Source organism: Tetrao urogallus (assembly GCF_951394365.1).
Source record: "Tetrao urogallus genome assembly, chromosome: 4".
Classification (NCBI taxonomy): Eukaryota; Metazoa; Chordata; class Aves; order Galliformes; family Phasianidae; genus Tetrao; species Tetrao urogallus.
The window spans coordinates 22,331,040-22,403,128 of NC_136817.1; positions in this window are offsets into that span (position 1 = coordinate 22,331,040).

Genomic DNA, 72,089 nt, shown 5'->3' on the forward strand with positions numbered 1-72,089 from the left:
GGTTGGACTCGATGGTCTCCAGAGGTTCCTTCCAATCTCTACAATTCTGTGAAATACAATCTGTTTCTTTTCTACTGGAATCAAGTTCATTAAGTAGAAATGGAAAAAAACAGAAAGCTAGGAGCTTAAACTTCAAATTGCCTCTTTCTACTAACAGATCTCACAAGCTACATGGATTTTATATTTGTAAACTAAAAGGCATCAAAAAGATTTCCAATAAAAATAGATGAGTAACGACTCCAAACATTAAAAACTCTTCTCTATTTTCTTTTGCTGGAAAGTAATTTCTGGATTAAGTTATACTCAAAGGACTTGAAATTTTATAAATAGCAGAGGAAGTTATTTTGAAGAGATACAATTTTCATCCATTCAGTACTTGCATATAACAATCTTACTTATAGAACCTTTATAGGATAATGATAATCTACTCCGCAATACATGTACTTGTGACAGTATGCTCCCTCCTGCCCCCAGCTTCCTCCTTCGACCTGGCTATTATGCCTATGGTCTTGTCCAGGACTGGTTCTACTACATTTTATAACTGTGAATCAAAAATTATGACTACGTATCAGTGTTGTGGTTTAACCCAGCAGGTAGTTGAAACTAAGACAGTCAGTCATCATATTATCAAAAACCATAACCAAGAAAACTATTCGAACTAAATGACAGTTTAGAAAGCTGACATTGTTTTATTGTAGAGCTGGGTGCATGAGTGATTTCTTATCCTAACACGCCCACCAAGAGAAAAAAGAACACTAATTACGTACATTAAAACAAAAGTATAGTTACATGATTTCTGAGAAGTGTCCTCCTATTTCCAGGGAATCTAATGCATATACAAACATATACTAATACATATCAGTATATCAATACATATATTAATACAACGCTTCCGTGCAAGGTACTGAATTGTAGTACCTACTGGTATCACTCAGTTTGCCTGCATATAGTGCTGTTGTTTACAAACATTCTGCTTTCTCAGCACACATATTACACTCTTCTCTGGGTCACTTCTCTGGCCCATATGCTTGCTTTTATTGCCATGGGTACCACCCATGCCCATCTCACACACAGAGGGGCCTGCCCTGACCTCATCCAAAGCATAAAGTGATCCATGCTCTGAACAGCAATCAAACTGCTAAGGTCTTCAGTATTAATCTTACTCCTTAAATAATGAGCATCCTTAGAGCCATCTCTAGTTCCAATAACAAGCCTGCATGTGATCTCCCCAGTTCCTTCTAAATACTGTGAAGCTTCAGAGACTATAAACACAGAGTGGGTCATCTGGAATAAATACTGAAAGTGACTTATTGAAAGAGGATAAATCTTCAGGGTAGAATGTGGTGGATGACAGTTCCCTAAGCATCATGACCTGCAACCTTCGCTGTCAACAAACACCAAAGGAGTGTGGTATGTTGACCCTTAGTAAAAAGTAACATGGAATATTGAGCAGGGTGAAGGCTCCATGGCAAAGCTCTGTGATCATCCCAAAGGGGTAGGGATTTGATACTACTGAAACTGATAAACCACCTTGCTTTCCTGAGCCAGCTATTTTATACCTTCTTTTGCAAAAGTAGGAATGTTTAGCTAGAGTCACTCAAACTCTCCACCTGAAAGTAAGAAAACAGTACTAAGTACTGGAAGTACTACTATGCCTACTATTTTATGGTGTTGGCCCATGTTGCTGGAAGAAGATAGTAGTGGTACAACAGTAGAAGTTGAACCTTCCTGCCAACGTGCCGGTATATTGCGTTGCCATGAGAGAGGTAGCAGCAGAAGGGCAATCTGACAGAATGGTCTTTGGTGTAGAAATGCATATGAAGCGAAGGTGTGTCACCAAATTCCTCCATGTTGAAAAAATGGCACCTATTGACATTCATCAACACTTGCTAAATGTTTAAAGAGATCAGACAGCAGATGTGAAGACTGTGAGGCAGTAGACAGTGCTCTTCCTGGATCACATTCTCACTAGTGCAGAAACATGGTTTTGCCAATGCTGGAAATAATCCAAGTAATTTTTGTCAGGACGGTATCTCTGATAAAAGCAGAATTTATTCGCGATTGCAATGGCGGGCGTCCCGCAAGCAGGAGCGCGCCTATGGACACAACATGACAGCCTTTAGACCCTGTTTTCTCCCCCATGCCTCCCCCCTCCCCTGTTTCCCCAATGGCTGGGTACTCCAGGTTCACAATCTTATCAGAAGGTTTACATTTGCTATTTACTTGTTAATTTATTTGTTATCTGGTGCCAGTCAGTAGTCATCCTGTTGTTTCCAAGATGTCTGGGTGCTCTCCTTGTCCTACTGATATGGTGATTTTCTTTAAAGTCATTATAGTTAAACAAAGAGCACTGGGGGATGATGTCAGGCCTTCCCAATGTCAGGCGCTTCCTCGGGCATGCCATGGCTTGTTCTCTGGTTTGCTCTCGTGCAGGATATTCTTGCAGTGTGTATGACAAAATATACATATATACACTTATGACATGGTGTGACTATGTTGAAAAATAGCATTTTTTGGCTGAGAATTTGCTCTATCAACTAGTGTAATTGACTGTATCTGCTGTAGTTTTTATGAAAATAAATTGGAGGCATTACTTTTGAAGCAATCTACACATAAAAATAGCATACGAGAAGTATTTTAGGGGAAGATATCGTCACAGACAAGTCAGAACCTTGGCTTCTGGGACAATCAGCAGCCTGAAACTCTCTTTCCATCCCATAGGAACATCTATTGCGTCAGCTTCACTCAGTTACATTGAGTGCTTTCCCTGGGAAACTTAGAATACTCTACAGATTTATCTCAAGATTTAATATGTTTGTGACTGGCCATATTATTCTCATTCTTTATTAATTTCACATGCTTTGCAGACAGTGCATTTTCCACTGGCAAACAAAAACAAACCCAAAAAATTAACCTGCAAACTGTTACTTTAATGAACTGCACTATTCACTAATCTAGCCTTGAGATTCCCCTTGGGTGCAACCAAATTCCTTAAGAGTGATTTTGAGATCCCATTCAAATGCAACTGAACAAGTTGGTCAGGGCCCTATTTGTAAATCCATAATAATGATCACACATATATTGAATGCAGCTGGACTTACCACACCAAATTGGGCATCACTCAGAATCTCTCCTCAGATACCAGCTGGGTTGGGGACAGCTGAGCTTAAGTTGGAATATAAGGGAGTTTATTTTCTGCCAAGCTTCTCTGCCCTTTCCAAACAACAGTACTTTCATGGCAGACTCTGATAGAAGGCCTGCCACAATTGTATTGCTACAAAGTAGATGGAAGGTACTGCTAACTGCCTAACTGCCTACATTCTTCATTTTAGAAATCATTACCATTAACTTTTTTTTTTTTTTGCTGTTATCCTTTGAACGTAGTCAAAGTAATTCTAGAACCTGTGACACACAGCAGCAATTTTTATAAGATTTTTAAAATAGAGATACATTAAAATATTGCTTGAAACTTCACATTTATTTTAAAAAAACTTTAACAAAAGTGGATTGGGGGATGAAGTATGAAAATTATTCCTCGAGTACACCATTCTTCTCTATTGTTTATATAGACTACTAGGAATGTCAGAAGTCAGACTAACAAAATGAGTAAACCTCATTTTGGAAGCAAGTGAAAACTGACATATGGACCTCTGGCACAAGGTCAAGAGAACAGTCATTTGTTGTCTTCAGACTAAAGGAGATCCCTTCTCTCTGCTGAAGAACAGGTCACGCTTCTGCTCAGTGTTCCTCTGCTGAAATGAACTAATTTTGCAGGTATGGGTGAAATAGCAATAAAATAATGAAAAGTATATACCCATCAAATGACACAGAAGCCCTTAGGCTACAGTCAGTTAAAATATCTGCCTGAAAAAAAAAAAAAAAAAAAAAAAAAAAAAGTGTTTGGAACTGAGATGCCACCTCCAAAGAATTAAAATTTCCTCTCTTCAAACTTTAACAAGCAGTAAGATCATTGCCCACATCAGCTCAGATTTGCTGACAAACACTTTTTAGAATTAAATTTGTTTTCTGTTCCTATAAGACATATATTTTTAAAACACAGTACTGCACATGAGCTATTTGGATACAGACATATTTATGGGTAAGATAGCTAGTTTCAGTGACACAACTCAAGCAGGGAAGAAACTTGGTACTCCTTACTGAAACGATTATTCTGAAAGGAATAATTGGTGCTCATTAAAAGCGTTAGGCTGACAATGCTGGAAAAAGATGTAAACACAGGCAGGAGCACTCTGAGCCTTACAAGTTTGTCTCAAGTGCCTCCGAGCTGACTTGGAAAGTCCTTCAGTCTCCATCCTTGGCCTGTCTCCTGAGACTGCCAGTTGGGGCACCAATTAGTGCCTACTTGGCAGTGCTTTCAAGTAACTTGCACATCTCTCCAGCAGGCTGTGAGCTGTGGTGGAAGAAATGTGTTTAATAAGGATAGGAAGCTAAATGGGAAGAGAATGCGTCCTTTAAACTCGGCTCAGTTTGACCCACATGGGTACAATTATCACTTGTCAGTTATTACTGCCCCTACAGCTAATTACCAAAACAGGTACTTCCTTTTTACTTTTTTTTTTTTTTTTTAATCCTTCCAGATTCTAGGTTACAAACACTAGTGTTCAATTACTCCTACTTTGTCCACTTCTAGTACTGTAAACTTTCCTATGCCAAACAATGAAAAAAATAAAAAAGAGCACGAGTAACACCTTTTTTTTTTTTTTTTTTTTTTTAAATCTTGCACCATTTACTACTCACCTCTAACTTTTTTTCTGAAAGAGGACAAGATTTTTGTTGAAATTCAATTCAGTCACTCCTTCATTGCACAATTTAATTACTATTCACATGATTTAATAGTGACAGGACTCATAAAACTGATTTATTGTATTATTATTCTGTTGTGATTATGGAAGGTGTGGGTTATATTCATGAAGTCTGAAAATTTAAGATAAGTTTAAACATCAACTCCTTTACTGAGTATGACAAATGTAGAGAGTTTTTGTTACAGCAGTGAAATGCCATTTCATTATATTTCCTACCTAAGTGTTTTTACACAGCCTCTGCTATCTTCCTGTAATAATTTTATTTCTGGCCTGTTATTTACAGTATGGTATTCATGGGGTTAAAAAAAAAAAAAAATCACTACAAGACCTGTACATTTCACTCATGAGGAAAACATGATGAACATGAATTTGTAGAGTCTGTTTGCCAACAAGTTGGCAGTCTCAATCAAGTTACAGCTGCACAGGTTTCTACATTAAGTAATATGACCAGTAAGAATTCTATTGCAAACCCTAGCTGAGATGCAGAAGATTTAATGAACATGGGGGAGGTTACCATGAGAGTAGGGTAAAGGACAATTTTTAAGGAACTAGGGGAGAAGTTTCCATTACAGTTGTTATCCTGTAAATAAAGACAGGAGTTTGGAGGGCTGTCAGCTTTGCACACTTCATACTACAGAGTTCTGAAGTCAGTCCCAGAGATTATTTTATAAATGTCAGATAGGCAAAAGAAGCAAAACTGCCTTGTCCTGGTATAAATGAAGTGTTGCAGTGAACAAAATGTGAAAAAGTTTCAAATACGCACAAACTAAAAGTTTTCAAGAAGATATCAAGAAATGACTAATTTCTAGGATAATTTTTGTTAGAAGATGACTAAAAAGAGAAAATAGGTGATATAAATAGGTACACATATAATAATAATAACCAGAACGTAGCAGAATTTTTACGATCTATTGAGTTTTCTAGACAGTATTCTACAGAAATGGAATTATTTAATAGTTAAGAAGGCATGCAGGGTCTGACTATCTACATGCAAGATCAGCGAAAATAGCAACAAACAAACAAAAAAATCTTAGTTGAAAAATACAAGCAAAAATTGTGGAAATTCTACAGTTTCTGTGTGCTGCTTTCTTTTTAGAGAGGTGGTGATGAACTCTATCTTGTAACAGCGTGAGAGAGAGACTCTACATCTCTTTGGACTCCAGAAACACAGATTACTAATCAGTTCCACCACTAATTTGCAATAGGGGTTCATAGTAATCACTTGCGATTACAGAAAGCATGAGAAGAAAGATCAGTATCAAGTCTACCAGTTCTTGCTTGTGCATTGCTGCAGTACAGAGCTGCCCACAGAAGATCTTTAATCCATTCTGAGGTCCATGCTTAATGGTTCCTATTGTGACATCATCCCTTCATGCACGAAGACTCCAGAGAGTGCATCTCAAGCACTTCATGAAACTGATGATTTAGCAAGCATCCTGCAATCACCATAGCAAGTCTGTGCTTTTTTAGTAACTGTTACTAAAGACAGCTGCAATTTACAGTTTCAATATCTTCTGTCATACTTCCACCTCCCTGTTTTCACCAAGCTCATTGCAGCTGTCCAACAAACACAAAAGGATGCAGAATCCTTATGCAGAAGAACAAAAAACAGTTCTGAAGTGAGATACGATTGCTTTCTGAGTTGTTAAAAAGATAACTTAGGGTGAGGTAGGAAAACACTGAGGGAACTATTATGTGACAGTAAATGACTTCACGTCTAAGATGCTATTTTCCTTAATAGTAACAAGTTTGTTTTGTACAAGAAAATAACTTAAGACTGATCACTAGAGATATTAGTTCTTCAATATTCCTATTAGAATTTCAGAAACTTTCATTCTGATTGGGATAGCTACGTTAGGCACACGAAGAGATACGGAAGATATTCACAGAGTTTAACTTCAGCCTAATGAGTTTAATTATATGGATAAATTAGGAATCACAGCCTGGTGGAGTTGCTCTCTGTGTCTCAGGGGATAACAAAAGCATTTAGTAGACCCCACATATACAGTCAATGGGTTTTACATGTCAATTCTCTGTACTGGAGAGCTTCATGCTAAAATCAGTGAGACTGCACACAGGTCCAGAGGCATACGTGTATTGGTCAGCATTCAAGACAAGACTAAAGCTTAGAGGTGAATTCCAGATTTAAACAGGCTTTATTCTGCTTGCAACTAGGAAAACCCAATGGAAAAAGTCTACCAGCAGATACAAGCTGTGCTCAGAAAAATCTGTACATCCTTTACTTGCAAGAGTATATTAGAGAGAAGCAGCTGTCTTTACCAATTTCTCTGGAAAACAATGCTCTAAATTATGAGAAAAATGAGACAATACACAGAAGTAATTAACAATAAAAGGAAAAGAGAAGATTGAAGTGTTATGTGAAGCCACTCTGGCTAGTTATACAGCCAGTTTGACTGTACTGAGATAGATATAGAGAGTAGCACCTTTGTGAGTTAGGACTTTCAGTGGATCCCTAAGGCAGCTGACTAAGCTCAGCACCCTGAGACACTTGTAAATTTCCAGATTAAACAAATGGTATATTTTATTTGAAAGAGGATATTCTCATACTACTTTTTAATATTCAAATCCTAGCACCACTTCGGGACCATGTGGAGTGGAACAGTTGCCACTGGGAGGCTTATCCCTGCCAAGATCACGCAGGGCAGGGCTGCGAATAGAGCCAGGGTGAGAACACAGCAGTCAACAACAGAAGCACAAGGCATCCTGATTGTAACCTGAGAGAAGCGATCTTTGCGGCATTCAGAAGTTAACAGACTAGGGCTATTGATTTACATGCACTTTAACACTCACTTTGGCCCTGGTTTGTACTGCCTGTGCCAATTTCCACAAAGAGTTGCATTTTCAAAGAAAATTCAGTCCTGCTTTACCTCTGCATCTGAGTGCAAAGTGTCATATGTAAGCAGATAGATAAATTAGTTTTTGAACATCTGGATGGTTTTAGGCATGAGTTTCATCACTGGTGTAATAAGACAGTAGTGCTCATCCCATTAAATGTACTCTGGTAGTCTGGGTTTTCACATGACCTATAGCAGACATTGTGTCTTCTGCTGACTTCGCCTAAGGCTTTTTTTTTTTTTTAAACAAACAAACAAACAAACAAACAAAACCTTCCTCTCAGCAAATATCAACGAACTCCTTGGTGTTTTGGTTTGGTCAGAAAACACAGCATATTATCATGGGCATAAGCCTAAAATAATGCAACAAGCTCCCTGGTAAGATGTGATAATTTATGATCAACAACAGGCCAGCAATATCTGTACAATTTCAAGATTACAGCTGGATTCCATCCGACCCATACAGAGCTCACTCACACAAAGTCTGTATCCACCTACTAAATATTAAGCTGGCAAAGCTTGACTCAGGCTGTGATTGAATGATGCAGCCAACTCATCTTTAAGGCAGCTGGTATTAAACCAAAAACACCGCAGCCACATACCACCAATTACTTCTCCCTTCCTATCAACTTTATGTTGGCTGTACAAAACCATTTTGCCATACTGTCCAAAACTTTAGTTACACGCTGGCAGGCTGACAAGACTTGTGCTTTCCCATAGCCAACACAAACTAGATATGTAAGCATAAAAACAACACACAATATTTCATGCCCCTGTCTAATCTGATAATACTATTTTGTACTCACTTCTGTAATGATCCATATTTCTGATGCTGGACCATCTACTAGTACCCCGTTTAGTATTTGAGAACATAGTACTCTACCTCACTGTCAGGGTGAGATTTTCAGAGAGGCTTGATACCTACTGCAGGACTAGGAGGGTAAAGTTAGTTGAACACTTACTACTAAAATCACTGCAGACAACTTCTGAAAAGTCTGTTTTCACTTCTTAATATACTGGATTCAATTATTAGTAATAGAACTCTATGCAGTTTTGGAGAGCTGAGTTACCCAGACATTGGACAGAAGCATCTAGACGTCTCAAAACTAACTTCACAGCAACCAGAATGGGAGTGTAAAAAGGTCCGAGATGAGAAGAAGTAAGCTCTTGCAAAAGGTTGTGTCTCAAACCCTGCTCATCTGAAGGGGTTGCTTCATTTCTTATCACCATTCTCAGCGCAGCCCTATACTTTCTTCTAGAAGTTAGCACCTAACTGTAGTGCAAATGATCTTAATCTCTCTCAAGGTGACTAACAAGCTCTCATTGTCTTTCTTGTTTGCAACGCTTGAGTTGTTTGTGGACAACCTCAAGGAACACTAAACGCAGATCTTCCATTGTCTGAGAAGATTCAGATCACACTTCTAAGGGAAATCACAACACAGGCTATCCTGGCACAAAGGAGAGGCGTTCAAATAGTTTCGATTTTTTTGGGAAGAGAATAGAAAGCCTTCTGTGCAGGGCAGGGTGGGAACTGCTTGAGCAGAAAGCAAATACCACTGTTTGTATAAAGACATCACTAAGAATGAAAGTCTCAAGTTGTGCTACAGTTGTGTTTACAATTTTTGCATTTGTGTCTCATCTGATTAGTACCAAACATTCACTGAAAAAAGAAATCAACTGCCCAGATGCTTTAAAGTGTGCTCCAACTGTTTGTTTTTTTTTTTTTTTCCATCTCTGTTCTCAGTTTAAGTCTGTCATCAGAGTTTGTAAGGGCTCATTCTGTTTCTATTTCATTTTCTGTACTCTTATTACTTTTTTCATGTAATCTCTTAACACACATATTGGTGATTAATCTGTAAGCATTCGCTTTGTGAAAAAAAGTGCAATGAAGAACTTCAGTCTCTTCACAGAAATTAAGGTTAATTTTGCTTAGTTTTCTTTAACCAAATGTGAGAATCTCTCACAATTTTTCATATTTCCAGTTGTTGTAAGATACAGCTAAACTCATGAGTTCAAACTGAATAATAACAAAGCCTATCATGCAACGTGCAAGAATAAAGGATTTGTCTTCTTGGAACATCTCCCAGTAGACAAAGTAAAATCCTAGATTTCTCACCTGCCATCAAGAAGTCAGGATCTCACTTATCCCCTAGCATTAACTCCTTTGTCTTTGGCCCTAGTTTCTGAGCATGCAATAAAAATAACTAAGATAGAACATCTTTCAAACTATACTCATCTTTGGAAGATTAAAAGAGAGATAAGAATGCATATACATCAGCTAAAGTAACTGGACAATCTTCTCAGATGATTACATTACTAAAAGTTGTCATCAGTGTGTCTACATTAGCATTTTCAATACTTCTTGGAGAGTATCACAGCATGTATAGCCTAAAAACTTCTCATTCTTGGTGCTTTAATTTGAGCTGTGGAGTTGCCATGGAGCATATGAACTTGATTCCTTTCTGGAAAAATCTAAGTATGAGATGTACACCAAAAAGCGTCATTTTTGTGCTCCAATTTCCAATGGAAATCCAGTCAGTAGGACTAAGAGCAAGTGTTTAACAATACGCTTCTGAAACCAAATATAATGCAAAACGTACAGCATAGACACTAGGAGAAGAACACCAACTCTTTTAACACCCCTACCATAATGCATTACTTCATAGAGAAAACTCCTTATAAACACTTTATAAAATAAGAACCTTCTCTGACCAAAACAGAGAATCAACATAGTAAGCTAACTTGAATGCAGAAAACATATGGGATAAGAGTGTAACTTTCAACAGTTTTCCAAAAACATTTCCAGAAGTTCTTAAGTTTCATTCAAACAAATATCAGGTTTTATAGCTGTTCTGCTCACAATGGAGCAAACTTGCTACTAACACGTTTTTGGCAATACCAGGCAAAGCATTCACAGGTAGGCCAATAGTCACACATACAAAAAAGAAGATTTTAACTCACCCAGCTAGAAAAGATGCTCTCATGCTATGCAGCACCCCTCAGAAAGCAACCCAGATCCCAGAAGCATTTTCCCTCTCATGGCTGGCCCTTATAGAAGCCCAAGGAGGCTTCCTCCCAACCCCTTCCAACCCCTCTAGTCACCTGGGGAGCACAGTTGCAAACAATTTGCCTGTGCTCCCTGAGTCAGCCACACTCCTTCACCAGATGCTCAATCACCTGCCTAAGCTGGGACCTAAGAGTTCACCTACAACAGCCTTAGGTGGTGAAGTACTGCTTTTATACAGGATCTAAAAATGAAAGTCCTGTCAAAGCAGATGCCTCTACATTATTTCAGTCATGAAGAAACAATACAGTTATTCTTCTCAAGATAATTAATGTCTCATTAGAGTGTATGCAGTTAGCCCACAAAATACATTGCTAGAACACTTGCTAGAAGGAGCCTTGAAGCCATTTTCTTTAACGACAAACTAATTGTGTAATCAGTAGCAGGAATTTAGTTAGTTAGGTAGTTCATATTAGCAAAGCATATACTTCAGGGAACAGTTCATCTCTGGAGAGGCTAGAATACTTCACCTCAATGTGGACAGAAACACAACTCCATGGATTTTGTTTTTCTTTTTGTAGTGAAGCAAAGGTTGTAGGCTGGCTAACCTTTTTTTTCATAGCAAAAGTTGTTGCCTGAAATGAGATAGGATGAGGGAGCTGACTGAGAATGAAACATTAAGACTTTAATACAACATAGTTTTTTTTATCCTCTGAAACATTATTCCATTTCCTAAACCATTATCTGCTACCTTCTGAGTTGCTTATGTAGACAAATTACTATCAGCTAGACACATTATACATTTTTAAATTTCAACTGGGCAGTTAAATACCCTTTTAACTGGAGAGTGTACTATGGCTTTCTTTAAAGACCCAATTGGCTTCACAGCATATAGCTAATAAGCTATCTAAAACTATATCAGTGAAAAGAGCTCATTGTGATATGTTTTATTCTGTCTGTGAAGGACTCTTTAAAAGCTCTGATCAGTATCTCAGTACTATCCATGAACAAAAAGAGACATTGACATCAGTAAAGTATTCAGTTGAAATATCAGAGAGAAAAAGACTTGTTAATGTATGGGTTTCTCAAGGAGATGACAACTGCTTGAAGAAGCAAAAAAAATTACATCAAGAGAAAACAAAAAGCTGTTTAAGTCCAAATAGATAGCACAAATAAATAAATAGAAAAATAAAGGTTCTTTTTAGCCTAGTTTCTACAATAGACAAGTGCACTTCTAACTTCTTTCCTGTTAGTATACTCACTAGTTAATGAAGGAACTATCTCATAATTGTCATGAACTTACCACTTGTAACAACAAACAACACCTGATCAGATACTTTGTGTTTGATGTTCTTGTTCCACTACTCTTCCTGCTATAGCAAGCAACTCTCTCCGATAGGTTGGCGTTGGGAATTACACTTTTCAGTTAGCAGGAGTACGCAAGAAAAACTATTTATTTCTCATCAAATACTGAAGGTAATTTAGGATCCCCAGATAAGAGAGGAATTTCTGTAACCCCTCCAGAAAAATTCCATGTTTGTTGAAACAACTAAATAAGAATCACCGAATTTCCAGTCTTCTTGCACAGATAATTCACCGTGAAAAAAAACTGTTAAAGAGAAATGTCCCTCCAGATAGGTAATTATATACTGGAATATATACAAAGGCCTGCTATGATGTTTTTAAGAGATAACAATAGCCATTAAGTTTGAATGTGAATTCAATTAATAATTTGAAGTATCTGAACTCATTCTATTTCTTGTTGATCAAGTGACCAAGTACCTAATGCTTTTGAGAGTTTCTTATTTATTCCTTGTTGAGAATGTTGATGGTATGCAATTCAAGTACCCAAGGTCATGAGAGTGCCCTTTTTGCTGACTTATCCATTCATTACGAGAAAATAATTAAAGGGTTAAGCTGAGTTTGTGCGGATCATTAGCGACACCCAGTGACTTTTTAGGTGATCACAGGTGTGCGATTCCAATCCAGAAAACCACTGTAGTAGAGAGATCCAAACTGAAGAGGACGTTAACTAGCTGCCTACCTGCCTACCTTTCTTGTCCGGGTTGATCTCTCACTCTGTAAATAAAAATAAATAAATAAATAAATAAATAAAATTAATCATCTACTCTGCAACACTGTTATACTTAAGTGCATAATTTTCTGGGATGGAACCCAGTTCTTCCAAGTGTGCCTGGTCAGTCACCTCAACACAAGCAAAAATGGAAAGGAAAACAAACAAACAAAAAAAAAAAAAAAAAAGAAAAAAGAAAAAAAAAAAAAGAAAAAGAAAGTCTTCAAAACTATCTCTATGATTCCAGTGTTCTAAATGACAGCGTAAATGGATGGTGAACTGGAATACCAGCACTGAAGTATGGATAGTTTCTGTTTTGTTACTTCATAAGATTTTATTCAGTCAAAACTATGCCTTTTGGTCATAAACAATGAGACCTCATTCCAATTTTAGACTTAAAATTAACATCTGCCACAACAGGATCTATGTGATTTTTTTGTTTTGTTTGCTTAGTCTTAGATATAAAACAGTTACACTGCCATTTATTTCTGTCCTTCTTAATTTCTGTTTCAACCTCATTCTATATGTACTGCCCTGTCTTTGTTTCTGCATGTAGTTCTCACACAGTGTAAGGTTTCCATTTGCAACCAGTCTTCTCTAAACTGAATATCCTTCACCACTACTCATAAGTGATGCCTTCTAGGATTTTTATAATCTTTATTGCTTTCCTTTGGACACATTCTAATATTTTTATGTTCTTCTTATGTTGTGGAAATGAAAGCTGAACAAAATACTGAAGGGTTAATTTTGTTACAAACTTCAGATTAGGATTCTTCTTGTCTAACCAGTGGTCTGCACAGCAACAACCAAGATATAACATGCACAAAGTGAAACAGAAAACCTGTCCATTTCACCTAACCTCTAAATTAAAACCACATTTTGTTGTCCCCTCAATTCCTGAAAAAGCGAACAAAACAAACACCTTCGTATTACAAATATTTCCCCAGTAATTTCTCTAAATAATCATGAGTAAATATCTAACCATCAATCCAGTGTTAAGCAGCATAAAAAAATGAAGAAGTTTGAGTTACAACACAGAAAATACTGTTTGGCCCATACTTATTGTTTGAATCTTACCTGGGTTTATGTAAGGCCACATACATCAAAGCATAATCATTTTAACTAACCAAGATATTTTGTAATAAAGACCAGATGCCAAAATGTTAATCTGGCCAGCAGCCAATGAAATGCAAAATATTAGTATCATTTTAATGTGTAAACAATGATACTTATTCAAAACTAGATCATAAAACAATGTGTTTCTAATACAACCATGAAATAATTTGTTTTCTTTTCATGTAAGAACTACCCCAGGCTCTGGGCTCTACAACTCAATTTAAAATACATGTCATAAACAGAAATACAGGGTAACAAATGGAATGGTATTATACTGATCAGATGAATACTTATTCTTGTGACACGACTGTTGATTTTTACTAATTATTTCATGCTGCCTGGCAACACAAAAAATGAGTTTGCACCCTTGCTTACAACACCAATTCGACATGCACAGATTCAGTCTATTAAAAAATATTATAATGTTGATAATTCTTCATCAACATTACAGTGTCTATCTCATATATATAACAAGAAAAAGGAAAAAGATTAAATTTCTACAGTAAATCAGAAGACTAGAATATCTACTAACACAGACTAAACATAGAATGATAGAAAATAATTCTGCATTTGTGTCAAAGTGTATAATAATTTTATTTAATGTACAGACATAACATTTTATTTTTATTAGCAATGACTATCAAGATAAAAGTAAGATTGAAAAAAACTAAAGTGTTAAGGGTGACAGTAAAAACATTAACACAGCTTTTAAAGTATTAACCAGATCTACTTTGAACCTTAGGTCTAGAAATTGAATAAGACATACAAATTCATCAGCAAAGCAGAATAGTGTGAAGAAAAGGAATACACGTAGATCATTAAAACGAGGCATACATTTTTAAACATTTGCTGTTGGGCATTTGTATTATATCTCTCAAGTTCTCCTAAATATTTGCTCAGAATTGTTTCTAAAAACTAAACAACCATCACCAGTTCTGAATGAGAAAAAAACAAAATTTCTTATGTAAAATAGATGGCACGACTTCAAATCACAACTGGAAACACTCTCAAAGACTTCCAAGGGATAAAACAGCATCAGACGAGAGAACCTCAGGGATAGTTTACAAAGATGTCTGTTCTTCAATCGCTCTTTAACTTCAGTAAAGTAAAATTTTGTGACTTCAGCCAAATGCAAAATACCTCTCATCTTAACAAAAGCAAGGCAAAATTCCCTTTTGTATCCTTTTTTTAATTTTCTTTTTCTCTTTTTAACACTAAGTGAGATTTTAATTTTTTCTTGCTATAACAAAAGCAATTCAAAATATGCACTTAGTTGAAATTCTCTGTAAGAATGGAACGTTAGTCACAAAACCAGCTTCTTTAACCGTATGTAAACTTAATTACTGTCTTCTACATTCTCCCTGATAATTGTCAAAATCTACACCAAAGTTTCAAAAACTCTTCTGAAAAAAAAAGTGATCTTCTTTGTTTATTCACTCATTTTCCAGGAAAATACGAAATATTTTGCTACTGCCAATAAGATAAGTAAAATCACAGGACTTCTGTTTGTCCCTTACTCTGATCTCCTTCATAGCACAGTCTATCCACGTTGCACAGATTCTTTCATCTGTTGCAAATATTCATACTTACTAAAATCCAGTTTGTGTCTTTCTTATTGAGTTCATTAAAGTTACACTGTACAAGTGACCCTCTTTGTGATGAAAATTGAAGTTGTACTCCCTGGGCTTGATTTACCATATTTCCCTAGTTTCATGTGATCATATTCTATCTATAAAGTCCTTTGAGAAAAAAGAGGGCAGAATCTTCTGCCAAGAAAAGGAAAAACAATCTCTAATTTGTATCCTATGCCTGACCCTTCTGCTGAGACGTGCATTCATCTTCATTTATAGTCCAGCTTACTATACTGTAGTTTGACATCTTAGTGTCTGAGGCCACAGTGCAGTTTACTGTAATGCCAAAGTGGAAGTGAAAGAGGAAAAAGTATCATTTTATCACCAGGTGGAAAGATGAGCAGAATGCAGTTTGACGGAGTGCTTAATATGTGTGCTGCAGAATATTGTAAAAATGGCAGATCTGTTTCTTAATATAATGATTGTCTTGTACGTACTCTCTACTTTTCAAAGGCAGGCCTCAGGTTAGATTCTATCATGTTGTTCAAAAAAAAAAAAAAAAAAGAATGGAATGATAGCTAACTTTTAAATCAAATTCATCATCCTTTTAGTATAAGAAAGGAAAATGAATCTAGTCCTTAATTAATTAGTCATTAAATTATCAAAAATATTCAGAAAGATGTTAATTGGTGAGTTGACACCTACAGCAAGGATCATGTAGTCCTGATGCTTTCTTTCATTGTTATTCTTTCGACTCTTTTTTTTTTTTTTTTACCTCTTTTTCAATTTCATTCTTCACTTTATAAGCAACTTATCTAGCTTCCCTATTTCCTTTGTAATATTTAGGGGAGAAGGTGAAAGTTCAACCCAATTTCTGGGTGATTATTATTTCTTGATAAAAGGTATTCTTTGGTACATAATAGAATAACCCAGACAGAGCCAATTATCTGTCTCACACTGAATAAGAAAATCTTCCATTTTGCTCAAGTTTTACACACTGAATGTTAATCCTATTGCTTTTTGAAAATCTAGTTAAAATTCTTTTATATATATATAAATACAATTGGTTCACCAGCCCTACATTCCATTTGCTTCCCAGTCATGGGGTGACAGAACTTTGATATATTAGGAATTAAGTATTTAACAGATAGAAGGGATGGAAGAGAAAGGAGTACAGAGGCACAAATATCAATTTAGCATCTAACTTGCTTCACATTCATTGAAGGTTAGGTATTTGCTAACACTTCTACCACTGAATTTTCATTCTGGAGGACTTTAGGTTGGATGTTAGGGGGAAGATCTTTCTTTGTTGAAATATATCTTGGTAAACAGGGTGTAGAAAGAGTCACTAACCATAGGCTGAAACCAAATCTTTCTTAAGCCAAAATAAAGCCCACATGAGACAAAAATTCATTTGTGCTTCTTATAAATATTTTTACAAAAATTTTTGGAATTTGCTGAAGTCAAAATACATAAAAGTATGCCTCACCCATAACTGCAAGGAAATGCAAGTTTTCATTAAAAATACTGAATTATATTCACGAATTTCACAGTTTTCTGCTGCAGATACAAAAAATGGAAACAAATGCAGCCCTAAGAGTTCATCTTATTATCTCAATGAATGTCATTTTTTATTATTTTTACTTTACAAGCAAACAGATAAAATATCAGAAAGATTTAATCACACTTTCTGTCTATAAATCAGAAAGCCAACTTGTATCTATCAGGGATTAATTTTTCATGTTTCCTGTTATTCAGAAAAGGAGAAAATATTCTTGATCTATTCTTCTTAATGAGGAAAATCAAACACAGACTTTCAAAAGCATTAAGGCATCTGGGTGTCACTGGAATCAAAGAGAATTAAACACTCTTGGTTTTTCTTCTGAAGATTTGCATTTACATCCATTTTGACTTATTACCATAGGGACAGTTATACTATGGTGCAATTCTTCGTGGAAGCTGCCATTTCATTTCTGCTCACAGTTCTGAAGATCTGCACTGACAAAAAAAAAACAAACCAAACCAAACCAAAAAAAAACAATGGGTATAACTGACTAAAATGTGGAAAGCACAACACTGGAATTAGTATTCTCAAATGGGAAAGTAACTGGCTTTAATAGTCATTAAGATATGTGAAGTTTCTCTGTGGAAATAAGCCATCTCAGCTTCACTTTCAGCAAAAAAAAATTACTCACCAGATAATGCAGTCATTCAGAATGCACTGAGGTAATGTTGGTTCAAAATGTTCTGAGCAGACCAAAAAGAAAAAAGAGATAATGTTCTGATAACTCTGAAAAGAAAAACAAAAGCACTGAATTATTTCAGTGCTAATACTCCTTCGATTCTAAAAAGGAAAACAGCATCAATACAGGCAAGTTAAAGATGAGCTGATGGTTGGCATTTCTGCAGCCACGTCAAGAGGAGTTTATGGGAGTCTCCCCATTAGCATAACAACACCATAAGAAATACCTAAAATCTTAGTTTTTGCACAGATGTGCAGGGTTTTCAGTAGCAACACTCTTATTTGGGTATGCTCAGTAGAAAAAGCCAATAGATAGAACAGAAGCTCTTCTCAGATACATATCAGCCAGCAAAGTTAGTTTACTACATCTGGGGAAAAATGTTTCACCCTTTACTGAGCTGTGGCAAATTATTTCCAGAATAGCTGGGGAACTCTACAAAATATTCTGAGAACACACTATCACTTCTCATAACAGATAAAGCCCAAAAGGCACTGTTTAGTCAGAGATATTAACTATTAAACATAATTTAAGAATTCATAGAGCCATCTGAAATCATATACGTAGGCCTAGAATTTAAGGAAATGAGAGTAGCAGCAGGAGTGAAAATATTGAACTTGTCCTAAGAGATGCTGTGTTATGAGTAATACCACACAATTGCACTGATTCTTTTCCTTTGTGAAAGAAAACAGATGTTTTAAATCTGGTGTCTTCATATGCAGGCAGGCTATTATGCTCTGTAAATAGGTTTAAAATGTCCTAACATTTCTGAGGCTTTCTTATTTCTTGCTCATTTACCTCACTTCAGATTGCTTTCTTACTTTCCCCCTTCCCATTAAATTATTCAAGAACTCCTGTTTATAAAGGTCACAGTCATAAAAATCAGGGAATGGGAGCACTAGCATGTGATTCTAGGTACCAATGAGGCAGCACGCAAAGTGGATTGTGAAGGACTCATAAAAAGTAAGGCCAGGAGGAACCATTTAGATCATCTAATCTGATCTCTGGTATGTGACAAGTCATTATATCTCACTTACATAGCCTAGTAGTAAGCTCTGAGTCAGGAATTGAGAACGCTTCAGCTTCTGCTAAAAACAGAAACATTATCTCTTTGGTAACCAACAGCAGGCAGAAGCCAGCCAAACTAGTTGCTAGTACTCCCTATCAAGGGGATCCTATGCTCCATGGAATTAATTCCATTTCTCATTAAACAGGATTCAGGGAAGCCTACAACTTGGAGAAGACAGCCCTTTCCTCAAGCTCCTTCCTGGCTCAGATAAAGAAGCAGTCTGACCCTACCACTGTCTTAGAGCTCAGATGAAGGGGTTGCAACAAGCAGAAACACCTGAAGAAAGGCTCACTGGGCTGCATTATATGATTTGTTGCTTCCAGATCCCAGCTGAGTCAAATTAATATAAATACTGCTTAATTAAGCCACATCTTTTTCCTTAAAACAAACAAACAAACAAACAAAAAACTACAACAAAAGTTCCTTTTGCGTGCCAGGGACAACAGATGTGTTCAGCCAGTGCTTACCCTTATGTCCTCATTATTTTCCTTGGTAGTTTTGTTCTGGTCATTAATTATTATTTTCAATGCATCATTGAAAATAAAAGTAAAACATAGAAAAAAATGACTTCAACTTCTTTGAATGTATCTTGCTTCAACTTTCTGCCACAGGTTCTTATGATTTATCCCACATGTGAAAAAGTCCTTTAATATCCAGTGGTACTGCAGGATATTCAGGCTACCTTCTATCTTACTTTTTGCAGTCTTAAATAGTTGCTGCTATTTTGTAAAATATTTGGACAATGTGTGTGACTCTGTTTTGTACCTTCATCAGGTTTAAAAGTGTGCCCTAAATCTGTGTGGATCAGTGTATCACTGATTTCACTAGCATTGAACAGGCAAAATCCGTGCTGCTCTTCCTAACATGCACCCACACACCCAAGGGCAAAGCAAAGCCTTAGGCCAAAGCCTGGCTTATTTGGTTTGGTTGTTCTTTCAGCAGAGACATGTACAAAAACTGCAGTTGTTGTATAGATTACAATCTATATCCATTCTATAGATTTAATTCTCTTATTTTTTTGTTTGTATGCAAAACTTTTCATTTTTCTGGTTTAATTCACTGGTCTGTATCAGTGTACGATAGACCAGTCCTCACCTTTTAAGAACACGAGCAATTTTGACATCCTCCATTTTTTCTATCAAACAAAAGTAGATATATAATTTACTGAGAAGCCATTGAGAAACTTGGAATTCAATACCAAAAGCCTGCAGAAACTCAGTGAGCAAACCCTTCTTTAATAATAGTTTTCCAGTTATGGGTGTTATTTTTTTGATCAGCACGTTAATGAATTTTTGATTTAGCTACATGTTTCTCACTGATATCTCACAGCATTAATCTTTTTGTCAGCATTTCAGTTACTAAATACATTAAAATTATATATTCATACATTAATGCCTCATTCATACACACTAAATGCCTTAATAATAATTCAGCTATGTGGTTACCTTCTTTTGGGGAAATTTTTAAAAGGTTTGTTTGACAAGACTTATTTACTGTAAAGCCACATTGAATAGCATTAATTATATTCCTGAACATTACTTGCAGTAAACAGCTAGTGAACAATCCATCAAATAAAATATGTTTGCACACTGTATTTGGCCTCTGTGAAGAGAAGTCTATAGGCGTGTTTCCACTGATTCTGTGGACTTTAGACAGGCTTTTATCAAACACTTCAAAATAGCGTGCATATTAATTTCAAAAAGCAGTCCATCCACTAACAACTCACAAACAGTTATCAGAATAGAGCTGGTAGAAATCTTATTTGCTACAATTGATTCATGCACATTTAGAGGAAGATATATCTATAAAGCGTACTGAAATAGCAGAGTTAACGCTATTTCAAGGTCTTTCCTTTTCACTTCAAGATCATAATCACTGTTCATATTTTCTTGTCTTTCCATAGACAGCACTACTAAAAAGAAGTGGAATGCTTCAAATGCAGTTAAGCAGATAAACAGCACACTGCTCATGGGCTGGAAAATGAATACCTTGTTGCTAAGTTACCTTTGTTTCATTTAGTGTTGTAATTATTTGTTGCTTAAAGAAAAAGCACTGACATTTCCCCCTTAGTCCCTGCCATATGGAAGATAGCCTTTTAAGATTCTTTTATGAAACACACATTTATAATACATTTCTTTAGTTTTCCAAATGCAAGAATCAACATGCTGAGGGATAATCAGGATGTATCAGGATCCAAACATTTTTACTGTGCCATTCCAGAAAAAAATATAATATTCCTGACTGTTTTTAGAAGCCAAGCCCTATTTTATTCTATATTTCCCTTTCTTTAATGTCAGGAAATGTGCAGGATGAAATTATCTGCCATCCACTTTAATCACTATGTAGAAATGTTCCCTTCTGGTGGGTTAACAAAACAGATGGTATGAGTGAATAGGCTCATATTTCAGTTTTTAATCACAGTCAGCGCCAGAGGTCTTATTTGGGTCCATATGATTTTTGATATATTTGTCTTTAAAACAATATGGGCACAGCAGAAAGGTTGAGGACAAAAAGCAATTGCTAGCCTAAATATGTGCATTTTAAGATGTGTGGAAATATTTATTGAATTGTTGGCAAGCTATTTATACCTGAGGAACTCTAAGGATTTTGCAAATTTTGAATATCACAAACCTGCTATAAGGGACAGAAATGTTAAAATTTATTCTTGAAACAAATGCAGAGGGAGGTTTAGGAACTCTTGTAGAAAGAGATTAAGCAACCCAACCAGTGTCATCAATTGTGCCTATAGTGAAGCTGGGGACAATACCTGCATCCAGTATTGGATAATAATTTTAGACAGGATCACAAGATAAGACACGAAACCTTTACCATTCAGTCCTTTTCCAGAGTTTCTGGTAATTTATTTGCTTTCACTCATGAAAATGTGTGGACATTTACCGTTAATATTTGATCCAGACAGTACGCATACATGTTCTTCAAGAGGTGGTTGAAACATTTGACAGGTAGCCACAGATTGGAGTCACAGCTATGTGGCTACACTGATAACCAAGAGAGCATTTTGCATATGGCAACAGGATGATGGGTGTACTTGGATGAAGCATGCTGAGGTTGTCAGCATAAAGTTATGATGTACTGCTTCCACGCTTATACAAGTAACTAAGCCATGCAAGGTTGCCAAAGAGGCTGTTTCAGACCTTCTCTTTTTGTATTTTCATCTTTTAACTCCCTAGTACACGACTTTGCAAGCATAAACTTTTTCAGCCATGACTTACTGAAGTAACAGGTTCTATCTACCCATAGCATGGAACTTATATATAAGCTTTTTCAGGGTCAAGATTCTCCTTCCTAAAGGGTTATTAATAAGGACACAAGTTTTCAGACACTAGGCAGAATTTATAGCTCCAATACTTGGAAAAACTGTCTATGATCTGTCTTGCATAGTCTCGCATGGATTATGTAGCGTGACAGAAAACCTGGAGTTCACCTGAGTAGAAGTAACTTTTCCTTGCAGACATATGGCCAGTACAATAATTCCAATTTAACAAAAGCATTACAAAAATAAATGATTGGCAATGACTTGTTGAAGGTTTTTCACTGGTGTCAAAGAAATAACAGCTTTTCTTTCATTCAAATCTACAAAGGCATAGTTCAGAAGGTAACTGGATGAGCAATGAATAAATAAGATGCTGGGATAAATACAGTAATGAAGCTTACATCTGTAGTCCATTCTATCAAATAAGTTGCTGCCCTCTCTTTTAAATCCTCCCTTACACAGTAAGCAGTTATTATTGCTTGCTTATGTCTTTCTTTAAACAGCAAGTGTTTCACTATTATGTGACAATAGATATATAGCTTCAGCATTTGACAGGCAGACATAAGTAGATATATCCCTGAAAAACAGGTGTTTTGTTGGTACATGGAGAACCACAAGGAGATAGAAATAAAGTAAAAGTAATGCATTTCTTCCATCATTTCTCTTACAGAGGTACTGAATCAGAGTGAAAGTCCTAGTTTTATTTCAGTATCATTTCACTTTATCTTCATAGATTCCCATGTCACATTTTTACATTCTCCACCTATTTAAGGATTCGCTGAGGAACACATTCACACATTCTTACTCATTTATCTTTGTCACTTTTAATTACCACAGTGGGCATTTTCTTGCTTGTGCATATTCCCACTCTATTCCTCTTTCTTTTTTCCTCCTAGGAGGAGTGTGGCACTCTTTATTCCAGGCACCCTTGGCTGTACCATCTACAGGAAGATCAAAGACAGGGTCATATCCATCTAATAACAAGAGAGGAAACAATACAGTAGGTGAACACTCTATTAGCCTCCTTCTTCATTTTATTCAGGTCAGCGCTCAGGGACTTTCAGATGTCTTTGAACAAATGGATGTGAAAATGAAAGACAAGTTACAAAGAAATAAGTTTCTTTTCTTACGCAAGTTAGGCTGATAGGTTGAACCACGCTAGTGTTATAATAGTCTTTTCCCTGGGCAGCTCAGGAAGCATCTTTTCTGAACATTCCTCACCCTTGAAAATAAAGCATAAAAATCTGCTTCCATCTTGAGACTTGCAGCTATTAAAAAATGTCCGGAGGCGATAAAATGAAGACTTGTGTAGGATACTGAGGACATTTATTACTGACAGGAAATCAGTCTTCCATGCTAGCTGAACTGCTAGATCTCTATAGAGAGGACTAATTTTTTCATCACTGTAAATAGGGAAAGCTTTACTAACTTTGGTGGTGCTGTATTAGTTTATGCCAGCAGAGAACTTAAAATGTTCGATTTATTTGAGACATCTGGAACAGTATGTTTGTGTCACTGCACTGCAAAAGCAATGAAGATCAGGACTTCAACAGAGAGGAATTCCTGACTTGGCCTCTCAGCCCACCTTCTGCGGCACAACTCCACACATGGCAACACAGAAAGAAAAACAGAAGCAACAGCCACTTTGTTTTAGATAAGGATGCTTTTTCTTTTCTTCCTGCCCAATCTGCTTCTACCGCTTTTCATTTCAGCCAACCACCCTAAAGACCAGAGCAACTGTTATGATTCCCTTTGGGTATATGAGTTCAGTAGGAATGTAACAGGCATTGTCCTTGTCTTCTGTTAAAAAATGGTTGTTACCTAAAAATAATTTACTGCAAAAAAACTGAGGCATGCTACAATATTCAGAGGGAAATTTTCAAGTATTTTTCTTTGGATTTTATTGCAAAACATAGCATTCCTTATATATTTCAGAGAAAGACTGTAAAAGCTTTTGAAAATATTTTCAAAACAAAAGTGAATATACTCCACAAAGGCACAATTATGTCAATATGTATGCATATGAAAAATTTTCTAGTGCTGAAAATGCTGTCTAAAACACTTTGTCTAATGCTTGTAATATTGTGTCAAATTAAAATTCCAGAAAGAATTGCATCTTCAGCATGAGTGAGGTTTCACAAAATGTCATGACTTTTGCATCCTCTAGCAGAGGATCTCTTCCTTTATTGGATTATTTTTTCCCAGATGGGATTATACAAACCATATATTTCATCCAGGTAATTTAATAAAAAATACATTCCTACCGCTATATCATAGAAGATGTTTTAATGTTCTTTTTGGTATGAAATTATTCTCAACTAAATTTGGTAATTTCTTAAGTATGATCTCAAAATCCACAAAAGATTAAAGTCTCAATTCAGTAGGTCGTCTGAATAAATGCCTATTTTTGTGAAGCTTGATTGAAGGTGAATGAAAATGAAGTCATTGAGATTACTTTACTACACAGCTATCTATAAATAAATGGTAAAAATTGGTCAAAATTAGATCCCTATATATGTACAATTATATGGCCTTGCTACCAAAGACTTGGGTGAGACAAATAAAAATACTGTACAACCTGTTTTTCAATATTTATCATATTTTAATATGTAATGATATTACATTTGTACTATACCTTTCAAAAGAGAAATAGGAATAGAACAAGTCTAATCAGGCTTTAGTATAAAGCTCCTTCTGTATTTTAGCTTACCAGCTGTCTTGTTTTCATAAATAGAAATGTGGTACAGGTCAAAACATATGAGTAGCAGTTGGGACCCAAGATTTTGTTGTTGCAGTACTTTTAAAAGTTATTCTTTGCAATAACTCTCGGAAATCTGGAAAACTACTGCTAAGAAAATTACATCAGTCTATCATGTGGCTGTATTGACTCAATAGCCAATTCCACTTATTTGGACTGAAGCCATAGAAGGGAGCATAATAATCTAGAATATAGTTGTAGCATGAAATAAATAACTAAAAATAGATTGAGTTAGTTTAATATAAAAATAAATCACAAGTTGAGGATAAGCAAATCAACAACAAAACCACATCCTTTGCCATATTAAATGAGGATGAGCTGTCTTTTTCCTTCAAGATGTAAAGGAGGAGAGGCTGGGAATATGAGTCTATGAACTGATGCTGATGCAAAATATTCTTTTCAGAGCTGAGATATTTTGAATCATTTGACAAAAGTCTATTACTTTCAGGCAGCTTATTAAAATGTATGAAGGTGTTGCCAGTATTAGAAAGATACTACTTACAATAAAGTTAGTACATTTCAGAGAAGGTCATACCAGAGATCCTACATCAGTAGAAAAATACCTGTATGGTGCTATAATGGGACTCGAGAATCTGCTGGCAGAAATTCAGGTTTCTTAGGTCACTTGTCATCATAAAAGTGTCTGGTTCTAAGAGAAAGATGAACATATTTTAAGAGAACTCTCTGTGGATTCGGCAATTTTCTTCAGTTGTACAGAGTCAGAGCCCTTGTCTATTCCAAAATAAGTTTGAATAAGTAGCACAAAGGTACTATGCCAAGTGCTGTTCCTCGTGTAAACCAGTAGACAGAGAAATAATATGGTCAGAGACTAATATTTTGTAGACATGCATGTTCTGACAATCTGGAGCTCAAAATTTTATTATTTATGGTCAAAGTTATTGAAGGATTTTGTTCAATTACTTTTGCATTTTGCTGGAAAAGTGCTGTCATTATTGATTGGTCTTTCATTTTGCTGTTTTACAGGTAGTTCTCCAAATTGTCACGAATCACAGGCAAATTTTATATGCTGTGGGACAGGAGCTGTCATTAGCTTTCTATTTGTAAAGTGCCTAAAAGTAATTTGCCTCTTGGTTATTTTATTTAAAATTGATATTCTAGAAGAGCCATCACCTAAACCAGCTAACCTTTACTTGAGATAAATATAAATAATACAACATATGCAGGCGTACAGTACTTTGTCCATATGAACTCTTGTTTCAAAGTTGCAACCTGGCAAAGATGCTGATAAAGCTCAGATTTTTGTGGAAGACAGAGAAGTGCTGAACTTCTTGAAGAAAATAAGTTCTTAGGCCTGAATATACTGTTTTCTTAATAGTTGAAAGGAAGACCATATAACCAGATTTTCCATGCAATATTCTGTAGAATGATCCAGATGATTGTTCAACATCTTCTTTTCCATGAGAATAATAAAAACAACAACATCAATAATAAGTCATAGGTAAGCTATTGCAAGAAACTTAAGCATGTTCCAAATTCACATTGATGTATGAACTATAGTTTCCCTTTGAAAAAAGTGTCCTATAGCTTCAACAAAAGTCAGATGTGAAAGGAAGACCTTTCAAAAATTACAGAATCACAGAGTGGCCCAGGTTGGAAGGGACCTCAAGGATCATGAATCTCCAACCCCCCTGCCACAGGCAGGGCCACCAACCTCCCCATTTTAATACTAGACAGGTTGCCCAGGCCCCATCCAACCTGGCCTTGAACATCTCCAGAGACAGAGCATCCACAACCTCTCTGGGCAGCCTGTTCCAGTATCTCACCACCCTCATAGTAAAGAAATTTCACTCTTCATCTAAAATTACTGGCACTAAATCAAATGAGTAAACTAAGATCTTGTTATCTTAATTTAATCAGTCAAAAGACAGATTAATTGCAAGTAATACCATGCCAAGCTCCAAGTCAGATCAAAAGGCAAGTCTTATTTTGAGTTGACATTTGATTCTCTGACCAGATATGATTTTCCATCAGTTTCTGAAGCAATGCAATTCTATAAGTCAATACACAAAATACTCAGAAGCACCAAGAAATAAGAGTGCCTAACGTAACTGGCTAGTTCAAACACTGTTATTAACTTAAGAGAAATCAAGAACTTCTGGCCTTCATTTAATTTGAATTGAAACCTTCAGAAAAGTCTACATCCAAAAGCAGCTGAAAAGTAATGTTCTTCATTTTGTCCAGTAACAGAATGGGTACTAGCTAAAGTATTTTTCATTGTCATTTTTTTTATGCCTTTGAATATAACCTCTGTTATCAAAACATTGGAGAGAAAAAAATTTTAAAAAAGACAATGAGTAATACTGAACTTGACTACTTGACTGAAATAAAGTTTGTAGATTCACAAGCTCTGTCCTTTAATTTCTAGAAAGAGTGTATCTGCTTTCATTTTTCATTGTATTGCACATGAACAAAATCAGCTAATTAAAATAACTCATTGAACCATCTGTATGGCTGATTATTATGGAAACCTAGAAAGTGAATTTCAGGTATTGAACATGGAAATATTGTTAACTACTATTAGTAAAAATTACTTTACATTTGATGCTGATGCTTCACAGTGTCATAGGGTTCAGGCAGTCCAGCTCTTGACCTCTTAAGCAAGCTGAGCAGTCAAACCCAGGTACATAAATTTCAGCTCTCATTATTATACTGTTGTTCTTCTGACCTAAGAAGATCCATACCTCTTCACTGTTTCCTCTGGATCATCCTCATCATCACAGAACCATCACCTTAGGACTCCTCAGGAAGCTTCCCTTTCCTCACAAATGAATCTGGCAGATAAAATTTAGAGCAGGCTGTTTGCAGCCAGAAATTCTGACTCTCCAAAAAAAGATCTCTTTCAATTCGCTGTACAAATTACTCATCTTGGAACTTCATCCAACTCTATGATGTCTAATTTGGAGAATCTTGCAACAAATAACTAAAAGCCAAGATCCAGATGTAAGTCATTGCCCATTGCAAATAATAATCAGAAGAGAAAATTTCTTTTTTTTTTTCTTTTTTTTTCTTTTTTTTTTTCCACTGCCAAAGCAGCTATTTTGGGGCTGGGTTGTATTTTGCCAGAAATGCGGGAGAGATACATCACAAACTAAAAAAACCCAGAAAACAGTTTTCCTATTCTTCCTCAGAACAAGAGCTAAAGCATTTCTTGTGGTCTCAGCTCAAATTGTGATATAAGAAAAGACGGATCTTGTTATTATGAACAGTGACAATACAGAGTAATCAGTCCTACCTGTATTAAAGGGAATTGAGAAAATAGAGAATTGAACAGCATTTTAACTTCAGTTGCACCCTCTTCACTTCTTAAATGCGATACAGTAAAGTTAAAAAAAAAAAAAAGCATACATTTTAAAGTAACATGAAGGTTATTCAAAACTTTGTGCTGGCCATTTTGTAAAAATGTAAAATTACTACTATTTGCAGTGAAGCAGACATACAAATGCAGTACACATTGTCTTAACTAATTCTTCATGAAAAAGAAGAGGTTTTGTTCCACTTGAAAAATTCATTACATTCAGTCAATCATCATCATCACCAGTTAACCAGTTTAACCAGTTAAAGTTAATTTTTGCAAATCTCTAGTGTTATCCTGGCTTTCAATAGCATCAGAGGACAGGAGAACCTTTCCCTTCATTCTGTGGATTATTTACATCCAATGTCCAAGAAGACCACACTTTAAAAAAGAGAAAGGATGAAGTATTTTTAACAGAGATCTTATATAATTAAACCTCCAACTGCTTACATTTTTAATATTTCAGACAACACAGTAATTGGCATATGTGATTCTGGATCACACTTCAGATTTCAAATTATTTCACTCAACAGAAATGTGTTTAAGTGCACTAGCCATATGCTTTCAGTAATTCAACTTTTAATCACTACTGCTCACTGCACTGCAACCTTTGATGCTAAAACATTCTAAGAAAAAATGTTCAATTTTCCTACATCCTCACTAGGTTATATTCAAACATTTCTTAAGTATTTTATTTTTTTATTTAAGAACTCTCCCTGATCCCAATTGCAGTAAAAAAAAAAAAAAAAAAAAACCAAAAAAAAACAACCGGTGAAAAAGATTTTACTTACAATAATTTTATGCCTTGTACTTCACTAAATTCATTCTCATAATAAGAATCTGAAAACCAGCATTGATTGCTGAACCTGAACCTGAAATAATATCGAAGGAATAAATCAAGAGGCTACATCAGACATAAAAATACAAGATGTAGCAATCAGTTCCTAATAACTAATGTTGCCAAGATTGCACTGTCTAAGACCTTAAAAGATATACAAAGATATAATCATATTCTATTAATCAAAATTAGTGTCTTAGGAAGTTTCATTACCCAGTGTGTGCACTAGACCAAGAAAAAGCACATACAACCTAGTGTAAGATAATATTCATTCACTAACAGTTAGTAGATGTGTAACTGAATGCTTCATATTAATTGTATTTGGACACAGAAATCTCTGAACTCTGTATGCAAACAAAGAAATTTAAAAGGTTATATAATCAATACGGTTAAACTAAGTAAATTAGTGCTTTCACAGATAATTTGGAATTATGTCCAGAAAGAAACAAGTTTGTAGAGGCTTTAGACAATTATTGTTCAGGAGAAATCTTTGTAGCTCTCTTGCTTCCTTCCCATATTTGTTATCTTTCCCTTTCAGATCCTCTATCCTCTTTATAATCACTCCAGTTCAAGATACACAAAAACTTCCATTCTCTCATCACATCTACTTTATTTTTCTAAAAAGAATGTATTAAGCTTGGTTTAGATAATCTTTTTTGTTTACATTATATTTTTAATAAAATCAGCCAGAGATCATTCTATTGATTCTTTCCTCAAGATTTTGTTTTGTTGTGGACTGAGATTCATGACCTTTTGCTCCAGGCTACATTTTAATTAATCACTATCAGTAGAAAAGGTCCAGACAGCATAGACTTCATTTGACAAATATTTTTTTCCTTGCATCTCTGTTTGTTTTCTGAAACTTCTTCTAAAGAATCTCACATTATTTACATGTGCAGGCTTAGGTACCCCCCACACCATTGCTGCTATGGCCAAAGAACTCTCACGAACTTCACCTACTGGTAGAATAATAACTCTTTGTTAAAAGTCAGGTTTTGCAATATGTTCTGCAGGTCACATGCTGAACCTGAAGTTGCTCAAGTACAACTGCAGTGTCAATCAGTGAATGGACAGAAATTTAGCATGAGAAGATGCCATATTTTTATTCTTCAGAGTGGAAATCCTACAATATAAACAACCAATCCAGTAGCCATTCAGAAAGATTTATTTGAAAAATAAATAAAAAACTCTTAGGAAAAATTACCTACTTTCCATATGCTAGCACTGGTAGCATCAGTATGCTCTTTATTACTTTTACCAACTTCATCCCCACACCCGGGATTCTCTGTTACAGGCAATTTATTATTATCAAAAGACCACATCTCATAGATCCTCATCCAGATGACTCTTGAACACTGACTTCACCACCTCCCTGGGCAGGCCATTCCAGTGCCTGACCACTCTGAGAGAAAAAGTTTTTCCTAAATGATTTTCCTAAAATTTTTTTTCCTAAATGACCATGATCCCACTGCAAATACCAAGATCACATTATCCTTTTCACAACTCTTGTAGAAAATGAAAGATTATAATTTTCTCAGAAATGGTCAGAAGGAAGAATGGAGGGCAAACATCATATAAGTAAAGCTTTAAAAGAGTGTGCAGAACCTCTTTCCTGGAGGTCTGACAGCTTAAGTGCAGTTTTTCTTCCCCAGGAGCTGTGAATACTTGGCTACTGATTTCTGCCACTAATGTAAGTGACGGAATCGCTCATCAGTTCTAGATCACTGCATGTATTAAGAGCTCAGGACAGACCCCGATGTCTGTGACTTCAGTTTGCATTTGTCATGGGTGATGGTGGCAAGCAAAAATTAGTATCAAGGATACTAAAAGCAATTTTGGAGAGAAAGACAGAGAATTCAGCAGAGCTTGATCCATGGCATTTACTTGCCTTTATCTCACCAAAATAACGTCTGCTACTCATTTTCAAGGCATTGATATGAGAAGATAATTTTTAAAAACCTAGAGGGTAAGTAGGACACACAACACCTTGTACGTGCTGAATTTCTGTGACTTCACTAGGCAGTGAGCAGGCTATTATAACTTTATTGTTTCAGGATATAAGCCTATTATACTCTGCAAATGAATACAGTGACATTTTGCTGTATCGGTTGAAAAGATTAACAGTTCACAAAGCAAACTGCCGAGTGAGGCAAATTAAATACATTAAAATGTGCAAGCTTAAAATTCTATACTCCCTGTGCTATAAAGTTACATACAATACAGTTTAAAGGGTCTCAGTGGCTCAGTTAATAACGTACTGGCCTGTCAGCTTCCTGGATGCAATTTAAGTCTGTTAGGTTGTGGTAAGCCATGACAGGGTGTTTTTTTCCCAGCCATTAATGAATGCTGTAGGTAAATTGTGCAGTAAGAAGGTGGCCCTGAGGTATATTACTGTCACAGTAAATGTGCTAGGATTATTTCAGATGTTATTATTATAAAGAAAAAGGATACTTTGGATGAATCTCAAACAACTTGAAAGTTCATTGTGGAGAAGGGCTTGAATACAGATACATTCTCAACCTAAAACAGTGATATCTTTAGACAGGTCTCTCTCATGTGACTTGTCATTTTCAAATATTTTCTATAGCAATGATTATCTGAGAGAAGAATTATGCCTTGGCACCAACTAGAAATTTCAAGAAAATAAGCATTAAAAAGCCCACATGCCTTAGAATTTAAATGTGGGAAGTTCTCCAGTAGCTAGAAGTGGTCTCCAATTTGGAGAAACAAATCCCTCAAAGGAAAGACTTTATCTCCACTCATGTTAACTAGCAGGGGCATGGATAGAATTTCCCCACTTCCTGAGACTCCAATTATCTGACCTCTTTAATGGCCACACAAAAAACAGGGCCCCTTTAGCTGAAATTCTTCAGTATCACAGCATGGTGCCAAGGCATCTTATTAACCAGCCAACACAACAGATTCAGAGAGGCATTCAGAAAAATATTAAAGGCTTCATTTTGAAATGACTGTTTCCAGTTAGCGATTCTAGACCAATCTGTTCATTATACTGCATCTGAGGAGTGTTGTCATTGACAAGCATAGAAGTGGGTAGAATCTATCAAATGATTTTAAGGGAATCAGTGCTAGAAAAATATGCACACAGACATTTACATAAATCAATTACTACCTACACGTTTTGATCCCAGTGGCAGGTCTAGACCACAGCTAAAAGATATTCCTGATAAATGAAGCAAGAATATGATTAAAGGCATAAGTTCTTAAAGCAACTCATGCAGAAGAAAATGAAGAATTAAGTTTATAGTACTTACTTCACATTTTCATAGAAGTTCCAATTTGGTTCCATTACAGAACTATATAAATATTATATTTAGTATTTAGTATATATTTATTTAATATAAATGTTCACTAAATATTATCTTAATATGTGTATTATCTTAATATTTAGTGGTGTATTAGGAGTTAATAACTTAATATCTCTTTCAGAGATATAGAATCTTTCAGAGAATTCTATTCAGAGAATAGAATCTTTTCTCCATTCTGAGATCTTTTGTTCTGCTCAGTGACACAGAGACCACCAACTGGTGACAAATCATTAGTTATCTTGTCAACATTAAGTAGACTTTAAAAGATTCAGTTTCTTTCATAAATCTCTCATTGCTGTTCCTGATATTGGTGCAAAAAAAATGCATTGAGATCAAGAGTTTATTGAGCACAATTTGAAGTGTGATAAATTCTATATCAGAGTAAGTCTTGTTGCTGAAATACAGTCAAAAGCAGACATACAGCATTTCTGAGCTCAATTACCACAGCTGCACAGATGGAAGGCACAGGAACAGGACAGCTGAAATGAGTCACACATTTCATGTTCAAATCCAGGAACACAGAATAACTCTTGGGTTTTCCAGTTTAGGTATTGTTTATAATCTAAGCCACTTTTTAGAGTGGAAGAATAGGCAGAAAACATTTTTTAGCATTTTTGTTTGAATGTAAATTTTATTTTTTGATGTCCTCTCAAAATTGTTTGACACTGAATTGTAAAAATTATCGGTGCATGTTTCACAGTACATTCCAAGCTAAGTTCTGGACTGATTAGGATAGTTATTACACTGTTTTAGCTGTCTCACCCATAAGAAGAGCACTGAGAGTTACTTCCTAATTCAACTTTAGAACAATCTTATGAAATAATTGTTCTAATGTTGAAAATATTATTATTATTTTGGATCAGTATTAAATCTTATATTAAAGACTAAGAAGACTGGCTATATGTAGAAAAAACTTCTGATGTTTCAAACACAAAAAAAGTAAAGAAATATTTTATGTATATATGAACATTTCCCACTATCTTCTTAGATATATCTTTTTCCTCTGAAACCTTGAAGTTCTCGGAGCCCTACGACACATTGTGCATCCTTCTATAAGAATCTTCCTGACATCTTTTTTTTTCCAGTAGGCAACAATATTGCCTGTAGCTTGCAGCATTAGGGTACACAGTTAACTGAGAAAACATTTTCTTCACTAGTACTGGCTGACTCCTGCAAGGAGAGTTAGACCACATAGTCTCCATCCAAATACCACATAGCAAATGTAATGAAATTTGATACACTGAACTCTCTTGAGAAAAGACAAAACCCAGAGCACAGGAAGTTCCTTGAAAATTTGTTCTATGCCTTTTTATTATACTGGGACCAGCAATTTTATTTTTACATTTGTACAATGGTCTATTGAAATTTCCTTGAAATTTTACAGCATTTAATATATAATTTCATACTTGTAACGTTTTTATTTTTAAAGATAATAAAATTAAAAATAAATAGTTGTATTTATTGAGTACCCACTCCAAATTTTTACAGTTCAATTTAATATTTCTGTAGAAAGGCTGTCAATCGGTACTTTGATTTCATACCTTTTTAAGAAGTGAGGGCTTAGAATGTAGCAGACTTGGGCTTTTCCAAATGCTCAGTTTTATTACCTTTATACTTCAGCAAAAGAGAGATGCAGAGGTGTTTGTTTGTTTGTAATAAATCAAACAGGTTTGAGGAAACAGGCACAGGGAGGTGATCATCCCCCTGTACTCAGCCCTGGTGAGGTTGCACCTCAAGTACTGTGCTTAGTTTTGCGCCCCTCACTTCAAGAGATGTCGAGGCCCTGGAGTGTCAAAAGAAAGGGATCAAAGCTGGTGAGGGGATTGAATCTCAAGTCTTATGAAGAACGACTGAGGAAATTAGGATTGATTAGTCTGCAGAAGATTCCCCTGCAGACTCAGGGGAGACGTTATTGCTTTCTACATCTCCCTGAAAGGAGGTTATGGTGAGGTGGGATTTGACCTCTTCTCCTGCATAACTAGTCATAGTAAGAGAGGGAATGGCCTCAAGTTGCATCAGGGAACATTCAGTTTGGACATTAGGAAACACTTCTCTGAGAGAGCGCTCAGGTTCTGCAACAGGCTACCCAGGGAGATGGTGGAGTCACTGCCCCTGGAGATGTTGAAGAAACATCTAGATGCTGTACTGAGGGACACAGTTTAGTGGGGAAATATTGGTGGTAGGTGGATGGTTGGGTTAGACGATCTTGGAGGTCTTTTACAACCTTGGGGATCTTATGATTCTAAATATGAATATAAAAATAAAAAGAATGTGAGTATCTCATTTAACAGAAGCTGTTGCTAATATTTAATCTAACAGGAAAGAGGGTGCTGCTTTTGGCCAGATCAGTGAAGAAAAAAGGAAGAGATTTCATACAAATGAGAAGAAAATCATGAAGGGGGGAGAAATAAGAGATCAATAATTCTGATACAGTGTATAAGCTGTGGTCACTGTTATCCTAAATTACATTCTTTGAACAAAACTCTGTGTTATTTAAAATTTACAGCCATAGACCTTAAGATGTTGTTCAAGATATGCAATAAATTTTTAAGCATATGCCAAAAACAAACAAACAAACAAACAAAAAAAAACCAACCAACCAACCAACCAAACAACCCACTACTAGCAACAACAAAAAACCTCAAAGGACACTTTTTCAAGAATCAATTCATACCAGCTGGTATATTTTGCATCATCTTTAGAATATGCCTTCAAAAGTCAGGGATATAGTATTTTATCATTCACTCTTGCTAAAATTGAGTATTTAAAATCCAAGTTGTGTGAGCATTTTAACTGTACTTGCAACTCTGATGGAAGTAGTTTTTAGCTTGAGTTTAAAAACAACTTAACTTCAACAAAAAGGTTATTTATTCATCCACATGACACAGAAAATGCTTTGGATTAAAGTACTTTCATTACAAAAATGGTGGGAAGGTAAAATACAATTACGCTCAGCTAGATCATTTTAATGTTTGATTATAACCAGCTGAGCTGGGACAAATTTTCGTGCCAGCACTAAGGTCCTGGTGATAATAGGGTTACATATCCTCTGCAAAATAAAATGTGAAATTTACATGCAAAGTGGTATGTTCTCCTGATGCATACATATAATTCCTATTAGCATTAATAGAAAATATATGTGCCTATCAAAAAGAAAATATACCCCATTAAATTCCCAAACATATGTCAGTTTCTGACATCTTTTATTACTATCTATGCTCATACAATGAAAACTAATAGCTCAGATATACAGTAGATCTCACAAGGTTTTATTAAGGAGAACAAACCCCTGCAACTCAAAGATATCCACGAGAAAACCAAAGCTTATGTTATGCCCACAACAGACCTATGTGCAGACATGCCCCAGAAAACCTGCATCTTTGAAAGCAATTTCTTTGTAGTAGTGCAGCACTCATCACAGGTGAATACACCATAACTAATTTCAGACAAAGCATTATATACACAGAAATAGTCTGTTTCCAATAAGCTTTAGTGGGTTTGCTTTGTCTAACAGCCAGATGCTTACCCAGCTGGTCACTCATTCTCACTCCTCAGCAGGATAGGGGGAGAAAACATGATGAGAAAAGGATGATAAGATGACATGATAAGATAGGGAAGTTGCTTGCCAATCATAATCACAAGGAAAAAAAAAAAAACATTTCATATTGAGGAAAAATAATTATTTGCCAATCAAAATAGACTTGGGTAATGAGAAATCAATGCAGTTTGAAACAACATTTTGCTACTCTCCTTCCTCATGTGCAGATAGGATGAGAGGTGGGGTAGAATTTCTCTCTGAACAACATTCTTCCTCACACTTTTCCATGCTTTAGTGTAAGTCCTCCCACAAGCTAATGTCTCTCAGAAAAACTATCTGCTCCAGTATAGGTTCTCCATAGACCGGAAATCCATCAAGAAATACACATCTGAGGCTTTAGAAGGTTTCTCCACGAGTTGCAATGTGGCTATCTGCTCCAGCACCTGAAGAACTTTCTCCCTTTCTTTCTTCTCCTCTTTATAGAACCTAACCATCTAATCTAATCTAGCCTAGGATTTCTGCCTTGTGCCATGCTGACAGACTGTTTTAAGCAGTTAAACTAACTTTACGTTTTTGGCTAAGACCAGACTTATTGACTCCCTCAAAAATTTTGCAAGAACTTGGACAAATACATTCTCTATGATAATAAAAATCTCAAGCACAGTTTATGCTTACCAATTTCAAGTTCTATGCCCTATCTCACCAATCTGTCCTTGTCATAACCAATTAGAATTACTTTTTCTGTGCCTGATAATGGGTCATTTCATGAATAAACACCTTAAACATTTGTAAACCTTCAGATTTAATGTGCCTCAGGTAAAGGAGTTTGACTAAAGTATTATGGCAGAGAGGCATATCTCTGAATGGATAAACTGTCTGATTTCTATTGGAATACTTGAGATGCAGCAAATTTGTACACTGGTTCAAGACCACTGAGGATGAAGAGAAAGGAAATCTATGTGAGAGAAGGAAGATGAATCTAGTTGCTGCAACTTAATTGAGATGATGTAATATATAATGGAAAAATTCACACCATTTGTATTATCAGAGTTAAACTGTTTATCTAACGTGATACCTGTAGGTAATCACCGAAAAAATAATTACATGTAAGTGATTTTTGGTGTGAAACTCTACAGCTCTGACACAGCTGTGAAAACTAAAAGAAGTGATAAGGAAGAAAACATTGTTTTCACATACATATTTTTGTCATAACATAACAGTTAATATTCTCGCCTCCATATTATTTTAAATAGTCCAAACTGAAGAAAATAGGCTGGAGTATAATTTGAGGTCATATAATAGTTTGTATTTTTGTTTCATTTCCTGCATTGTTCACATGATATATATTTATTGCATTTTATAATTTACTGCAGATTAAAACTCAAATGTCTTATGCTGGACAAGAGCTTATGCGATAGCTGACATCTTAGTATTAGAGAATTATTTCCTTTCTTCAGTGTCTTAGCCTTCATGGAATTGATTTTAGGGGTTTGGCAAAAATAATTCAGAAAATAGGTCCAGACTCTCAAACTGATGTAATACTGTCTGTGATTTCAGCAGAGATATGCCAATTCACACCTACCAGGAAATCTGGCCTTCACCCTTAAAATGGCAATTACAGGAAGTGTATCGCTTCATGATGAGATTTATATTATCAAGCACATTCTGTGGAGTTTTCCTTGCTAGCTTCAGGGGAATAGATATTTACAGATGAGTCACTGGAATGTCTTGAGCTATTACAGAATCTCCAGAGAATCATCAACCTTTTCTTCTGTAGCAGGAAAGGTAAGAATAGCAGCATTTTCAATCCTAAAATGTCGTTGGTTTATTGGAGATCATGTCTTCTATGTTTCTTCATCCCTTTGATTAACATATTTGGATAACACTTTAATTTATGAATATATATCATGCTTTTGTTCTGAAGTGCTTAAGTTAGTGTCCATAGTTCACTTCAGGAGGTGGGGGAAGAAACAAAAAGAATGATGTAAAATGCAGTAAAATACTGTGAAGACAAATTGACAGTAATATGAGAAGGGAATAAGACAGAAATAAGAGAAGGGAAAGATTGATAGAAATATTGAAAGTCTTTAATCAAATGCCTCACATCTTTTTTCTGTGCAAAGATATTCACAATCTTTACTCCTTTTTGTAGCTCAACATGATTAAAGCTCTTACTGGAAATAAAAAATACACCTAAAGCTGTCAACAGATACTGAAGTGTTTTGACAACTTCCAAAGTTTATCTGAATTATGTCTTTCAGATTTCCAGGTCTTTTATCATGTAATTGGCTATAAAAGGTGATTTTTTTTCACATATAAACTAAATAGTCAGTTCCCAAATTTTATTCAATATCAATAGAGTCATCTGAACTAAATGATGAGATAATTGTATATAATTTTTACCAAATGTATCCATTTTCTCTAACAAAGCAGAACTGTTTGAAACCAGTGAAAATCTTCTAAAACCCTCTAAGCAATTGTTGCTTATTTGTAAAATGGAATTTTAGAGAGACTATTGGGTCACTTTAACAGGCTTTTCTACTTGTGACACTGTGAACTGAATTTCTTCAGGCTAACAGGCCGTTTGCTAGTTAAAAACGACCTGATTCATAAGTCAGAGTTATTGTGAGCAAGGATCAGAAGCAGACCCAACCTGTCATTTGACTTTCAACTTCTCACTTTTCATTTGCTAATAGGCTCTTTTTTTTGATTGATTGACACATAATTGGTTTTCCAGAACACAGAAGAAGACTAACAGAATTGAGGACTTTTCAGTTTGTTATATTAATGAACTGAGTGTAATTAACAGCAAGTAAGAATTGAAAGAGACACAGTCCAATAATTCAAGTCATCACAATATCAGTAAATCCATTTAGTGAATGGTTATAGAATGGAAATTATGGACTTCAGAAATAAACAAATTTGTATGACAATTGTGAATAACTACATATTTGTATGAATAAAAATAATTGCAGGCCTGGATAATGGGAAAAATATAAAAATAGACATGCAGGATTAAGTTAAAGAGCAGAATTGTGAGAAAAAGTGCCAATAAGAAATTCCAGACCCAGATATTACTTTGAAGATATAAAAAAAGTAAGAATTAAAGTTAGGAAGTTGCAAAATATCTCATACTCTGTGCTGCTACAAGTAAAATATAAGCAATCTACCATCTACAAGGAAATTCATAGAATCATAGAATGTCCTGGGTTGAAAAGGAACTCAAAGATCATCTGGTTTTAAACCCCCTGCTGTAGGCACGGTCGGCAACCACTAGACCAAGCTACCTAGAGCCATATCCAGCCTGGCCTTGAATGCCTTCAGGGAAGGGGAAATTAGAAATATATATTTTAAACTCAATTTCTTCTGGATTTATATTCTCCTTGCCTTTAATGATGTAAAGACTCTTGAATTATATAACTAAGCATTTTCAGACAAAAAAAAAAAAAAAAAAAAAAAAAAAAAAGTAGATAGAAAAGGGAGAAGGAGGAATTAATCAAGCATTAAAAGAGAAAATGACCAGTAGTTCTGTAACTACTGTGATACTGGGGATGAGATTTTAATTTCTGCTCCAATAAGAAAGTTTCAGTTTTAAATAAGTTACCAATAGTTATATGGAAGTAAAGTGGGCTTTAAGAAAGAATGAGACAGATTCCTTAGCAGGATCTGTTGTGATAGATCAAGGGGAAATGGTTTCAAGCTAAAAAAGGGGAAATCTAGAGCGGATATAAGAATAATTTTTTTGCAATAACGGTAGTGAATTACTAGGTTGTGCTAGTTATTCTGAAATGGTGGTGGAAGACCTGTCCCTGGAGACAACCAAAATCAGGCTGGACCAGGCTCTGAGAAGCTGGATTAAGCTGTAGATTTCCCTGTTCGATGCAGGGAAGTTGAACTAGAGGGCCTTTTAAAGGTCCCTTTCAACTCAAACAGTACACTGATTCTATCACAGTAAATGCTTGGGCCAGAATAGTCAACACTTTACCAGCCATCACAGATGATTGTAGAAATTATGAGGCCTCAAAATTCTGGGTGCATTCTTTATCACTGTTTTTTCTTGATCAAAAATTTTGCTGTTTGGGATTTCACATCTTTCTCAGTTTAAGTGTGTCTAGATAGCATTTTAATTCCTTATGAGGTTCTTCTCAAGGGGAGAGGTTAGGGACCACTTTGGCACTTTTGGCTGATTTAAAACCACATAAGTTTCAAAACTATAACAATAAGACTATGATTTTATGTGATACAAGATTAAAATCTTATTCTTACTCCAATACTTGTCAACAGGAAAGATTCATGTAGTTCCATTTACCATTTTAATTGCAGGCTTTGTACTCAGTGTGAATTATTTTTATGCCATAATATTTTCTTGTAATAATTTGGTTATGAAATGAAGTATCAGGGAATGGAAAATACATTGTCTTATGTATAATTTTCCATGTATCATAATAATGCACTATAGTATCCTGACCTTTTCTATACTCTGTGATTTGACTGAATGGTCACTACAATTTTCCTTCATTAACAAGCTGAATAAACAATAGCTGAATTGATGACATGGGCATGAAGTGAAGAAAGAGAATAATGAAATAGTCAAAGCACCATAATACAGTAGATGACTATGTTTAAGAGTACGTATGAGCCATTCAATCTCAGAATCAGTGAGAGGGACTGGAATGAGAATTGAAAGTGCACAACAGGAAAAAAGTCTAAAAAAAACATATACAAACACCCCCAAAATACCAACACATTTTCAGAAGAATGGAGCAAGATTAACTCATTCTTATTAATAAACACACCACTAGACAAGGTAAGACTTAAAGTTTAACAACAAAAAAAAATCATACCAAATATTTATGAGCAAATTTAAGTTCTAGTGAACTGACAGTTATATACAATAGTAGACTCAGTACTCCTATCACTCTACTCCTTGTAGGACTACTGAGTCTACTATTGTCTACTGAAATTAACCACATGAGACTGTTGTCTACTCCTTTCGTACAGACTGTCTACACAATGCCAACATTTTCACAATACTGTGCTAGATAAAATTCTAAACTCGGATCTAAATAAATATTGGTTACAAGGAGATTCAAGAGATTCTAGTTATATACTGACGTTGTTTGCTGGGTTCTTCTGGATTCAGGTTGAAATTTATTACAGTTGGTATTGCTTGTCAGCTTATATCCAGTTTTAAAATTATTTTTGGCCATTTTAGATCTCTGATTTCCGTAGGTAAAAGGGAGCTACCTTAATCTTAGATCTCTTCCTTACCAAAATCACAGAATTTGTAAAAGAAGAGTTGTAAGGCAAGCCTGTGATAATTCTCTATGAGCATGACTTCTAGACAGCATTGGTGATCTGGATCACCAGAAGGAAGAAGAAAAATCCTATAATAGAGCATAAAAAGTAGGTGGTGAAAATTTCTAACTGAAAGAATGAACTCTTTCTTCAGTAATATTATTTTTAATCTGCCACATTTAATCAGTCCAGATAGAATTAGCTACATGGTTTTGCATGTGCTTGCTGTAAGCCTGTAGTGTCATTGTCTTCTTTTGCATAAGATTGATTGTGACCTTTTGCATGAGTAGGTTTGAACCATAAAGTAATATAACAATTGTAACATTTTTAGATTGCTATCTTCAAAATTCTGTGTCGAATGAATTAGAACAAGAAATTTTATACCTTCTCACAGTTTACATAAAACAGCTGCAAATTCAGTCTGTAGACTCCATCACTCATTTTGATGTGCTTTCTTTTGATCCCAAGAAAGAAATATAATTTCCAGAACTGCCTCAGAGGTAACTGGTATCCAAATATTGTTCTGTAGAGATAAATGTATAATGTCAGTGATATTTGGTTGTGGATTGATAATGTATTGCACAACGATATAGAGATATCATTCCTGTAAAACTTGTAACATTATAGTTTAGGGAATATTTAACCTTTAATACAAATCATTTTTATTTCCCCTCTGGAATTCAAAGCACTTTATATATATATATGTGTGTGTGTGTGTGCGCATATGTGTATATAATATATATGTGTTTCCCCCCTCCTCCATGTTTTCCTGTACTGTGACTCGTGCAATTTTTTCTTTGGCAATACTGGAATAGCAAACATAATTGTAAAACACAAGAGTAATACAAAGAACACTAGAAGTACCAGCTTAAGTTGAACAGATTTCAGTGTAAATGAGTGTGAAATTGGACTTCAATAGGAAGCCTGAAGTGGTGAAATACTTTTTACATTGGAGCTAGCATCTAAATCGATCTATAGAAAGGGCTAAAACTGTAATTTAAACTCAAAATCACCTCAGCAAACACCAACTTAACCGTGTATTTCCCTCTTATTTTTCCTTGTCTTTGATTTAGTCCCTATCCTGCACTCAATTTCTGTATCAACATAACTCCCTAACTTCTTACGTGTAAGTTATGTACAATTTTTCAATAAATTTTTCTGATTAATGAAAACTTAGAAATTTTCTCTGTTACATGTAATTAGTTACTTGATTAACAGTTTAAAAACAAATAAACAAACAGATCTCTGGAATTACACTGTACTTAAACATTTCCAAAGTAGATAACATTTGATCTTAGGCATTCATTCTTTGCAAATCTACTACCTACTTTACAGTGACTTCGTCTAGAGGCATCCTTCTGATCTACATCTGACTCCAGCAGCAGCAGGACCTTAGCACTGGACAGAGACCCAGGCTGTGGATCCGCTGACACAAATTCACACACTCTGAAAAGCAGACCTCTTGGCTCTGAGTGAGAACTGAGTCAACTGCAGCAAATTAAGCAAAGACTTTGAAGAATGAAGCAGTTAAAAGCCCCACAACAGCTGAAAAGGCAAAGAAAGGAAGGCAATTTGGCCATAGGTGTTAATGAAAAGGAAGACAGGGAGCTATATCTAACAATAGGTAGCTTTAAAGCTTTGATGTTTCAACAGTTTTCAGTTAACTCAGGGCAGAGAAGGTTAACTATGAAACTGTATTGCAGAAATGTGAAGAGCTCTACTCCAACTGAAAATTAAGCTTTATATGTGCATACATCAGAATGTTTGAAAAGCAAAATAAAACTCGGGTAGTTTGCAAATCTTCCTGAGTACATACTCAAGCATTTTCCTTTTAAGCCACCAGTCCACAATTAAGATTTTGAATAAAACAATTTGAAAAAAGTGTGAAACTGATGCCAAATAAACTGGGTAAGAGTAATTACTTCACAACTAGCTGAATGTAGAAGCCAGCTTACAAACTGGTGCGTGGAGGCCAGAAGTCCCTAACCTTACATCATGGTGATTAGAATGAAATAGCTGCTTATGCTAACAAGACGAATGTGCTTCAGAAAGAAAGAAATCAGACTAAGAATTGGATCACATAAAGTCCAGGAACAAATTGGTTTCTCTGCAATCTGCCAGGAAAACAAAAAATTTTATCAAGAACTGAACACCATAGCTAGTTGTTTGGTCAGTGTTATTCAGGGCCCTGTGATAAACTAGATAGCTAAAGACAGAGTTTACACTAAGGAAATGGTGAAAGATTTGGAATGGTCTGTGCTGCTAAGGCCAAGAGATGATGCACATATAAGATAAAAGATGAGTGACATTGGCTCACTGGAACTTTTCATAGGAATACTGGAGAGCTGTAGTTCTGCTGAACTGCTGAACTACTCTGTCATTCTATGTTTATGATTTAAAGAAAAACAAACAAAAAAAATTAATTAATGCTAAGCTGCCGTACCAGTTACCAAGATACTCAAACCAGTGATAATTGAAGAGTAGGCAAACACAGGTAAAAAGGTGAAGTGTGTTAGTCCACATCCTGTGCTTACTACTTCTGAGGGATTCTACTAAAGAACTGCACAGAACAAAAATAATTTGTATTAAATGTACAGTTTTCAATAACATCAGGGAAAAGAATAATTGTGATTGTATTAAATATAACTGTTTTGAGTTCCCTTAAGAAGACTGTTTAGGAAATTGAAACAGATAAGGAAGAAACTGTGGGAAAAAAAATGGATCAGGAAGATCTCAGTTTAATATGCAATAAAATTGCTGGTTCACTATTCACAGGTAAAATTTTCAAACCGGCTCCTTTCAGCACAGAATAAAACAAGACCTACATATGATTAGAAGTCACAGAATTGACTGGATGTCATCTTTTATCAATGTAGATTAAGTTCATGTTTTCCTTGTGTGTACATTTATTTATGTTATCTGAAAAAGACACACAATACCTATATTTATTTGTCATAGAGTATTATCACTTCCTGTGGTAAGAAAACACCATGGCTAAATGGATAACTGTGTATCTGCTTTTGCAAGAGATGCTTCACACTGGAAAGTGAATGATTCATTCTATGTAAGCAATAATCACTGGTTTGGATGAATCCGTACCTGGCCCATATACTTCCAACTTCGTATTATGCTGGAAAACAGCAAAGTATCTTTTTTTTTAAAAAAAAAAAAAAAAAAAGTATAAAATCAAACAGATACTTAGTACTATTGAAGTATAGAAAAAAAAAAAAACATTGAAACAACTTCAATAATTACTTCAATATTTTCTTTGAAAGAACACTGCAAACAAAAAAAATTCCTTCACTCTTAAAGCTGTCTAAGGTTTTACAGGTGTATAAAACAACAAATATGTTTGTTTCATTCAAAACACATCTAATAACATTAGTGTTCTCTGGAATTGTCATCATGAAAACAACTGCCTACGTTGCTACAACAGATACAGATTGTCCCTAAAAATGTTTTCATTTCATGAAAGAAACATGTAGTTATGGTTATGTGCAGTTATCATTCCAGGTGAACACAAACTATGAAGGAAAGAGTGTGCAGAACTCAAAGACGGGAAGAGGTAAGAGACAGAATGACCAGTTTGTCTTAACATGACTTTCAAATGAATACCTTCTTCTGTATGCAAAGTCAATACATTCTGGTATTTAGGAAGAAATAAATCATCTGCATTTTACAGCACCATGCATCATTAGTCTGGCCTTGATTTCTGTCTTTTAGCTTCCTCTTCTGCTTACTAAATTTAAAGTCATACTTAGATATCTATTTGTAAACATCTAAAACTAGATGCCTCAGTTTTGAGCCGAATACCTCTCAGAAACTAGAGATTGGTTTTTGTTGTTCAAGATTACAGCAGTGAATGAGAGAAGGCTGGGACTGAACACTCATGACATGTCATGATGTTATGCCTTCTGATCTGGGACAAATAACTACTGACCAAAATCTCAGCAAAGTTACTTCAGGGTGCTCAAGAAATTTCATCCTGAGAGGATCTCCCTTACATAATTAAACCTTCACCCAGGCATTCTGCCAGGTACTCTGATGGCATTCTACCTTTCTGCTTCAAACCAATCCTGAATGTACTTGCAAGGGCAACGTGAATCACCCAAAAATGAATTCAGTAGTTGCTCAACAGAAACTGAATACTAAGCTTAATTCTGGAGGCTGTCATGAGTTGTTGAAAGTTGCAACCAATAATCATTGTTAAGAGAAGACAGATTAAGGTACAGATTACGTGGCGTGATGCTTTAATGCAGTAGATGTATATCTGACATTATGTTGTGAACAGAATGTGCAAGTTCTTTTTCAGCATTTCAGTGTATATAATTAGTATGTCTAACATAACATTAGTGTGGCAGTGATGAGCATAATTAATGGAATGACTTGACTTAGAATCACAAGGAGCAAGCCTAGAGCCTCTCAGGATCATTAAAAACCAAGCTTATAACCCTTTTTTTTCTATCTGCCTCTGGCTAGACTAACAGCCGGATACAATATGACTCCTAGATGCAGCTAAAATGTTCTGGATTAAGGAGATTTAGCTTGGAAAAATACTTTACAGTACGTCTTACTGTTGTACAACATCTGCACAGCATGGTGATGACTAATATGTATACCAATATATATATCCTGATACTGGAAGCCTACTGTTTATGATCCAACACATTTATGAATACATGTTGTTTAGCGAATACTGACAATGCAAATACAGTGAATCAAAGCTCAAGGATGGCACTTGCAGAGACTCAGAGTTGTTCTTTCTACATGGAAAACCACTTATTTCTAAGCTAGAGAGGAACAAGGCACTATTGGAAGTCATAACTTTTCCTGTTGCCTTCTCTATCAAAGGAGTTGACAGATCACTCTCACTCTGCCTAAGTCACAGAACTTGCAAACTTTCAGAGCATTCAGACACTGTGAATGAAGGAGAGAAAGACAGCAGCAAGTGCAAGCCATTCCTAAGTTTATTAAAAGGGTTATAGGTGAGCCCTTGGAGCAAACAAGGGGAGCACAAACCAAACGTAAGAGCAGACATCCACTCTGTATGCGCCACAGTAGTTTTTGGTTTTTTGAATTTCCATGAGGAGTCTGTCTTTGAGAACGCGGTAGAGCTCACACACTGGGGCATCCCTCAACTTGACAAAGCAGTGTAAGAATAAACTCTGTGCTTTAAATCTGTCTATAAACTATAAGTAGAAAGCAGGCTTTCTACTGCCTTCCATTTATCATCTCTACTGAGACTAAAACTGCTCTGAAATGAAGATTATCTTCTACTATACCCAGAAACATAGCAGAATAGGATCTTGATCTCAAACTAAGCCCCAGGATGCTATTTTAATGTGAACAATTACAATGCCAACAGCACAGTAATTCTATTTTTCTCTTCTTTGTTTAGTGTTGGGCATCCATAACTCACTGTGTTTTAGAAGAGAGAGGAGTAAAATCTAGTTCTCTGAATAGGAAGAAATACCAAATATAGAGAAGCCTAAATCCCCTGAGGAGAAATGGAAATGGTATTGATTTACTTTGGTAATTTTATTTACTGTTTATTTGAAAATGAAGGAAAAACAAACAAAGGCAAATCTGCTGAGCATTATATCACTGCCATAGAGCTTGATGAAGGAATTGCAAATCTCATATGACTACATTGTAAATCTCACTGTACAAATCTCTGTTTTCTTCAGTCCAAGGATTTGAAGAGCACTTTGCAGAAAGTGCTTTAATGACCTGAGGGAAGGACTCCTTGGATGCATTCTATGCATGTTTCATTAGATTTATTGTGAGTCTGAGCTTTGGAGATCTTTAAGGATTTTATAATATTCCCATGAAGACTAAGTTATCTGATTTTCTCTACTCCCCAGTCTGGGATATATGAGCTTTACAGCTCATTTTATGTTTGAAAGTCTGAAGCTGTTTTGTGGGCTTTAGTTTTCTGTTTTGTTTGTTTGTTTGTTTGTTTAAATATTTGGGTTTCGGACAGAAATAGATGAACAACTGTGTCTTCATCAATTCTGTCTTCCAGACAATCCACAAGGACAACTCTATGTTCAGCTAATTATGATTCTAATATGAAAGTTACTTTAATTACATATACATATATGTAGTTCTTGGAAGTAATTTCTAGAAACATTTGAAAATTAGGTGCCCACATTAAAAAGCTTTACAGTCATAGGTAAAGGTGACTGAAAATCAAGTTTATCTTTTTCTAATGATTATTAACTACCCAACCATGGTTATATTTTTTAATCCCAGGTAGAAAAGGTAGAAAAATAAAGCAATGAAACAAAGACCCTATTCTTTAAGGGAAATTAGGAACAAAGTAATTCAGAACTGAAAGAAGACAGTGACAGTCCTATCACTGTTTACCTGGTTTACCATTCAGCTGAACCTGAATCCTCCTAAATAATAGAGCGGAAAAGGAAAACTTCAGAACTGACTGGGATTGGCTGTCTCCCATTTCTTGGAAGCAGGTTTCAGAATCTGATAAGCAGTGTCAGCAAATGCCTTTTAACACATTTCTTGGCTATGACATGTCTCTAATTTAATTGCCTAATGGAGTTCAGCAGGACTGGCAGGTTCAGAAGCACTCTGATCTCAGGAACCAGGATAAGAAGCGCCTTAGCACACCGGTATCAGAGTTAAAATGTGAAGGGAGTTGAGCTAGGATTCTGACAACAGTACAAGTTACATAGGCATGTATTCCATATAAGGGTTTGAGCAGTCACCTCAAATGAAGGAGGCCGAATGCAGCACTGTGTGCCAGAAAATATTTTGAGAGATAGGACAATGAAGAACCAGCATAGCTGACACTGTCTATAGCAAGGCTGTGGTAGGAGTTTCAAGCCCACTACATATGTGATTCTATGATTATTAATATATGACAGAAAGATCTTATTGAGAGAGATGGTAAGAAATTGCCCAGAAGTTTGATAGTTTCAATGCTCAAGCCTAATTTCTTATCCAGCAGGGCAGGAGCATGAGTCTGTGTCTCCTGCACCAGGGCTTTAATATCATATCACTCAGCATTTAATCCAAAGAGTATTTCTCTGGTTATAAATAGGTACAGATACTAAATGATAGAAAGAGGATCATAACTCTAAGGAATAGCAAGCATTAAGTCTGCATGGAGCTCCATTCTCATTTGCATTTCACGGGTATTGAGCAGGTTATCGAGGTTCGCATTCTGAACATAATGCAGCTTCCCACGAACCTTTATGCACATATAGCTGCACTCATATCAGGTGGAAAAACCCACTTCAGTGCCTGCAATCTCCATTAGACTAACATGCAACCAGGTGAGATAGGCAGGCTTTGCAGCTAGGTACCTTCCTTCTGATTTTTTTGGAAGACCACCACCTTTTTTTCTTCCCAGAAAAGCTGTACTTTTGCTTAAAAAATACTAAAAATATGTATTTCCCAATCCGTTCTGCTCTAAGAAGTGAATTTTTGTTTATACACAGTATACATTGTCTGAAACACTCACTAACCTGCCTCATATGCGATAAGCGTAGCTGCAGCTATGCATGCATACACATAGCCAAACACACAAGCATCAGATGTCATGGGTGTTAGTTACATGCACATTAACTTGTGCTGTATATAAAACCTGGCACTTCAAGAGTTTTAGTCCTCTAAATCTACTGCAACTTCTTATAATGCAGAGTTCTGTTTTGGATTTTTGTTCCAATTAATCCATTTACTGAAAAATAGTTAAAGGAATGCTGCATCCCATGCAACAAGAGAAAGGCACTGCTGTCTCTGAGGAACATTTTTCATCAATTATGTCAGAGAAAAGGGAGAAAATGCACCAACTAGATCACATTTCTTGCTCTAACAACGCAGATGCAACTGGTATATCCACTGAGTAGAAAATTAGTATGAGGTAATGCTGTCATAAATAATTACTTAAAGCACCTCGGTATTATGGAGGTTGAAATTTCAAAAAAGGAGAAATGCCTGTAAATGTAAAAGCATGGTGAAGGATAGCTTTTAAAGTAATTGAGGATGTTTCATTGGATGGTTACTTCCTGCAGTACATTATTAAAAATCCAAGTGTGGAGTACCCTCTAGCTGACATCTGAAGATCAAAGCCACTATTAGATTTTTTTTTTTTTTAAACTGCTGTAAAGGCTCAACTATCATAAAAGAAATTAAAGGAACTAATAGAACAAACAACATAAAATAGTCTTCCATCCAACATAGCAGATCAGTATAACTTGTGAAAGGATGTTTGTTACAAAAGGCCCCAAAGCCTTTAAATGCATTTTTTGGTCTAAAAATTGAATTTCAGGTAGCACAGTTGAAAAATCAAACATTGGCTTTAATGAGTGCCATTAAAGATTCACCATTGTTGTTGTCAGGATTTATTCTCTCTTCTCTCTGGAAACTAAATTTGAAGCTCAAATGCAAAGGAAACTAGCTACTGCACTCTGAACAAGAATTCTTTGATCACAGAGGCAAACATGAAATGGCTTATTAATGATTGCAGCTCAGTGCTCTACTTGACCCCAGGGAGAGCAGCTTTCTTGGAATAAGGCACAATTGCATTATATGGTTTAACCCTTGAAGGGGAAGCAATTTTTGTGTCTGTAACCTACCATAAGCCTACAACAGAAGACATTCAATGTAATTCAAAGATGTGGCCTTGTAGAACTAGGGCTATATTGTAAAGGAGAGGATGACAGAGGCTAACGCCACATTCGGGCTGGAGAAAGACTGGCTATCATTACACGTTAAGTAATAAATTAATACAAAGCAAATGTAATCTGGTACATTATTCCTGGATGGAGTGAAAAAAAGAAAGCCACCTGTGAAATGTGGTGCTTATTTTTCCATAGTCTTCCACACTGAAATAAAGATAAACATGCTAATACTCAATGAGACATGACTCTAGTCATTCCAGAGCTTGCCGTATAGATTACTTCTGTCAGCAGAAAATATTCATTGTATCAGGCCATAGGGAACGACTATTACAAGCTCAAATTCTTCATCCAGTTTTGAATAAAGTTGAAGGATATCTTTGAAAACAAAAATGAATTTATCTGTAAACAAAACTACTTGATCCAAAATTGCATATTCTGTTTCTTTACCACAGAGAATATGACACTCCCAGACAGCAAGTCTCTGAAGAAAAAACATGAAAATGATTCAACCACAAGATAATGCGGGTGACTAGGACATTGCTCAGAGAGCAAAGAATATGCATTTTCAAAGTTCTTTGATTTTTTTCTTGTCTCTTACTGTGAGTTTTCTAGTTGTGGACTGTGATGTTTCCATATAAAAAGTTCTGAAATAAAGGTAGGAATAAATCAGAATTTCAATGTATTTATAAACAAAACAATATTTAGAACATGAAATTAATTTAGGCAAACAAGAGGAAGTTTCTTGCTCAGAGGGTGGTGATGCACTGGAACAGGTTGCCCAGACACCCATCCCTGAAGGCATTCAAGGCTAGGCTGGATGTGGCTCTGGGCAGCCTTGTCCAGTGGTTGGCAACCCTGCCCACAGCAGGGGGGTTGAAACTAAATGATCTTTGACGTTATTCCATGATTCTATGAAACAGGAAAAACATGCTTAAACTCAACTGGACTAAGACAAACGCTGAATATCTAGTCTTTCCTATTGTGCTTCAATCCATTTTCTTTAATGCGACCACAAGAAACAAGATATTATGAAGAGAAGGAGATATTCATACATATCCTATCAGTCCAAGTCTGATGTGCTATGTTTATCTAAAACCATTAATCAGGACAAATAAAGGAAATATGGGGGAGGGAAAGGGAAAGAGAAAAAAGCAGTGAATCACCAGTTAATAAGTAAGAAATTTGGAAACTTATGGAATCTGTGGTGAAGAGAAAGAAAAATGTTGACTTTAAGTGATTTTAAATGGTCTGCAGAGCACTAACCTCTGAATGGGCGCAAGGAGGAACAGGAAGCATGGAATTAGCTCAAATGTGAACTATTGATTACAAAATTAACCAAAGCACTGAGGGAAGAAAAGGGAATGATCCTTATTAACTATTTATATGCCACTGGTGGGAATAAGTAGTAAATAAGAAGACTTATTTATAAGTATACATTTGTTTTAATTAGCATTAGTGAGACTTAGAGAATAAAAGACCACAATATTAAAATTAGTGTTTATAAGCTACCACAGAAGGTAGTGTGGAAAGAATGAAGAGGTCAGAGGCCTTTTTTTGCACAAAATGATCTGCGTCCCTCCCCCCCCCCCCCAAATCTCTGATAGCTTGGATGCCATTAGAATTGAATCTTGACAGAGCAATGCTCTATCTTGTGTCACTTCTGGTAATAGTAGTAGTTATCATTTATAGAGTCCCTGATTTAGGTTTCATAGACCCTAAAGATTAGCTTTCACCTATATATATTATTGCAGATAGTATACTCTTAAAGAATGGGTAGAGACGAAGGTAAAAGATCATCTATCACAAGCAGAAATGTAATGTAATTCACAGCTTATCACAGAATTTTCATGCCATTAACATTCGTGTATCTTGCTGAACAAAATGCAGTAAATAGCTGGTTTCCATTTCAACAGAGAAGTTGATTATGATTTATGTTTTTTATATGTGAACAGGATTTTTAATTTGATTTTAAAAAATAACTATCAATTGAAAGATAAGAAAAATAAAGTTATTATCTACTAGCTAGCGACAGTGAGCACACACATGATGTTAGGAAGAATACATATGAAAAAAATCTATGATTATGACATCTAACACTAAAGACATTTTTTTTCAAGCAAAATATAGAACAAAAAGAATCCTAGAAATGATTTTGCCTAACAGCTAGATTAAAATGTTGGTTATATCACTAACACTGAAGTAGAAAATAAATAATCACTAAATATTTCTGTTCTTCATTTAGGAAAGAAACTCGGTACACGAATTTCAATAGCAAAATACCTGTTACCCAAAAACAAAGAAAATAATTTACAATTTAATGCAATCAGTGGTACAGTACTTCGTGAAGACACACACACACACACACACACACACACACACACACACACACACACACACACACATTTAAAAAAAAAAAAAAAAAAAAAAGGAGATAGAGGGGATTTCCATGACCAGACAGGTGATTATCCTAAAGAACTAAGTGCCTTACTAAATTGTCACTGAAATGCAAACTCTAAATCAAAAAGACCAATGTCTACCAAGGAGGAACCTGGATAGAAATAAAGCAGTCATAGCTTCTCTTATTTTGATGTACTGTGACCACACTTACAACAGTATGTCCATTTCTGACATTTGTACTTCCTAAAAAAACTATGAAAAATGGAAAAAAATTCAGAGTACTAAAATTAGTAAAAACATGGCATGCTGAATCATAAAGTGACAGATTCAAGGAGCATTACACATTCAGTATTTTGAAGCAAAAGAGAATGTGTGACTCAGTCTATAGCAATGAATATCAGGAGGACTAACACAGTACCTTGTTGCACTCATAATAAATGGTTTGTCAGAAAATATTCTGACAATTTGCACTGATTTGGTTTTGGAGAATGCTGTGATCTGAGGTAAAAATGTTTCAAAGCCTAGGATATCTTGGTCTAATTTTGGTCATGAAAGCAACTTGCTATTGGGTTATTTTTTTGCCCCTTTTAAGAAGGTTCCAGTATTTCTTATATCCATTGTAGCTGAAATAATAACTACTAACACAGGCTGAGGAACAGTTCTCATCATATTCATGTAATGTAAAGATAGATTAAGCCATGTGGAGTTCCATGCTAGTAAGAACATCTAAGCATATTTTTCTATATTTGTTGATTTGCAGTTCTACTCATGACTTGATTAACCTAGCTCCTGTTTTCCACTTTATTTTTTCCCCTCAAAGAGAATTTCACTTGCTGAGTTTTTCTCTCAGATATCGAAGTCCTTCAACAAGAACTTAAACTTCTCAAATCCTACAATCTACTGATTATCTGCAATAAATTTGAGGAAGTCGAGAAAATTGCAGTATGTTTATGCAAATAATTTTCATACTGTTTATACACAAAAATAGAGCAGTAATGCAAGTGGTACAAAAGTAAAAATAATTTTGAATGCTGTGTGGCACCATATGGTATTATTCAATCTATGATAAATATCAAGAAAATGAAAAGCAATTTACTACAGAGTGGCATTAAAAGAAGCAACAGATTCAGTTCATATGCCTGGTAAACAGACAAAAGAATGCTCAGCATAGATTTTTAGATCCCAAGTTATGATGTATATACAAATGTTACTATTTCTTGAGAAAAGCAAAACAACAGAAAAAAAAAAAAGAATAGGGGAAAGTGGCAATGTACTTTTCCGCACTTCGTAACACCAAAATGCTCTTAGCAATTTGGCTGCGTAGCTACCAAGGTTTTCTTCCTGCAGGCCTTGCATTTGTTTACAAAACATTTAGGTCCAGAACCAGTATAGTGTGACTAATTACACAACATACATAATGAATTCCAGGCTCTACTAGCTACAGAAAATAGTCCTGAGAGCAACTATTTGATTCCTCCATGATTCCATAATATGCCTTTCATTGCGGCATATCAGCTCTTGATGAAAGAATTTGTAGAGTGAAAAAAAATATATTCTCTTAAAATTTGAAGTAAATTAACTCTTAATAATACACATCTATTTACAGAACTCTTGCAAGCAAGAGAAAGGAGGGAATTTACCACTTCTTGTCTCTCCTCTGCAGTCTGCGTTTCCTGAAGTTGTTAATTGAATTGGGAATCCAAAGACTGGGTACTACACTTAGACAGTTTTTTAGTCTTGAATTTTTGTTGAACTGTCAATGCTAGGGAAATGCCTAGCTTGATTTTGTATTAAGAACCAGCACAATACTGTCAGATGAGCTGTAAATCTTAGATGAGAATTTTTTTCTCTCCTAACAGGCAAATGGTTTGTTATAAATTTAACTGTAGCTGCCATGCTTCACTGATGTGCTAGGATTGAGTTTGTGAGACACATGGAAAAAAAGTATTTCTACCAAATACAGATAGGAAATAGGAATGCAGTTTCATCAGAAAGCCTTTTCTCTTATTGCTCATATTACTGAGCTGCTGAATTGAACAGAGAGAAAAATAATGCAAGTGGTTTTCAGAAAAACAGTACAGAACTACATTGCAGTCTGTGCTAAGAAAACAATCACTATAGTATAATGCCATCATAAAGCCTTTAAAAATAAATCATATAACTTCTTGATTCTGTTGTTGTTTTGATATTTCAGTCTTCAGTGTGAGAAGTTCTACTTCTGCAGGATAATTTGCAGAAGTCAATCACCGCTTTACTCAAAATAACAGTGGTTTATTTTACTTCTATCCTCTATTGCAAATTCGGATTGAGTGCATCATTGCCTGTTTTCACTGGTTGTGTTATTCATCACCACTGAAAACATAGCAGAATTTGGTGTGAGATATGGCAAAATCATTCAAGGCTCTATTTTTGATTTTGGCATATTCAGATTCCAAATCTTCAAGATCCATAATTGATGACTATTATAGGCCAAGATGCTTGCACATGCACTTTGTGACCACACAATTGCTATCCATATGGATCTAACAAAGCTATCCAACAGGGTTTATTGAGGTGCATGCTGGGACAATCCACTCCTGTATGAAACACTGCTGGGGACTGTGTGGCCCTGAGAAGTTCTATACAGTACATAACATACATCGGATGTATTTTCTCATGATCAATTCATAGTGCGGGGACAGGAGAAAGCTGCTTTAGAGAAAAAAAACAAAAACTTTAAAACAGATTCTGCTGCAATAGGAACCCATGAGAGTTAGATAATACCTTGAAAAGTTTATTGCTAGATTCCATAGTGATGAAAATACTGGTCACTACTTTACTTTACAGAAAGCATTCTGATGCCCTAATAAATACTGAAACAGTTTGCAGTACGATTGCTATCTTCTAGATGCAGTTCCCCTTCTATTGCTCCTTTATTTTTTTTTATTTTTTTATTTTTTTTAATGAGAGATCATTATATAAACCAGAGTCAAGGTCTTAAGTCAAGAAGACAAGGATAGGATAAGCATACTTTTATGAATAGAAAGTTGGCCAATAATAAGAAAATTTTAGTTAGAAGTCCATTCAGGAAGACTGTAATGAATAACAATACTTGGATTTAAAAGCCTGAGCTCTCAACAGTAGAGGCCTACCAGTCACACATGGAATTATTCAGGCTGCCCCTGGCAGACACATTTCCAGTAATTTGAACAGCAAATTAACTGTACCTTTAATTTATATCAGATAGCAGCAAGCATTTCCATTTGGGATAACCACGTGCCTTGGAAACAGCACTGCATTCTTTCCAATGCCAGCTTGCCTTTTCATTCTGTCAGCATATGAAAAATATCTTTTTATCTTTTACAGAGAAGAAAATATGTTTAGAGAATTTAACTTTAAATGAACAAACTTTGACATTGAGTTTTGTTCTTCTTAAAACTTATACTCCTAAGCTCTTTGGATACTTTTGATTGTTTCTAAAGGAAATGGTTTTATTTTACAAAAATGGAAGAAAATGAAGAAACAGTAAAAACTTTATAAGAAAGTGTAGTTTCGGGCTTAAAATGTCATAGTTTGATGATTACTTTCAGCACAGTGATCTTTTATCTCTCTGATGTAGAGCATCATTTTTTCAGCTTTGTATCTCTAGAGATGGAAAATTCTTTTATCAGTAAAACATGCTCATATGCTGAACATTTTAAAGGACTTTTTCCTTCCATGATGATTTCACTGTTTTTGGCTTCCAAAACTCCAGGCATTTCTCCAGTTAGAAAAAAAAAAAATCTCTTTTTAAGTATGTGAGGGGTTAGTGTGCATAGATCTTCATAATAAAGGTTAGAAGAGATGAAAATTCAAGTTATTCCCTGAGTATTGAGATGCCAAGATCCAGATTCATGGTAAAGCACTCACAAACAAGCTAGAAAAACCAAACAAGATATATAGTGCTATTAAATACAAATGTTCCTCACTTTCACTTTTGCTTTCCCCCCAAACGTTGCCTGGTAAACAATGTATTTGAATATACATTCTCAACTGAGTACCATAATTGTGCCAAAGACAGAGGTGGTGGGCTATTTTCAGCCTGCTGGAACTCTAAATCAGGATGAAATATGACTGATCTCTGCACAACAGCAGTAACAAAAAAATCAAAAAAATTAGGTTTTTTTTTTTTTTTTTTTTTTTTGTTTGCTTGGGGTTTTTTGAGTGATACTTTTTAAAAAAATCTTTTTTTTTTTTTTTAAGCAGGTTTTTTTTTTTTTTTTTTTGACTGGTCATTGGATAATGTGTCTAGTTATAGAAGAATTATTGAATTTAATAGCTGATAAACGCAATAAGCAAAGTTAAGGAAAACTGTTCCAGAACTTGTTCTGTTCTTCTGTTGAATATTTTTTCATTCCTTGCATCATTTGTAATACAGATTTCTCACAGTATCCTCTATGAATGACCATTGCTGCTCATATTTCTGAAGCACCATACCAAATGTACTTCATGACAGCTTTCCCCTCCACAGAGGAAAAAAGATCTATCTCTCCATGTTTATCTCTATCTTACATCACATAAACATCATGTCACTGCCTCATGAAAATGTTATTATGTCATGAAAAAAATGACTTAATGCTATTCTAGGAAATATTATGTTGTAACAAAGAACAGAAAAGACAAAAGGAACAGCATACTATTCATTGTGCTACAGAATTGGATAAGTGGTGCCTGCTTCAGATTGTGTTGCCCTTTTCAACCTTCCCTCTGTGCTTTTCTCAACTTTTCACTGAAAAAATAACTCTCAGTTTATCCCAGCTATACTCTGAAAATTTTCAGATCATTTTCCTAGGCGCTACAGGATTATGCTGCTGAACTGAGACTTCCCCCAGAATCCAAGTGCCTGAAAACAGGATCATTAATTGCTGAAAAAGATAAAACTTTTGCCTTACGGCACTTGGATTACATACATTCAAGGTAAATGCCTCATAGCATACATACCAAATCTTTCTTTCCAGTCAGTGCAAAAAAAAATCCAAACAAACAATAATTTCACTGCATGCTCAGCCTCTCAGAAGGCTAGAAAACTCCTCCAACACTACATTTCTGTGTGTTTTAGAGAAATTTATTTGGCTAGAGTAGTGATTCTCTCATGCGTGATCCCAAACCCATGGAAACTAATCTCTTTGTACTTTCTACTCCAGGGTCAGTGTAGATTTTTTACTTTGTCTTGTGGAGCATAGCATGAACTCCAGCTCAAATTAGACATTCAGAAAAGTCACTCAGCTTCAGTACCACAGTATATTTCTCTATACTGCAGTCTGACTGCCTGTTTTAGCTGCCTAGGAGGATTTTAGAATCCACCTCCACCTCACAGAGGAAATGACTGCATAAAAATGAAGAAGCATTTTCTTTAGTTTAAAGATATATTTAAACTTAAGTCAGTCAACTTAAATTTTATTGAATTTCACAAGTTACAGATAGCCCCCCTCCTCAAAAGTCTAAAATAAGATTCTAATCTAACACATGATTCTCTGAAGAAATCAAATATGGAGTTTATTACCAGGACCCAAATTATATTCTGCTTAAGTTCTAATATAAATTTTCTCTCAAGGAGATACATGTGAGCATAAATGAAGAAATGAAACAGAAACAACAGGATTTAATGTGTAAAGTTCAACACTGTAAATTCAGTCGACATTAAGGTATAGCATGAGGTGGCCCTTGGATTACTCAGTCTGTACCCACTGGATCCAATTATATCTGTGAACTACTGACATCTTGTTCTTCTCTTATAATTCCTGGATCAGTCTAAGGTATATCTTTATTTTCTCATTCACTAGCATTAACCAGTAGGGAAATTCTCAATTGTATTTACTACTGCAAAAAAACCCTCTTTGGTCTTCTCTCAAACTGCATACCAGTTTGACATGCATTTCTACGACCTCCACTTTAAGATCATTAATACTCTACTGTGTATCACATCTCGAACATTTTGGCCAAGACACCAGAAGAACTGTGTCCCTTCACCAATACCATATCTTGTCATTCAACCTTGACACATGTTAGATAATACAGAGTCAAAAGACAAGGAAGGTAGATTAGAGAAAAAAGGAATCATAGCCCCATGCACAAGCATGAGGGGAGAGGAAGGATGAAAGGGTTGACTGCTATATTTTTACGTGAGCAGCATGGACAGAGAGGCAAAGCTTTCTTCACCAAGGAAGAACCGTTGTATGGAATGCCTATGAGGAACAAGCATGTGAAAATTCCCTGGTTGGATACATATGGGACTTGATGCTGCTGTCACCAAGGTCTCATGGTTTTGGGCCTGTCAGGAAGACTTCTGCCCTGGTCCTTAGCACTTCATCATTTCTCAGTAAGTCACATATCAGGAGCACACAAGCAGAAAACTGATGAAATATCCAGCTCAGCAATCTCATGGGCATTAAACACTTCATGAAAACCAGAACTGTGTAAAATATGCAGAACAACTGGAAAAAGTGTTAACTGTGCTTTATTCTGCAATTGTGGTGAATGGATTGCCAAGAACAAGTAAAGTGGGAAGGTATTTCTGACAGTAGCTGTTTCTGAAGTGACAATATTTTCATAGTTTTCTGTTAAACCAGGCACAAGAAATTAACAACGAACTTGTGTGTTAATGGTCTGAAAAGTGTTTCACTCTTGTGAAAGTGAAGTATACAGGTAATTCGCTTTCTTATTCAGTGGTATTTCGAAAAAAAGTGACCACAGAGGACAATGATGATGAAGTGGAACAGAGGAGGAATGATGGAGTTACAGCTTCTTCACTATGAAATCAAATGCTGCTTGTACAATAACAGAAAATCCTGAAGGAGTGGTGCTAACGGAAGACTCTGGGCAAGTCCCTAGAAATACAGTGTTGAGCAGCCACAAAGACAACACAAACAGAGTTGCTACAGTCAATGCAAAAGAAACTCTTGTGTGAGAAAAGTACACTGAGATCAGAAAACTAAATTCCAAAACAGATATAAGGCACCTGCACATTTTATGGCAAACTATGGCATAACCCAGAATTAAGGAGGGAGAACGAGACCAAAGGGAACATACAGAATGTCACTACATGTAAGAGACACCAAGACAAAGCAACCAGCACTGCTTGCTCGGGGAAAATCTTCAAAGAACAGTGTTCGACAATACTGGGCTGTCAGGTGAGTTGCAAAGAGGACAACTTTTCTTTTTAATGTAGTGCACACCTTTAAAGACTCACAGAGGACAGGCCTGAGGATACTGTCACTACTAGACAAAACAAAAGCAAGTGAAACTGCAGTCGTGCAAAGATGAATTCAGCCTCTCTGATGGAGTATACCAGTAAAATACAAGCATGTAGACAAATATAGAAGCGGAAAGGATACTGTTCAGGACAGCAAAAGGGAACAAAACCTTTCTTATAGCTGAAAAAGCACTAAGTCAATGGGCTTCAGGAAAAAAAAATTAGAAATAATTAAAAGATAGAAAACTTGAGGTCCTGTTCAGTTCAGAAAAATAAGCTCCAACCATTAGACAAGCCCTAGATAAAATCATTCACCTTCTGCAGATTGGAATGTGCCCCTACCTTGGCAGAGACATCAGAGGAAGGAACTAGATGGGATAGTTTCTGTTCACTGAAAAGCCAAGAGGTGCGCAGAGAAAGCAGAGGATGTCTGTACCTGAAAATCCAAGTAATCAGATGCAGTGCTTATGACACAGATTTCTTTTCAGTGAAGTGTTTAAACCCATTGTGTTTCCTGACTTGGATGTCTCATCAAGGCTTTGATAAAACAAAAAAAAAACAAAACAAAACAAAAAAAAGAAAACAAACGTCAGCAAGCATTTTTCAAGTCAGTATTGGTTTCTCTATGTTGTTACTTGAATTGTAATCAACATTAAATATATAGTCCAGAAAAACTAATGCATTTTTATGCATTAGACAGGATACAGAGGTCTAGAGAGCCTATATTTTGGTCTTTGGGAAACATAAATCAGAACAAGAGAATGATCAAAAGCTTTGAAAAGATTTAGAAGGAATCACATGCAGGCCTAATGCTAAACATACAACACTTAGATACATGTGATATATCTTCTCAAGATCATTTACCTCAACACTGAGTAATGCAACTCATAGAGTAGTCTTCATTAGATAAAAGATTAAACAGCCATCAAAATTTAAAATACTCTGAAAGAGCTATTGGCAAGAAAGGAAAATTATGAAAAATAAAGAAAAATCAATTTGCAGCCTCTATAAGCTAGATATAATATTAAAAATGAGAAGCACCCAGCAATTTGAGATAGAATGGGCCATTTAATGTAGTCAGTGACATTTCCATACTGATTAAAAAAAAAGAAAGAAAAGACCTCAAAATATAAGAAAAGATAGGTAAAATTTTTGACATGGATATTAAAGTCTTTTAGAAGTACCATTTTTATTATTCACAGAATAAAAGAAGGAACAGGTCAATCCAGTCTCCTGCCAGTTCAGGCACATTTTCCAAGATTTTTTTAGCTTTTTAGCTTTTTTTTTTTTTTTTTTAAATATATTGTCAAGTGCTTCAGGCAATGAGAGTCCCACCACCTCTCTTTGGAGAGTATACTGCAGCTTCATATATATGTCACAGTATTTCTTAATGCTTTATTTAAACATTTTGTATCTTAATTCTGTTCAATTTCTCCCAATTACGGTATCATTTAGCACAATAAATAATCACTAACAATTTTTGAAGCTTTAATTAATGCTTTTTTTTTTCCCCTTCTAATTTGTCAACAACTTTTTACTAAAAATTACATATGGAAATTAATCCAATGTTCTGGGCATAATATGATACACCAACACTCAGTACACGCCAGCATAGGGCAACCAAAGCTGTCTTAGGTGGATAGTGATAGCTATCTTAAAATATAACTTCACTAATTCCTAACCACTTTCAGAAGTGGTTTATATCAGTCAAAGAGGAACGTAGTGCTAACCAAGGTAGTGTTTTGGATAGATCTCTTTGGTAGAGCTCCACACTGCCTCGATGTGTCCTAGAGGCTTGAAGGTAAGTGGTTAGGCTGGATTCCTAAGAAACACAAAGGCAACCCAACATACTGTCTCACTACTTAGAACATGTAAAATTAACTTCACAGAAAATAAAACCAGCATGACAAAGTCCTTGAGGAGAAACAAATAAGTATTTCCAGTATTTTCTTAATGAAATTGTTTTGTTTTAATTTAAATGAGTGTGAAGTGGCATCATCCAAAATGAACACGCAAGTTCCCAGTTTTGCAGCCTTTTTCTGTCTTTCTAACTCTAATCAAGAAAATTAGATAAATCCCTCAAATTATGCAAGTTAATGTTTGAACACATCTAACTTTGGATTAAATCTGCATAATATTTTCAAAGACAGAAGAATCTTCAGTAGAAGATAAAATAAATTACAATTTTCTGACCAATTTTTGATGAAATTCCATTTAGTAGACTATAGTCACCAGATTGCAATTGAACGGTTATTTCAGAGCATAGTGGGAGAATAATCATCTGAAGGGTCAGCAAGGACACAACAATATATTTTAAGATAGCTTGCAGATATTGCATAGAAGCTGCTATAAACATTTGAAATAAACTAAAAGACATATTTCACACACACACAAAAAACAACCCAGTTCAGTTGGAGGCTCTGGAGTTTCCTGTACTACTGTGACCTTCTATTGTCCAACATTACATTTTTCACTTAGACATCATCCCCATAATAATCTGTTGCCCAAAGCCTGAAGAAGAGGAGTGAAAGTAAAATATTCTCACTTCAGTTCATCAGATAACACCATATTTGTACTTAAGTTTTAAAACCGGAGCAATAGCTTCAGTCTAGCAGAGAAATCGTGATGGTTAAATTATATTGCATGATTTTTTGATCTGTGCTGACACGGATAACCAAGTGATTTCTCGTGCTTCACTCTAAAAAAATTCTGTTTGGCTAGCTGTTTGGGTTTTGCAGTGCAGGTGTTTTCTTTTGGTTTTGCACTTTTCAAAGCGTTTAGGAGACATTATTGTAGCAGAAGGTATCTCAGTACATGACAGGCTAACTTTACATACAGCTAAAAGAACAGAGACCAGCAAGAACTGGCTAGCTCATCACAATCCAGGAAAGTTAAGAAAGAAGTCAAAATAGTGCAGACAGCAAATACCTTTGAACACTACAAACGATAAAATAAATTATTATCATTTTAAGAAGAAAGAGAGCAACTACAGATTTAAGAAAATTAGGGAAAAACTTTTCTGCTGAATAAGCATATAAATTATAATAGCAGGGTCTTTCGTACACAAGGGACAAGAAAAAAATTAAACAGCAAAACCATGCAATATTGTCCCAGGGAACTACTTTGGAAACATAGTGAGATTAGTAATGTATTTCATGTGTTAATAAGGAAAAAGTATTTTGCATACTAGTTTCATTGTATAAGATCACTAGACAACAAGGAAATAAAGTTATGAGGCCATTATATACATGAATTAATAAAATATTTTATTATATTATTATATTTATAAGTTAATATAATAGCTGACCAGATAGTATTAATTTTCTTTACATTGCTTCATAGTCTCAACCTTGTGGCTTAAGCAAACTTCATTGCATGCATATGTGCTTTGCTGGAGTAGCTCTAGCTCAAAAAACTTTTTGGGGTTTTTTGAAAAAGAAAACATCTGGAGCCACTTCAAAAGGTCAGGAAGTTCTCACCCTAGTGGAGGAAGAACTTTTGACTTTCGTGTGATATCACAAAGAACAAATATTGAGTTAATCTGAAGTAAATATAAACACTGTAAGGAATCACTGCTGAGAAAGCTACCATGCTGTTTGTATGAAGCCACAAGAAATAAGATTGGTAAATTGTTATCAAAGTTGGCTCCAGAAAAGAACTTCGTAACACTACATTGTAAAGACGCAGTACAAAAGACAGTAGCATGCAATTTTTAGGCTTCCAGATTTGTAGGAAGTGAGAGTTTTGGACTACCAATACTGAAAAGTCTGTTTCTACATTTGGACATTATCATACAATCATAAAACCCTTGGAGTTGGAGGGTATCTTTAAAGATCACCTAGACTAAGTCCCCTACAACAAACAGGGCCATCCACAGCTAAATCAGGCAACCTCTGTAGGCAACCTGTTCCAATGCCTCACCACCCTTACTGTAAAAGACTTTTTCCTTAAATCCAACCTAGATCTACCCTCTTATAGCTTGAAGCCATTTCCCCTTGTTCTATCACCACAGATCCCACATTGCAGTCTATCTCTTTCTCTTCTGTAGCTCCCCTTTAGATATTGAAAAGCTGCTTTCAGGCCACCCTTGGAGCTTTCTCTTCTCCAGGCTGAACAGCCCCAGCTCTCTCAGCCTGTCCACATAAGAGAGGCATTCCATCCCTTTTATCCCTTCTGCGGCCCTTCTCTGGATGTGCTCCATCAGGTCCACATCTCTCCTGTACTGAGGACTCCACATCTCAATGCAGTGGTCCAGGTGAAGTCTTTCAGCACAAAGGGGCAGGATCGCCTCAATCGACCCACTGGCCATGCTACTGTTGATGCAGACCAGGATACAGTTGGCTTTTTGGGCTGCAAATGCAACTGTTGGATCACACTCAGCATCCCATCCATCAGTACCCCCATATTTTTTTTTTTTGGCAGGGCTGTACCCAAAAAAGCCATATTTCTTGTGAAGTTGTTAAGTAGTTGTGAGGCTTATTTCAGTTCCTTAAGGTCATGTAGTTTACCCCATTGTTTAAGATAGATTCTGAGTATTAGATTACCAATAATTTATATTTATATTAAATATATAATTTATGCTAACATTTCTAGAATAATCATAATATATAGATTTTCATTAAAAATGATTGTGTGAAGACCTCTGCGTACCATTTTTAGCTTAATCTAAGGGGCAGGGGAGGTATTAATGAATCTGGTCACCCCTTTCCTCCTCTTATGGGCAGGAGAATCCACAGAAAGAAAACTACAGGAATCCAGCCCTAAAATAGTAAGTCACAAGTGTCTGCTGGCAGATCTAGAACATTTAGAAAAGTTATTGGACCAGATGCACAGGTCCATTTAGAGGCCAACTAAGGCCAATAACCTGCAAGCATATAAACAGTAAAATCACTTCAGCAATTATGTCAGCAGTGATACAGGAAGACAAGCAAACAATTTTATCGTAGCTTCATGGTGTAGCAAGGAGATAATCACGCATTAAATATTTTCTTATTGTCTCCATATCTAGAGCGTAACTTCTCACTCAGAAATTACATTCTGTTTCTAAACTTGTATATCTTAAGCTTAAAACACACAACAGTTAGGGTTATGGACACTAACAGGGCATATTTATCAAGGACAAGCAACACACTTTGTGGACTCATTATTACTTGCTCCATAAAGCTACACATACAATTCTTCTTGTGGCTTTCTAAACAGATCTGGTTCTTTAAAAGATCTGTTGAAATAACGCATTGACAGGCTCTAGCTTCTGTTTTTTTCTTTAGAACTACTTTGTTAACTACTTTATTTTGATTTCTCTGACAGCAAAAGAGTATTTCGGAAAAATACAGTGCAACCTATACAGGCTTCTTTTATTTATGTTGACTTGCACTCTACTATCTATAAATATTTGAAAAGATGAAGTAGGTGGATTACAGCCCACGTACACTTCCCCCCCTTTCCTCCAAATATATACATGTTTAAAATTGTAGGAATGTGTGTTGAGTGAGACTTGAAAGTCTTTCTGAATCTCTATCACCTATTCAGAAAGACCAGGAAAAAGTCAGAATTGAGCCTATCAGAGTAACCATGACAACAAGTACTTGTATATAATGCTTATCTATATAGTACAGTTCCTGACTCCAAGACCTCATGTATTCTCAGGCTAAATTCTTTGGTAAGCTATCTGAGCCGTGTCAAATGGTTCAGATGAATCAGGTAAGTATTGTTGAGTATTGTAAACACTATTTACTTCGAAGAATGAATGAGAAAATATGCTGAATGGTGCAACGGAGAAAGGATTGCTTCTATAAGGCTAGAGGAATTTAAAAAAAAAAAAAAAAAAAAAAAAAAAAAAAAAAAAAAAAGAAAGAAAAGAAATGCCAGTATTTTTTCCTCAGGTTAATATTGGACAGACTGTAGTGGAGTTGTAGAGACAGAGCCTCTGCTACTATTACCTACCAAGTTAGTGCCTACTATATTTGGGTTTTTGGTGAACTGAGTGTTTCTAGATACAGCATACAGCAAGAGGCATTATGCCAACAGTGTATAAAATGGTTATTGATCAATAATTAAAATAAATTTATTGAATTGAGTTTAGTGTCAAGTTATTTGGGAAATACCTATCCTTGGTTCCATTATTTTTTTTCTTTTCTTTCTCATTTAATTGTGTATTGTTTTATATAAAGCAGCGATTAATCCTGATACAATCTTTCAAGTAATAAGGTTAGCTTTTGTAAGCTCACATGTTATTTTGTTCTTAGTATTAGTAAAATTTATTTTTATTTATAGAATAAAGTAGTGCTCCTTTTATGTAGAAGCATTCCTTCTTAATCAAACATTTATCTTATGTTACAATCTACCCTAGGATCACATTGCTAATATCCTCTCAGCTCCTTTTCTGGGTCTTGAGGAAAGAGTCTTCTAAACTTCCACTGTTTTAAACTTCAAGTGCTGGGATTTTAAAGCAATGGGAACTCTGCCCTCACACTTCCATACAAATGTCAGAGAATACAATACAACATAAAGGAGATTTTTCAGTGCAAGACTGTTGCTTTTGCTTTATTCTTTCCTCTTTCTTCCTCCAAAAAGTTTAGCCCAATTAACTTCTGTCTCCTGCAGAATTCCCCTTTGGTAAGATCCACAAGCAGACAGATTTCATCTTACAGCATTTAAACAGAATAAATAGGTCACAAATCAGGCTAATTACAAAGCTAATTATAACTTTAACAAAAGACATCTGCTACTGCTACCTGATAGTAGCATAACTCTTCTGGCTGAGAAAGGAAAAAAAAAGAAGAATTAAAAAAAGACTAAGAAAGGTAGATGAAGTTAGATTTTTTATACCTGCTTTTGGCAAAATAAGATAAATATTGACAACAATCATGCAACAGCTAAAGGTTAAAGGAAAGATAACAAGATATAAACCCTTTGTGCTCCTTCCAGAGAAGGGATAGAAATAAACATTTCACAGTAGCAAAATGAATAACCCCACAATGAAAATTAAGCCATTATTACACTATAACTTTTTTCTATAAAATATTAGAAGTCTTTTTAACACAAACTACTCGTAGGTTTTCAATTACTTTGCACTGAAACAACATAAATCTAATTTAACAGAAAAAGAGTTTTTTTTGTTTGTTTTCGAAAAAAATCTGCTAGGCCACAAAATGATTTCAGAAAGTACAAATAGACCCTGTTACACTTGAAGCAGATTTCCAGTCCTTTTATCAGACAATACCATAACTAAGGGAGAAAAATCTTCTCACCTACATATTATGCTAATATGAAGTTTGATAATATGTCAATCACAAGGCCAAGCAATTGCTCGGTTTGAGCAAGAGGGTGAATAACATTTTTCTTGGCTCTAGAGATTCTTAGCTTGATTCCCAATGTGAGTATAAGGAAAGACAGCTACTTGGCAGAAACTGAATAGACAGAATTGTTTTCCTCCTTTCTCTTCCTTCTATACCTGAGAATATGTAATTCAGTGTTCTGAATGCAAGTTGTCAAGGCAAGTATAACCTCATTTAATCCAGCTCTAATACACAAGGCTTCAACACAGTCAGATGAGAAGCAACCCAGTCAAACATTTCAAGTAATTATACGATAAAACTCAAGTAATTATACTGATACCAAAATGACTTACTACCTTTTTAGTAGTCAGGCTTAAGGAGTTATTAACACTGAACCTGTATAAATGAAGCAAATGAAACTTTCCAAGATGCTACTGTAGCGTGTAAAAAAAATAAATAGTGGCAGATATGCCAGAAGTAGAAGACAGAGTGATGCAAATGGAGCAACTTTTACGAAGGAGACTGTGTTCACCCTAGGTACAGTAAAGAGTAGTAAGAAATATGATTTTAATAGACCAGAAATGTTGTTTTAAACATTGAGCTTCCTTAGACAGCTTATAATAGCAAAATGATCTGTCTATCAATTGTTAGACTCTTGAGAGACATGAGAGTAGACCCAAAAATGAGTGAAATGGGCTCCTGGACAATCTCACAGAGAAATCTAACTTAGTCCTACCTTACTGCAAAAGCTGCCCTGTATTGGTAATCTCTGGCTATTCAGATGCATAAAGCAAAAGTGCTTTCCCCTACCAATGATCACATTCCCCTTTCCTCTTGCAGCTATTTTTCTTATTCTCTTTTTTCTTAGATTTTTGTATTCAGAATTAATCCTGCATGTGAGTAGACAAGTAAAACACCTATCTCTGCAATGCCTGAGAATGACCAGCCAAAGAAGGACCACCCAGAAAATGCATAAGAGGCACACTGTGATCTGGAAGAACAACTGCCAAATCTAAGCATCCACCTGTGACTAATAAGCCATTTTGATTTCTGATAACATCAAGAAAAGCATATATTTTGCTCACAATTTATTATCTTGCCCACATATCTCTTTCTGGCTATCTATTTCATCAAAATTAGAAAAGATGACACTGTGCTCAGATGCTGAGTTTTAGGGCTAACACTTAACCATGTCTTCCCACGTGGCTTGCTTAGCAAAGCCACAACTTTAGCAAGTCCTACAGTCAATAGGCTTTGACCATATCTGTCTCATATAACGATTCCTTTTTTTTTTTTTTTTTTTTTTTTTTTAAATACATGTGTTTGTTGTTCATAATACACATAAATTCTTTTATTTCCCCCCTCCCCACCACCACCACAGTAGTATGCAATGAGATGCCTCAAACCTGAAATATGATCCATGTTTAACTACTAAGTATTATATAGTGACAGGGTAGTGATAGTTTTTTTTGCATTTTCTGGATGCATTTAGTTTTTTTTTTTTTTTTAACTAATAAAAATCTCACTGACACTGTTTAAGCTTTCCACATCCTCAGGCACCAATTTTGCCAACTTGCTTTGAGGGAAACTTAGGGACTTCTTCCAACTGTTAGTTATACCAAGGCAAGATTCACATTTTGTATTGTGATCAGAGGAGGACAAGAGATGATTAACACCAGATAGGTTCAAAGAGACCATCTGGTTGTAGCACAAATGGCTTTAATTTCTGAAATGCAGCAGAGGTTCTGTCTACACATTTACTTCTAAAACATGAACTGACTCAGCTATAGTTAGTTGTTATCTTCTTTAGCCAGAAGCCTTAGTGTGTTATTCTGATACTTTTTCACTTTAAATTAAATCATTACATAGGATGAATTATGTGTCCTTAGCAGCATAACCTAAGGGTGGGCTCAGAGCACAATCCTCTAAACAGATACTTTTTGATTATCTTGGGTTTTTTAATTTTTTTTTTTATTACTTCTGCCCAACTAGAGACATCCCATTCTGATCAATACCCAACTGTCATAGTATGAGCTTACATACCCATCAGCTATATTTTATTTGTCTTTGAATTTTCTCTTTTGTAGATCTGATACTCTGTACCAAGAGACTGACAGAAGAAGTTTTATTCTAGTAGCCAGCAATCTTGAGCAAGATATGTCTGCTCTAATAGGCCCCATACTTAGGGCTTGAAAAATTCACATGCTAACATACATCACCACAATATAACCTCATATGCACACGTAGGTGTTGATCCTTGGAAACAATGAAATTGCTTCTGATAAATTCTTTGCAATACCAGGCAAAGTATAATTAAGAATATCAGTGAATACATATAGCAAAAAGTTAACTCACCCAACTGGTGATAGAGTCTCCAGCTATATAAAACTCCCTCTCAGGAAGTGGCTTTCATTAAGCCATTCTTCTTTCAGCGTCTAGCTCTTAAATGATCCAGCATCCACCACCTCCAGTCGTGGGAGGCACAGGTTAATTGCTTGCACCTGTGCTTCCTGGGCCAATCACCCCTTCACCAGATGCGCAATCACCATTTCAGGCCTGACAAAACAGTTCCCTCCCAGTCTGAAAGCAATGCCTCCTATTTATTTCCATATAAACTACAACAGATAAAAAGAGCACAATAACACATTTGATAGAGCCAATTCTCAGCTCCAAAACACTATTTTATTTTTTTTAACATAGTCATCACCATTAACTGTGCATTTTTGATAGTGCCACCAAGAGCTTGTATGTGTTGCCCCTCAAAGTCTACATCAGCAGGGGGGACCCACAGTTCTTTCACAGCTGATGTGACAGTGTTGATGCTGAAACACACCATCCACCACCACATCGCTGTGTCCACACCCACTCTTTGGTCTCCATAAACATTCAGCAATTGTTGATAAATGTCAATGGGTGCAAATGCTTCCACGTGGAAGAATTCAGTGACACATCTTTGCTTCATATTATGCATTTCCCTGTCATTTTGTCAGACTGCCCCTCTGCTGCCATCCATAGCACGGCAACAAAATTTAATGGAATGCTGGTAGGAAGGTTCATCCTCTACTACCACACCACCAGCATCCGCCTCCAGCGTTGTTCCTGGATATAGATCCGAGAGATGAATAGCTGGTCATATTCTAGTAGGCATTAAGAAAGGAACAAAATTACTACCTGTCTAAATGTATAGTTTTCTTTGTTACTCTAGATACAAAAAGTTACAATATAAGGTGGAAGAGCACTTTTTTTTTTTTTCTTGAGAAAAAATGGGTTGTTTTGCCCTGCTGAATTAAAATTTATTGATATTTAATTTATAGCTATGTAGTGGGAATTGAAAAGTCTATCAGCTCTTCTTCAATCTTTTGCTTCAGAAAATCTTGTCTTAATCATTAACTGTACAATGACAGTAAAAAGTTGACTGAAGTGTTAGACTTAAAGTGTTAGACTGAAGTTGCTAAGTGTTAGACTTTGATTTTGGGTTTTTTGTTTGTTTGTTTTAGGAAAAAATATTTATTACTAGTATTTATATTGCAATGAATAATATTTATTCCTCATGAAAGCGTTTACATTTTTCATTCTGATAAATTTTTATGTATAAAATTGAAGTTTTCTGTAAAAAAAACCCCACAACATTTTAAAGTCTTTAATGTGTTAATGAAGAAACTGCGGTTTTTTATTCCTCCTGTTTTCCAAAAAGTGTTTCAGGGTAAGGGTGGAGAAACACTCCTTCCATTTATGCATAAATGCCGTGGTTTGGTTTCCTTCTGAAAGGAAGGGCGATGGCAAAAGTATAAATATGGAAAGACATGGAAGGTTGATTGTATCACCTTGCCATGAACCCACAGCAGTAAGTGTTATGTTCTTACCATGGTGGATGGCTTGAAACATATGCAGTACCCCATTCCACAACCCAAAACATTGTATTAGGTCTCAAGAAACAAGTCCTATGAGGACACGGCACTCCAGAAAGAATTGAGTCAGATAATAGGACTCATTTGAAAAACTCTCTTGTAAATACTTGGGCCAAAGATCATAGCATTGAGTGGATTTATCATATCCCTATCATGCACCAGCTTCTGGTAAAATCAAATGATATGACGGGTTGTTAAAAACTATGTTGAAAGCAATGAGTGGCAGAACATTTAAGCACTGGGAGAAGCATTTGGCAGAAGCCACCTGGTTGGTGAACACTCAAGGATCTATCAGTTGAGATGGTCTTGCCTGGTATAGCTCCCTAAATAATATGGAGGAAGATAAAGTCCCTGTAGTTCATGTAAAGAGCATGCTGAGAAAAAGCAGTTTGGGCAAGGACAAATCTCTCCATGGAATTTTTTTTGCTCAGGGACCTGGGACAACTTGGTGGGTGATACAGAAAAACAGGGATGTTCAATGTGTACCACAGGGAATTTGATGCTGGGGAAGTGCAGTCAGTAATTCTATGTACACATTATATGTGTGTGTGTGTGTGTGTATGCTTAATGCATGTTAATTATTGTTTGTATATATGATTCTATGATATATTAAGCATGATGTAGTGATGTGGAATAAGGGGTAAAATGCCACGCGTTTATGATTTGTGATCGATATTCCACATCATAACATCATGCAGTGCACTGAGAATTAAAGAGTTAGTACCACAGCTCCAGTCAGAATAGAAGAGTGAACTACAGTTCCCAGAAGACTTCATTATTCCATTTCCATTTTCTAATTGGTGGGAAAGGTAAAATTGACTGGGAGTCACAAGACTATCCCTCTTTTTGCCTGCCTTGACTCTGTTTCTGTTTTCTTCCTTGGCCTTCAGTTTCTACACACTCTCTCATTTTTTTGACTCATTAGCTTCAATCCCAATTAACTTGTATTTTGCTACTGTAATGAGTAAACTAAGTTTGCTTCCTTCCTCAGATAGTTGCCACTGGTTTGTTTTTTTTTTTCTTTCATTTCTTTCTTTCTCCCTTTTGGTCCAGTGGGTTTTTGGGACTGCTGTTCCCCTGTCACAGACACAGGGAAAGAAAAATATCTTTTTACATTTTTCCCATTATGAATTTCCTTATATAAAAAGAAGGTGGAATTATTACTCATTAACAAAACAGTTTATAAAAACTATAAAAACTGAGGAACTAGAAGCCATATTAACCAAATAGAACATTTCATCTGAAGAAGTAGCAAATCACACCTTGCTTATAGCAATGGGCCAGGAGTTATGGGGGAAAAAACAACAACTACTCAACTTGAAATTATAAAAAAAAAAAAAAAGAAGGCTCAAATCTTGCATTACATTTGTGAATGAAAGACCAGATATGTTTGAGTCAGACCTGAAGGCTTCAATGTAAGTATTTCACCTCAAAAGGAAAGAAGTTAGTAGTAAAGGAGCTAAAACTATAGATATGCCTAGAGAAGAAGAAGAAAGATTGAAATAATAATAATAAAGAAAAACTGAAAGACCTTTCTCAGGAATGAAGGAAATAA